The following is a 71,854-nucleotide window of genomic DNA, read 5'->3' as shown; positions in this document are numbered from 1 at the left end:
TTGATACTTTATTATCTGTTTTATATGCATCCACATTATATTGACTGAAATGGTCAAGTCCTCGTATCACTGCAGGAGTAAAGTCCAAAGTCTTACATGTCCTCATGAAATCTGTGGTTTAATAATTAGTATCACTTATATTCAGTCAAATTATCTGCTGATGCCTGCCTCTCCCGTCTCCAGGTATCTGAAGATCATCTATCCTTTAGGAAATCACTTCCTACGGACAGTTCAGGCTGCCCGCATAATCTCCACGGTAACCTGGATTTTCCTGCTGGCCCCAGTGATCTCGTTTGTCACCATGTCACTCCTCACACAGGAAGCTCTGACTGTTGTCCCTGACAGGTGTGAAAGCTTTCACAGCTCCCAGGTCCATATATTCTACAAAGTCATCGACATCTCCTTCACCGTCATTTTCTTGGTTGTCCTGGTCTCTCTGATCTTCTTCTACCACAGCGCCTCCCGCAGTGTGTTGCAGGCACAGCAGAGACAGCTGGCATCCTCCAGCTGCAAGAAGCTCAGGAGGTCACGCAGGAAAATGTTGGTGCTGGTCAGCGTCTTCTGCATTTGTTTTGTGCCTTACCACCTGGTTCGCCTTCCCTACATCTTTCTATACAGGCAGTGCTCTTTGAGCAAAGTGTTTTACTACCTGAAGGAGCTGACCATCCTGCTGTCAGTTCTTAATGTCTGCCTGGATCCGTTCATCTACTTCTTCTTCTCTAAGGCGTTCCGGGCGCAGCTGACATCCACATTGCAAAGAGGGGAAATGAAGGGCAGCCGAGAGCCACCAACAGTGAGACACTACTGAGCACATCAGGAAGATGTTTGGATCCAAACCAACAATGAACTGATGTAGAACTGTGTGTGTATCAAAGCTCATATATCTTATTCCTCTGTTGATGTTGAAAAACTATTAAAAACATATCAGTGACTGACATTGCTGCACTGGGGGACAAATCACCTCACTGACAAGTTACATATTGGTGATTCATTTTATTCATTACTCATTACTCAGTTTATATTTTCCATGCTCAATTTTGAACTTTCATTTTTAGTTGAGCTAAGAACTTAAAGAGAACCTATTATGGTCATTTCAGCTTTAAACTTCTATTTTTGGACCACCACTGTGCATGATTCACAGTTCAAAAAATTCCTTATTTATCTTCTACTGGTCCTTAATGCACCCCCTCAGTTCAGCCTCTGACTGAAACAGGCTGTTTTAGCTCCTGTGTCTTTACAGATTACATTGATTTGTATGCTATTGATTAAGATTCTGATATTTACTGTGTGATTTCCATCCTGACATCTCTAGCATTTAGAGGTTCATGATAGAGTGTAGTTTATTTCTGACACTGAGCTAATGATTTTAATTTGGATTGATAAATTGATCATTGCTCAGCTCTTGAATTAAATTGACTTATTGTTGGTTTAGCTTGTTTTTCACCCTAATAAGTAGCTCAATAAAATTATCTATGAGCTAATTCATCTCACGTATGATGTGTTTTTGAATGCATAAAGAGCTGTTTTGGTGTGGACCTATCTGTACTTACACATATTAAGTGCTTATTAAAAGTCCATTGCAATTCCACAAATGTGGCTGCTTTGCCTGGTTCATGTTTTCCATCACATAACAAAAAATATGAAGAGAACAGTTAAATCACACATCAGATCTTGATGAACGAATTATTCAAGTTGAAAATTTTTACTGATGTACAGTGTTTAATTGATTGGGAACAAAATGACATAACAGTCAGTGGAAATCAAAATCATCAACCCTTTGAGGGCTGGATTCTAAATCAAAGCTCAAATGAATGTAGTGGAGTAGAAAGTACAATATTTCCCTCTGAGATGTAGAAAATAGCAACACATGGAAAAACTACAGTAAAGTACAAGTACCTCAAACTGTACTACAGTAAAGTAAAAGTACCTCAGACTGTACTACAGTAAAGTGCAAGTATCTCAAATTGTACTGAAGCACAGTACTTAATTACTTTCCACCTCAGTGCAGGATTGCGAAGTGTTGTATCTTTAAAGCAGAGCAGAGAGCAGTCAGGCACTATACTGGTTGAGTCAACGGTTCATGCAGATCTCAAAGACCTGATAGAAGAAGTAAAGCAGTAGTAAAAGCATCAGGAGGCATTTGACTGTAAAGATGGAGACAGTGCGCCCTCTGCTGGTGTCACACAGTACTGCACCAACACTTACATTTAATCATAGATAACAAACCTAGATATCCAAGAGACATATATATTTTAGTTATTGTGTCTTCAGTCCTGATTTTACTGTAATCTGTTCGTTGTTGCAATACCTGAACAGGACACTAGATGGCGCATAAAGCACACTGCTGTGATTAAACATTATTTAACTTCTTATTTTAATAATGAACTTTACCCCAAATCAGCTGTAACAGTCAACATTACTTTTAAACATATTCCATCATTTCTTGTCCTGCATTTATGCATTTTAATCTTTTACACTTAATTCATATTTATATCTTTTATAAAGTCTTTTTAAGCCTGGCACGTCTCTCTCCGCCTGAGCGCGCGCACACCTCCAAACAAAATGCCGGCGTCGCCATGGCAACGGACAGAAAAAAAAGTCCGTGAAGTTATCCTGAGCAGTTTTGTCCCCAAAAAATAAAAAACACGACTGTAAAAGATCGACGAGTTTCATGTCTGCTGCTGGATTATAGAGACAGTCTGTCATCAGATGCTTCTCACATCACGTTACTGTAAACTCACATCACGTTACTGTAAACTCACATCACGTTACTGTAAACTCACATCACCCCTGCTGAAAAAACCAGCTTAAACCAGCTTAAGATGGTAGCTGGTTTTAGCTGGTCTTAGCTGGTCTTAGGCTGGTTTAGCTGGTTTACCAGGCTGGACAAGCTGGTCAAGCTGGTCTTGCTGGTTTGTCAGTATAATTGGCCAGCTTGGTGTAGCTGGTCTGACCAGCAAAGCCCAGCTGGCTTGCTGGTCTGACCAGCTGGTCAAGCTGAATAGCCAGCTGGCTTGCTGGTCAGACCAGCAAAGCCCAGTTGGTAAGATGGTCAAGCTGGTCAAGCTGATCTGACCAGCAAAGCCCAGCTGGTCAAGCTGAATAGCCAGCTGGGCTTTGCTGGTCAGACCAGCAAGTTAAAAAAAAAAGGAATTAATTAATTTTTTAGAGAACTTGCATGGACTGCCCCATGTAATATACGAAAATTAATAATTTTATACACTTTATTTTATTTATGAGATACAATTAGTTCACCATTTTCTTGTGATGGTGACACATTTATATTTAAACTTACACATTGTGATTTTGGTAATGACAACAGCAATAATAATAATAATAATAATAATAATAATAGTAATAATTATTATAATAATTTAAAAAGACAATCAAGTTGTTTTTTTAAAACACAAATTGGCACACAGGAAATGAAATGCAATTATATTTTATACTTTACATATGTATGTATTTTATGCATGACTATGGAATTTATGGATCTTTGGTCTGTTATTGGTAAGCCCAAGACAATTTTCCACTATGGTGGACAATAAACTTCTATTCTATTCGATTATCACCAAAAACGTATCAAAGCTAAAGTGTACTCAAGACCATAACAGTTTGACCAGTTAATAGATGATGGATAGATAGATATGACCACACTGTAATTTATTTCAAGATGTATTATCACTTCACATGCTTTTACTGTGAAGTTTTACAATAGCATAATGTATTCCGAATTTTATTGTGAAATGACCGAAACACAGGAAGCTGCCGTTGGAGCTACGTCACTCTGAAGTCTCCCACTGGCTCAGTAACGGTAGGTGTTGATATGTCAAATTTTGTCAATTAAGAATTACTTTTTTGATATGTAGTAAATATTATTTAACCACACGGACCAAACAACGTTACTTTTAAGTGCTGTTATCATTTGTTTGTTTTTGTAGCTGAAGTGAGGAGTATGCTACAGAGATAACGGATGTTAACGGCTAATAGCGGTAGGTTTAAGCGCGATAAGTTTAGCTGATAACTGACATTTGGTGTAGTGTTAATTTAATCATAGTAACAATGAGATATTAGCTACCCTGTCTGGAAATATTTGGACCCTTGTTTCGTATGGTTTGGTTATTATGTTTGTTTATATTAGCGCTAACCGTGCTCTCTCTCTCTCTGCTGTTTCAACCCTTTAGTTTTCGCTGCAGTGCTTTTTTAAAGGGTATGAGGAGACTGGCAACCGAAGATAAAAGGTGAAGTATGGCCTTAACGTCAGCATAGTGACAGTTTTTAGCAATCAGATACAGTATTGTGTCATGAATTTAGACAAAAGTAGAAGTAATTACTCTCAAATTAATATCTGAGCTCTTAATAGTTTTCTCCCTGTAACATTATGTGTGTGTGAGTTCGCGGAGCCGTTACCTCGCATCACCTGAAAGATGAAATGTGCATGTCAGTATTCTGATGAAACTATATGGGTTTTTTTCAGTTTCACACAGTAACCATGTTGATTCATGGGCTCGATAAGGCCGTATTTATACCAAATCAGGCGGTGAAACAATCAGAAAAATGTTTTACTGATCTGATTCTCCAGGCTTTCAGTGTCAGTGCTCCTTCTCTTCATTCACTCTGTAGCTAGCCAATATTTAGCAAACACCACAATACTACTCTTTCTAATCTGGTTTCTTAAAAAGTGATTCTTGATTCGTTTTCTGATCAGGATATCTGGTTTTGTTTCAGGTGACATAATAAAGCCGAGGGGATGAATGCTGCCTGTGGAACGTCAAGGGACCTCACGATGACTTCACCAGTGCTGTGGCTGCTGTTTCGCTGCTACAATTTCAATTTGCAGGGTGCTGGAGACCCAAAGGTAATGTCTACATGAATATTAGGGCTTGTTTTTTATTTGGTGGTTTAAGGAATGTTTGGATGAGTTGAACCGCATTATCCAATCAGTGACAACCTCCTTTCTTCCCCCCCAAAACAAGTAATGTGTCACAGACTCAACTTGTGTGTGTTTTGGAGACCAGAGAAGAAAGCTGTTTAAAAGTCTCTGTATTCAGCTCTCAGTACTTTTCTAGGTTCTAACTGAATTTTGTAGTTTGAAGATTAGTTTCTCTCCTGTGTTTCTGTTTGAACTTTCAGCTATTTGCTTTATTTTATATATGAGAAGATACTAAAACAAATGTTGAAAAAGAACCAGGATTAATTTCTTTACCTAAAGCTTTACTTGGCTCTGCAACAGCAGTGACCATCCGAAAGTGGTGGTGACTGACTGGGAACAGACACTCTTTTCATCTCACTTGAATTGAAAGTAACACATCTTCTTTTGGCCTTTTTGTTCTTAGGTGCATTAATCCAGAGATGGGCACAAAGTCAAAGACGTGGTGAAGACCAACCAACAAGTGTGTGCACTGATCAGGAAACTCATATTTGATGTCAATGTAAACCTGTGCCAGGCAAGCCATGCATACAGCATATTTATTGTTTAAACTTTACATGACTGTTTTCAATATTTCACTGTTCAGGTGTATTGAATTAACAAAACTGGAGGTGTGGTGTCTAAATGTCTAAAGATCCCCCCTAGACTAATCATTTCTTTTTTGTTTTCCACAAAAAAGTGAAATGTTAGAAAATGGTGAATAATATTTAAATAATAACTGTTTCCCAAAGGTCAAGACAGTATCCTCAAATGTCTTTTGTCTCAAATAAATTCAAATGATGAATCAATTCAAAAAGTTAGTGATTCATTTAGTAGTTGGAAACTAAGTAATAATAAGTTGTTCCAGTTCTGGTAAAGTCCATTCTAAGTTAATTTACACTGCAGGTTTTCTCATCACAGTTGTGTGAGTTGCATACTGGCTATCATTGTATTCCGAAATAGTTGTAATGCAGTATTTGCACTGTTCTGCAAAGTTTATATTGAACTGCCAAATAAATGTGTAAATTGATCATGTTTTTGTGTTTATTTTTCATACATTTTGGTTATTGATGGGTTAACAGATAAAAAGTTAAAACATATTTAACATGTATAATTTAATTGTAATAGTAATGTATCTCAGTGTGTGTGCATCATCATCATCATCCATGACCAGCTTAATCAGTTAAGTTATCCCACCTAAAATATACTCAAGACCAGTCTGACCAGCTGTGACCAGCCTTTTCCAGCCTTGACCAGCTTAACCAGCAACCTTGCCCAGCTAAAGTGTCTAGACCAGTTGGTTTAGAGGGGTTTTGGACACTTTGGCTGGTCAGACCAGCCTGACCAGCCAAGGTGTCCAAAACCCCTCTAGACCAGCTAACCAAACCAGCTTGAACAGGCTGGTCAACAAGGCTGGTCAGACCAGCCTGACCAGCCAAGGTGTCCAAAACCCCTCTAGACCAGCTAACCAAACCAGCTTAGACCAGCAAGGCTGGTCAGGCTGGTCAAGCTGGTCTACAAGGCTGGTCAACCAGCCTGACCAGCCTGATCAGCCTTGCTGGTCTAAGCTGGTTTTTTCAGCAGGGACGTTACTGTAAACTCACATCACGTTACTGTAAACTCACATCACGTTACTGTGAACTCACAACACGTTACTGTAAACTCACATCACGTTAAACTCACATCACGTTACTGTAAACTCACATCACGTTACTGTAAACTCACAGAAACACTGAAATGTGCTGCTCGTCTTTGATCGTGTCGTTTTTTACTCCGCAGCTCGGTAAACACTGCAGGTTTAAACAGCTGCTTTAATGTATAAAAATAGTGACTTAATGTTCTTTCAGTTTTCTTTCATAAGATGTGAATAAAACTGTGTAGTAAACACACACATCCGCAGCTCCCAATGCAGGTGGATCCCAGTCTACCTGCATTGGGAGCTGCAGCTTTTACAGATTTAGTTATTTGGTCCAGTTCCTGCTTTCTTACTCTGGATGTGAGTCTACCACTCAATTTTATTTTATAAGATGTGAAATTTTTAAAGCTCTATATCAAAACATGGCACTTTATAGTCAACAGGATAATATTTTAGTAGCTGCTTTTTTTTATTAAAAAAGAATAGATTGTTGTCCATTTAAATGGTTGAGCTCAGAAATAAAAATGATGTTGTGAGGGGTCAGTTATTTCAAGACTGTTTATGTTTATTATTGTTGGTATTTCATATTGTGAATTTAGAGACCCCCCTGATTTATTTTTGTGTGTAATTCTGTTCATTTAATGGTTTAATTTACAATGCATTTAGTTCAGTAATGAGTTGCGCGCTTTTTGAGTTCCGCCACCAGGTGGTGCTGCTGAGGCATCAAGAGACAATATGTTTAATGCGGCAAGAGAAGATGAAAACGTAGTTCAGAGTTGTTGTTGTAACCAGCATGAGAGCTGACATTCTAGTTGCTTTAGCAGCTAAGGACACACAGGTGGACTGTAAAGTTATTGTTTCCTACTTTATATTGTGGAAAATAAATAAAAGACACTGTGAGAGACAGTCTGGCTTGTGAATTCATCCTGAGCTGCAACAGTGTTTTAGTAGCTTTTAGTGGTTTGATATGAATGGAAGTGATTGTGTTAAATCAGCTGTGATATCGTCTCATATGGATTGCTGCCTCCTGAATCGAAACAAATTGAAATCGTATTGTGACAGACTTTGTGATATCAGCAAACATCAAATTGTTTTTCATTTAATTGATATAATATTGTATTGTGAAATAACTTGTGATTTACGCCCCTAATGTTTGGTGTCACCAAACACTTTTTGCATCAGCTGATGTCATTTGTTGTAATTTTTTGTCTGAACATGTTGAAACCTGCAATGTTCACCTTCAAGTTAATTTGTTTCTCAACCATATATGAATTCACACATATTGTGGAGTGAATCGTTGTCCGGTGCCAGTCAAACATACATATGAGCAAAAAAAGAGAACATGCATTAAATAATATGTAAAAACCACAAACACATAACTCTACATCCAAAAATCTAACTTTTAAGGCCTTTGCTTTGTTTATGTTACTTTAACACAGCATATTCTTCTTATGACAAAGACGCAACAGCAGTGATCATTGTGTCTGTTTGTGTGGGTGTCATGTTTTGTTTTCATGTTTTGTTTTTTGACTTGCAAATGACCATCATGATCAGCTTTGCTCCTCGAAACTGTTAGTCAGAGCCACACCTGATATCCCACCTCCACAACAGGAACACAGACAGGTGAGTGCTGCACGTAACTTTATACTTGAACAAACTAATTAATCTAAAATTTGGAAATAGACTGAAGGGAAGACTTTGATTTAACAATTTAAAATGAATAACTACCTGAAAGTATGTAAAGGTTCAATGAGAGTATTAAGAAGTCCTGTGAAGCTGTACTATATGTATGTTTTGCTCGTCTGGGGTCTAACGGTGTCCACTATGGAGAGAAGTAATCCTCCAGACTGATTGGTGATATTCATCCTCACTCTGCTGAACAGGTTGAAAGAGTTTTAGTAGAAGGTGGATTCTCTGATTATAATCCTGTATATCCTTGGGATGGATGAGGGTGATGGTGGATCTCCTACTCTGTAAAATGGCTTGTTTCTATATCTCTCTGAATTTTGAAATTCCCTTCTCAAGAATGAGAGGTGTTGAGTAAATATTTGCCTGTGATTGGCTTTGACCCTGATATTCTCACCCTAACCCTAACCAATCTAAGCAACAAAGGCAACTAAGAAAGGTATGAAATATGGGTGTGAACAAAATAAGGTGATACTTGATACTACATCACACCAGAAAGTCAAAACAAATGTGCAAGAGGTTTTAGCATGAGCCCACAAACCCAACTTCTGTAGATGGAGTTTGCATCTCAGCCAACATAATGAACAAAGCAGGATACTGGAAGTGTGCTAAAGTATAGTTGCAGCTACATTTGAATAATGATTTTCATTGTGTGAGATACCTTCGGTACAATCTTATAAACATCCTGCTCTCAGCCTCTTAATTCAGGATCAGACTCTGAATACTGTCTTACAGCTGCAGACATTACTGTAGGTAAACAGGCTTATTCTGACTGGCTGGAGATCAAGGTGTGGGTCACACTTCAAGCCAGTTAAGGTGCTCTTTACTAATGCAGATTTTGTGCAAATAGCTTCAGAAACAGCTGGAGGTCAGAGGAGAATCTGGGCTGTAAAGAAAGATGATTCAGAGAAAACTAAACATCATATGGTGAATAAAATATCACTGTTTATAATAATGAGCCAAAAAAGGAAATTACAGCCAACCACTGAATTTACAAGTCAAACTACAAAAGAATCTGCAATTTTCAAGTAACCAAAAACCTTTTCATGTGACATTGATGCTGATGTGTTGATTTGCTACCACCAGTTCCTGTTTTCAATGTTATTTAATTAACTTTTAACTTTGACACTTTACATATAACTTCCCTCCGTTAGAAACTCCACAGACAGAAATGGACGTGACCTCATCATCCAACCAGTCCTCAGCTAACACCCAGAGCCAAGTCAACAGTCAATGTGAACACATTGATAAATCAGGCCACCTCTTCTTTGCACTGGCCTACAGTCTGGTGTTTGTGGTGAGTTTCAAATATTCACATCACAGTCTGTTAACAAACATATTCATATAAAAGTAATACAAAAAGGATAACACTATACCACATACCAATTGGGCTGACAGAGGTCAGATACATAAATAATACTTATAATAATCTAAATGAAATACATTAAGAAAGGGTTAGGGTTTATGATTAGACTGACCAGCAGAGGGGAATTCATGTTCAAAATAAAAAGGGAAACTGTATCCAGACCTTATAGAACTTATGAGAAGAGTGTCAGACAGTGTATTTAAGGTATTTAAGGTGTTTGCCATAACTGCATCTCATCTGCTGCTAAACCAAAGATAGAGGTCAGAGGTTAAGATCGATATCTTTGCTGTAAACGAGTGAAAAAGTTCTGAATATATCTGTCCAGAATTTAGTTAATTTCTGACTTGCCCAAACATATGACCGAGGTTGGCTGGCTCTTAGTTACATGATTCTAGCCAACCTGCTCTCAGACAGATGGAGCCTGTAGAGCACCTGAAACTGCCTGAACTCATCTCTGATGCATACTGATGGTGAAAGCACCTCCTTTGAATATTCTCATATAGGAACCATACCAAGCTGTCACAGGCAGGGTTAATGTTCAGTAACTCATCTATCTAGACGCAACCACACAAATGTGGTTTAACAAAGCTGACCTAAAACTTACTGAAAACAGGAAGTGAGGAAACACCATCATATCTCTCTAAATAAGTGATCAAATATTTCTTGAAGATAAGTGAAAAAGGGTCTAAAAGTCTAAAGGGAAGAGGGAACAAAGAGTTCGATAGGATGGGGTGTTAGGGTTAGGGTTATTTTTTATTCTGAAACCCTCCTAAGACCGGATGTAAGTATAAGAGCTTACTTCCTCCTTCCACTTCCTCTAAAGGGTGTCTATGTGGTAATATTGGTCTGAGTACATTTGATGAGTTCAGATCTGCACAAACAAATAGCAGCAAGGAAGAAAAGCAACAAAGTTTCCATTCAACTGGACTAAACAAGGCTGGCTTGAGTTGTATGTTGTCAGACCTGTTGTTACAATGCCGAAAATGTCTAGGGGAAGATGGGAGTCTCAACTGGGATAACTGGAGGAAAAACAAGAGGAAAACTGAGGTAAAAGTACAAAACCAAGGATTTATTTGACAATTTAGAAAAAACAAAACTCAAACACAATAAACAACAAAAAATGGACTTCACTAAAAAGGAAGCCGATCTGAGAAAGTAAAAACAATAGCCACAGCTACTAATAAGGAGCACTGTCTTATAAATGTGCTGAAAGACACAAAACCAGCCATGATTCTGCTGGATGGCCCACTGGCACCGGGTTTAGATTTCCATGGAGTTCATATGCTTAAGCTGATGGCAAAAGGACACCGCTGCAGCGATCAGGGGGCAATTTTAAGAAACAATTCAATAATCATTTCACTCAGTGACTAATTAAGTATGTGGAGGTCTGAAGGTAGGGGGGTTTGAGATTCTCTCTCAATAGAAAAGTATGAATGTTTTTGAGGAAAGACTCATAATTTATGATGTAGACCACAAAGACAAGTCAGTAAAATCACAGTTTTCTTCACTCTCTCATTCCTTGCTGTTTCTTCTCCAGGTGGGTTTGGTCCTCAACGGCTTCACCCTGAAGGTTTACTTCTGCTCAGCTCAGCTGCAGGTGTCCAATATCATGATGGTCTACCTGAAGAACCTGGCAGCCTCTGACTTCCTGCTCTGCCTCTGCCTCCCCTTCTATATAGCCAACTACGTCAGCAGCTCCGTCACTCTCCGCCTGGTCCACTGCATCTTTGCCTCCTGCGCCTTTTACCTCAACATGTACGCCAGCATCCTGTTCATGGGTTACATTGCTGCTGACAGGTAGGCTGGGTGGCTTTGGTCTTATTTGATCCAGGAAGCAACATCAGCACATCCTTGTTGTCTGCTATGTTTTTAAAAAATCAGCCTCTTCTCTCTCTAGGTATTTTAAAATCATCCATCCTTTAAGAACTCACATCCTGCGGACAGTGAAGGCTGCCCGCATCATCTCCACGGTAACCTGGGTTTTCTTCTTGGCCCTTATGACCTCCTACATCACCCTGTGGCACCTCACCAAGCCAGAATTGACCTTTGTCCCTGACAAATGTGACACCTTGGAAAGCCCCCAGGTCATTGTATTCTACAAAATCATCCACGTCAGCTCCGCCACCACATTCCTGTTTGTCCTTGTCTGCATGATCTTCTTCTACTACAGCGCCTCACGCAGTTTGTTGCAGGCACAGCAGAGGCAGCTGGCATCCTCCAGCTGCAAGAAGCTCATGAGGTCAAACAGGAAAATGTTGGTGCTGGTCAGCGTCTTCTGTGTTTGTTTTGTGCCCTACCACCTCACTCTCATTCCCTATGCCTTACTGAGGAAGTATTGCTCCTTACGCCTGATGTTGCACTACCTGATTGAAGGGACCATCTTACTGTCAGTCTTCAATGTCTGTCTGGATCCAGTCATCTACTTCTTCAGCTGTAAGGCCTTTCGGACCAATTTGAACCTGGAGAGAGTGTTCACCAGGAACAAGCAAACACCGCGCACAGAGACAAGAAGGAACGAGGGGCAGCTGAGCATCATCCACACCAACTGATGAACACCGTCCATCACACGTGACTTAAAAACAACAACAACACAACTGCAGATGTGAGAAAAATAACACCAACAGAAGCATACAGCTGTTTCACATTTAAATAACTCAAAATAAATGTGACATCCGTCATGTATCAGACGTTATCAGTCAAAACACTAACATTTCCTGTTTTTAACACTTTCCCTGACCTTACAATACCATATAATCTGCTTTGGGGATCCTCAGACCTGCAAACAACCAACCACTGCAAGTGAGGGCGAAAACCCAGCTAAGCCAAGTGATTAGCGATTATGACATGTAAAAATCTGTAAAATGTGTCAATTCATCACATCTGACACATATGAAGTTTTAATATTTCACATGTAATAATTTGTCAGGAGAAAATTAAACAATAATGGTAAAGACTATTCACCAAATGAGCAATGAGTGAAAACATAATTAAAACAAGTTACTCTGAAATGCATTTCATATGATGAACCACATGTGTTTATATGTGAGCCTGTTACACAGAGACATGTTCTTATTAAGACCAGCGACTGAGATCAGTTTTTAAACATTTCCGTCACTAAACTGAAGAACAATTCAACCAAACATTGAAGTGCACAGGCAGCAGTTTGTTTTGTAGTATGTCAGAGAAACTGGTCTGAGGTGAAGATTGTGTGCAAGATCAGACAAAGGACAGAATACGTGATCATTTGTTAACCAAATGATCACGTATTCTAGCCTCCATCCAGTTCACTGAGTCACATTTGAGTGTGACCACAGTGTGGTGGAGTTCAGTGTAAGTGCTCACAGAAAGTGTCAGCATAGTGACAGGAACATATTTAAATTTTTTTTTACCCTTTCATACCACAAATTTAACCTAACTATTGTTTTTCTGCCCCCGGCAGCTTAGCATCACATGATTGGTACCAATGGATTCATTATCTCATCTAGTTTCTCATGATGCCAACACATTGAGCTTCAAACCTGAGTCCGATATCGCCTTTTGTACAGTGCTGCAAGTAGGGTTTATAGTCAGTCACTGTTCCCCAAAACCCAAGATGATGTCGTCAAAGGTCTTTTTTGCCTGAAACCCAAATATGATCAGTTTACTGTCACAGAGGACAAAAAAACCCAAAAACATTCACATTTGAGAAGCTGTGTCTGCAGGTGGGTTTTGGTGGGCCAGTCTGAGATCAAAGTCTGATTTTTATACCAACTTCTCGACTGCAGCAGAGCTAATGTGATGTTAAGTGACATAGCAACAGTTCCAGTAAAACATTTTTTTCTTTTGTGATCCTCTAACAAGCAACAACAACAAAAACAAAAACAGGAAATGATGAAGCATCATCTGAGCAGCAGTATCACACAATGACCACAGATCAGTTCTTCCTGTCTATAAAAGCTGCACAGAAGGAAACATCAAAGCAGTTTCTATCTGAGGCCTTCACTGACAGACTGACAGGTGAGTGTTGCATGTATCTCACTTCTTTGTGCTTCTAATATTATGTTGAAATTTGATTTATTTTTAAAAAATGATTTAAATTAATATGTTTTCCAAGACAAACTTAACATAAGAAACAGTTTTAAACAACTGCGGGCACAGAGTTTGGAAGTTAACCAAAGTTCATGTTTCCTAGATAAGTTATGTGCAAGGTTTTTATTTAATTGGTTTATTTAACAGGGATCATACAGATAAACACTGTTACCTATAGTTAAACAATGCAACAGAGGTCATGTATATAAAGCACGTAACTGAAGGCAATTTGCATTTCCTTGGTTCAGCTTTTAAACCTATACTCAAACTAACATTCAAAGAATAAAAAGAACAGGTCAGATAAAATAGACTGTATATGAACAGAATGTATGAGGACCATTTTTGAGGCTTGTGGTACAACCAATTTGCAAGGTTGAAGTGACGTTTCACGCAGTTTATTTGAGCACACTGCTGGTCTGAACCAGTTTACAGCGTGTTGACACATGTAAAATGTGGTAATCTATTCAGAAGTACCATGGTAGCCTTGTGGTTACTGTGTCTGTAAGTTAAGAAAATGCATGTTCTCTCAGTCATTTAGAAAGGGCCAGTTTTGGGTGGGACCAGCCTCGTTACGGTCACTATCAACGTCACGTTTGCTATATTTCCAACACCGCTCAACAGGGAAACACTAAGAGGGAATTTGATGCTAAAAAGACTGTAAATGTGTCAGATATCACTGATATGACTAACTCAGACTGATGAAGCTCAATAGAAGTTTATCATCTACTTTAAATGACTGTGTGGACACACTGTGGATACAGTCCTCCATCACTTTACATTGAAAGCACATTTGAAGGAGATCTTTTAATAGTGAGTATGAATAGGAGGAATGATTACAGAGAGGAAAACCTCTTTCACTGTTTATATGGACACCTGAATGCTGGTTTGACCTCCTTTAGACTGAATACTTAAGGTTTCTTCCAGCCAAACATGTGTAACAATATAGTCAGCTGATGGTTCAGTAGGATATATAATTAATGTGTCAAACTGTATTTAACAGTATAAAGATGATAGATTTGTTTTCTGTCTTCTTAGAACCTCCACAAACATGGATGAGCTGGTAGGAGTGACAGTAACCTCAGTTACCAACCAGACCGCTGATGATATCAATCGATGTGATCAGACAGACACAAAGGCTCACCTCTTCTTCATGGTGGTCTACACTCTGGTGTTTGTAGTAGGTGTCAAATATTTAGATAACAGTCACATTCCCTCCTCCTCCTCTGTCTGCCAATCAGCACAGATGTCAATCTCTGTTTCCTCTCCAGGTGGGTTTGGTCCTCAACAGTCTCATCCTGAAGGTTTACTTCTGCTCAGCTCAGCAGCAGGTGTCCAGCGTCATGATGGTCTACCTGAGAAACCTGGCAGTCTCTGACTTCCTGCTCTGCCTCTGCCTTCCCCTCCGCATCATCAACTACATCAGCAGCTCCGTCACCTTCCACCTGGTTTACTGCAACTTTGCCATTATTGGATTGCACCTCAACATGTACGCCAGCATCCTGTTCATGGGTTACATCGCTGTTAACAGGTAGGTAACAAAAATATGTTGTGTTCAGCACAGTTAACACATTCTGTAGATGTTTTGATACTTTATTATCTGTTTTATATGCATCCACATTATATTGACTGAAATGGTCAAGTCCTCGTATCACTGCAGGAGTAAAGTCCAAAGTCTTACATGTCCTCATGAAATCTGTGGTTTAATAATTAGTATCACTTATATTCAGTCAAATTATCTGCTGATGCCTGCCTCTCCCGTCTCCAGGTATCTGAAGATCATCTATCCTTTAGGAAATCACTTCCTACGGACAGTTCAGGCTGCCCGCATAATCTCCACGGTAACCTGGATTTTCCTGCTGGCCCCAGTGATCTCGTTTGTCACCATGTCACTCCTCACACAGGAAGCTCTGACTGTTGTCCCTGACAGGTGTGAAAGCTTTCACAGCTCCCAGGTCCATATATTCTACAAAGTCATCGACATCTCCTTCACCGTCATTTTCTTGGTTGTCCTGGTCTCTCTGATCTTCTTCTACCACAGCGCCTCCCGCAGTGTGTTGCAGGCACAGCAGAGACAGCTGGCATCCTCCAGCTGCAAGAAGCTCAGGAGGTCACGCAGGAAAATGTTGGTGCTGGTCAGCGTCTTCTGCGTTTGTTTTGTGCCTTACCACCTGGTTCGCCTTCCCTACATCTTCCTATACAGGCAGTGCTCTTTGAGGAAAGTGTTTTACTACCTGAAGGAGCTGACTGTCCTGCTGTCAGTTCTTAATGTCTGCCTGGATCCGTTCATCTACTTCTTCTTCTCTAAGGCGTTCCGGGCGCAGCTGACATCCACATTGCAAAGAGGGGAAATGAAGGGCAGCCGAGAGCCACCAACAGTGAGACACTACTGAGCACATCAGGAAGATGTTTGGATCCAAACCAACAATGAACTGATGTAGAACTGTGTGTGTATCAAAGCTCATATATCTTATTCCTCTGTTGATGTTGAAAAACTATTAAAAACATATCAGTGACTGACATTGCTGCACTGGGGGACAAATCACCTCACTGACAAGTTACATATTGGTGATTCATTTTATTCATTACTCATTACTCAGTTTATATTTTCCATGCTCAATTTTGAACTTTCATTTTTAGTTGAGCTAAGAACTTAAAGAGAACCTATTATGGTCATTTCAGCTTTAAACTTCTATTTTTGGACCACCACTGTGCATGATTCACAGTTCAAAAAATTCCTTATTTATCTTCTACTGGTCCTTAATGCACCCCCTCAGTTCAGCCTCTGACTGAAACAGGCTGTTTTAGCTCCTGTGTCTTTACAGATTACATTGATTTGTATGCTATTGATTAAGATTCTGATATTTACTGTGTGATTTCCATCCTGACATCTCTAGCATTTAGAGGTTCATGATAGAGTGTAGTTTATTTCTGACACTGAGCTAATGATTTTAATTTGGATTGATAAATTGATCATTGCTCAGCTCTTGAATTAAATTGACTTATTGTTGGTTTAGCTTGTTTTTCACCCTAATAAGTAGCTCAATAAAATTATCTATGAGCTAATTCATCTCACGTATGATGTGTTTTTGAATGCATAAAGAGCTGTTTTGGTGTGGACCTATCTGTACTTACACATATTAAGTGCTTATTAAAAGTCCATTGCAATTCCACAAATGTGGCTGCTTTGCCTGGTTCATGTTTTCCATCACATAACAAAAAATATGAAGAGAACAGTTAAATCACACATCAGATCTTGATGAAGGAATTATTCAAGTTGAAAATTTTTACTGATGTACAGTGTTTAATTGATTGGGAACAAAATGACATAACAGTCAGTGGAAATCAAAATCATCAACCCTTTGAGGGCTGGATTCTAAATCAAAGCTCAAATGAATGTAGTGGAGTAGAAAGTACAATATTTCCCTCTGAGATGTAGAAAATAGCAACACATGGAAATACTACAGTAAAGTACAAGTACCTCAAACTGTACTACAGTAAAGTAAAAGTACCTCAGACTGTACTACAGTAAAGTGCAAGTATCTCAAATTGTACTGAAGCACAGTACTTAATTACTTTCCACCTCAGTGCAGGATTGCGAAGTGTTGTATCTTTAAAGCAGAGCAGAGAGCAGTCAGGCACTATACTGGTTGAGTCAACGGTTCATGCAGATCTCAAAGACCTGATAGAAGAAGTAAAGCAGTAGTAAAAGCATCAGGAGGCATTTGACTGTAAAGATGGAGACAGTGCGCCCTCTGCTGGTGTCACACAGTACTGCACCAACACTTACATTTAATCATAGATAACAAACCTAGATATCCAAGAGACATATATATTTTAGTTATTGTGTCTTCAGTCCTGATTTTACTGTAATCTGTTCGTTGTTGCAATACCTGAACAGGACACTAGATGGCGCATAAAGCACACTGCTGTGATTAAACATTATTTAACTTCTTATTTTAATAATGAACTTTACCCCAAATCAGCTGTAACAGTCAACATTACTTTTAAACATATTCCATCATTTCTTGTCCTGCATTTATGCATTTTAATCTTTTACACTTAATTCATATTTATATCTTTTATAAAGTCTTTTTAAGCCTGGCACGTCTCTCTCCGCCTGAGCGCGCGCACACCTCCAAACAAAATGCCGGCGTCGCCATGGCAACGGACAGAAAAAAAAGTCCGTGAAGTTATCCTGAGCAGTTTTGTCCCCAAAAAATAAAAAACACGACTGTAAAAGATCGACGAGTTTCATGTCTGCTGCTGGATTATAGAGACAGTCTGTCATCAGATGCTTCTCACATCACGTTACTGTAAACTCACATCACGTTACTGTAAACTCACATCACGTTACTGTGAACTCACAACACGTTACTGTAAACTCACATCACGTTAAACTCACATCACGTTACTGTAAACTCACATCACGTTACTGTAAACTCACAGAAACACTGAAATGTGCTGCTCGTCTTTGATCGTGTCGTTTTTTACTCCGCAGCTCGGTAAACACTGCAGGTTTAAACAGCTGCTTTAATGTATAAAAATAGTGACTTAATGTTCTTTCAGTTTTCTTTCATAAGATGTGAATAAAACTGTGTAGTAAACACACATATCCGCAGCTCCCAATGCAGGTGGATCCCAGTCTACCTGCATTGGGAGCTGCAGCTTTTACAGATTTAGTTATTTGGTCCAGTTCCTGCTTTCTTACTCTGGATGTGAGTCTACCACTCAATTTTATTTTATAAGATGTGAAATTTTTAAAGCTCTGTGTCAAAACGTGGCACTTTATAGTCAACAGGATAATATTTTAGTAGCTGCTTTTTTTTATTAAAAAAGAATAGATTGTTGTCCATTTAAATGGTTGAGCTCAGAAATAAAAATGATGTTGTGAGGAGTCAGTTATTTCAAGACTGTTTATGTTTATTATTGTTGGTATTTCATATTGTGAATTTAGAGACCCCCCTGATTTATTTTTGTGTGTAATTCTGTTCATTTAATGGTTTAATTTACAATGCATTTAGTTCAGTAATGAGTTGCGCGCTTTTTGAGTTCCGCCACCAGGTGGTGCTGCTGAGGCATCAAGAGACAATATGTTTAATGCGGCAAGAGAAGATGAAAACGTAGTTCAGAGTTGTTGTTGTAACCAGCATGAGAGCTGACATTCTAGTTGCTTTAGCAGCTAAGGACACACAGGTGGACTGTAAAGTTATTGTTTCCTACTTTATATTGTGGAAAATAAATAAAAGACACTGTGAGAGACAGTCCGGCTTGTGAATTCATCCTGAGCTGCAACAGTGTTTTAGTAGCTTTTAGTGGTTTGATATGAATGGAAGTGATTGTGTTAAATCAGCTGTGATATCGTCTCATATCGATTGCTGCCTCCTGAATCATATTGTGACAGACTTCGCAAACATCGAGTTGTTGTTCATTTAACTGATATAATATTGTATCGTGAAAAAACTTGTGATTTACGCCCCTAATGTTTGGTGGCACCAAACACTTTTTGCATCAGCTGATGTCATTTGTTGTAATTTTTTTGTCTTAACATGTTGAAACCTGCAATGTTCACCTTCAAGTTAATTTGTTTCTCAACCATATATGAATTCACACATATTGTGGAGTGAATCGTTGTCCGGTGCCAGTCAAACATACATATGAGCAAAAAAAGAGAACATGCAATAAATATATAAAAACAACAACAAACACATAACTCTACATCCAAAAATCTAACTTTTAAGCCTTTGCTTTGTTTATGTTACTTTAACACATAATATTCTTCTTATGACAAAGAAGCAACATCAGTGAACATTGTGTCTGTTTGTGTGGGTGTCATGTTTTGTTTTCATGTTTTGTTTTTTGACTTGCAAATGACCATCATGATCAGCTTTGCTCCTCGAAACTGTTAGTCAGAGCCACACCTGATATCCCACCTCCACATCAGGAACACAGACAGGTGAGTGCTGCACGTAACTTTATACTTGAACAAACTAATTAATATAAAATTTGGAAATAGACTGAAGGGAAGACTTTGATTCAACAATTTAAAATGAATAACTACCTGAAAGTATGTAAAGGTTAAATGAGAGTATTAAGAAGTCCTGTGAAGCTGTACTGTATGTTTAGCTCGTCTGGGGTCTAAAGGTGTCTACTATGGAGAGAAGTAATCCTCCAGACTGATTGGTGATATTCATCCTCATTCTGCTGAACAGGTTGGCAGAGTTTTAGTAGAAGGTCTCTGATTATAATCCTGTATATCCTTGGGATGGATGAGGGTGATGGTGGACCTCCTACTCTGTAAAATGGCTTGTTTCTACATCTCTAAATTTTGAAATTCCCTTCGCAAGAATAACAAGTGTTGAGTAAATATTTGCCTGTGATTGGCTTTGACCCTGATATTCTCACCCTAACCCTAACCAATCTAAGCAACAAAAGCAACTAGGAAAGGTATGAAATATTGGTGTGAAAAAAATAAGGTGACACTTGATACTACATCACACCAGAAAGTCAAAACAAATGTGCGAGAAGCTTTAGCATGAGCCCACAAACCCAACTTTTGTACATGGGGTTTGCATCTCAGCCAAGATAACGAGCAAAGCAGGATACTGGAAGTGTGCTAAAGTATAGTTGCAGCTACATCTGAATAATGATTTTCATTGTGCGAGATACCTTTGGTACAATCTTATAAACATCCTGCTCTCAGCCTCTTGATCCAGGATCAGACTCTGAGTATGGTCTTACAGCTGCAGACATTACTGTAGGTAAACAGGCTTATTCTGACTGGCTGGAGATCAAGGTGTGTGTCACACTTCAAGCCAGTTAAGGTTAAGCTCTTTACTAATGCAGATGTTGTGCAAATAACTTCAGAAACAGCTGGAGGTCAGAGGAGAATCTGGGCTGCAAGGAAAGATGATTCAGAGAAAACTAAACAGTATATGGTGAATAAAATATCACTGTTTAAAAAAAGGAAATTACAGCCAACCACTGAATTTACAAGTCAAACTACAGAAGAATCTGCAAGTTTCAAGTAACCGAAAACCTTTTCATGTGACATTGATGCTGCTGTGTTGATTTGCTACCACCAGTTCCTGTGTTTCCAATGTTATTTAAATAATTTTCTTACACTTTACATATAACTGTCTTCCCTCTGTTAGAAACTCCAGAGACAAAAATGGACGTGACCTCATCATCCAACCAGTCCTCAGCTAACACCCAGAGCCAAGTCAACAGTCAATGTGAACACATTGATGAATCAGGCCACCTCTTCTTTGCACTGGCCTACAGTCTGGTGTGTGTGGTGAGTTTCAAATATTCACATCACAGTCTGTTAACAAACATATTCATATAAAAGTAATACAAAAAGGATAACACTATACCACATACCAATTGGGCTGACAGAGGCCGGATAAATAAATAATACTTATCATAATCTAAATGAAATACATTAAGAAAGGGTTAGGGTTTATGATTAGACTGACCAGCAGAGGGGAATTCATGTTCAAAATAAAATGGAAACTGTATCCAGACCTTATAGAACTTATGAGAAGAGTGTCAGACAGTGTATTTAAGGTATTTAAGGTGTTTGCCATAACTGCATCTCATCTGCTGCTAAACCAAAGATAGAGGTCAGAGGTTAGGATTGACATCTTTGCTGTAAATGAGTGAAAAAGTTCTGAATATATCTGTCCAGAATTTAGTTAATTTGTGACTTGCCCAAACATATGACTGAGGTTGGCTGGCTCTTCGTTATATGATTCTAGCCAACCTGCTCTCAGACAGATGGAGCCTGTAGAGCACCCGAAACTGCCTGAACTCATCTCTGATGCATACTGATGGTCAAAGCATCTGTTTTGTTGCCCACTGCCAAGCTGAGCCTGACATCACTACCACCATCTCCTCTGATATGAGATGGGGAATCTGTCCTTTGAATATTCTCATATAGGAACCATACCAAGCTGTCACAGGCAGGCTTAACGTTCAGTAACTCATCTATCTAGACACAACCACACAAATGTGGTTTAACAAAGCTGACCTAAAACTTACTAAAAACAGGAAGTGAGGAAACACCATCATATCTCTCTAAATAAGTGATCAAATATTTCTTGAAGATAAGTGAAAAAGGGTCTAAAAGTCTAAAGGGAAGAGGGAACAAAGGTTTCGGGTTAGGGTTATTTTTTATTCTGAAACCCTCCTAAGACTGGATGTAAGTATAAGAGCAACTGCTTACTTCCTCTAAAGGGTGTCTATGTGGTAATATTGGTCTGAGTACAACTGATGAGTTGTATGTTGTCAGACCTGTTGTTACAATGCCGAAAATGTCTAGGGGAAGAGGGGAGTCTCAATTGGGATAACTGGAGGAAAAACAAGAGGAAAACTGAGGTAAAAGTAAAAAAACAAGGATTTATTTGACAATTTAGAAAAATCCAAAACTCAAACACAATAATCAATAATCATTTCACTCAGTGACTGATTAAGTATGTGGAGGTCTGAAGGTAGGGGGGTTTGAGATTCTCTCTCAATAGAAAAGTATGAATGTTTTTGAGGAAAGACTGATTTATTTATGATGTAGACCACAAAGACAAGTCAGTAAAATCACTGTTTTCTTCACCCTCTCATTCCTTGCTGTTTTTTCTCCAGGTGGGTTTGGTCCTCAACGGCTTCACCTTGAAGGTTTACTTCTGCTCAGCTCAGCGGCAGGTGTCCAACATCATGATGGTCTACATGAAGAACCTGGCAGCCTCTGACTTCCTGCTCTGCCTCTGCCTCCCCTTCTACATAGCCAACTACGTCAGCAGCTCTCTCACCCTCCGCCTTGTTTACTGCACCTTTGCCTGCTGTGCCTTTTACCTCAACATGTACGCCAGCATCCTGTTCATGGGTTACATCGCCGCTGACAAGTAGGCTGGGTGGCTTTAGTCTTATTTGATCCAGGAAGCAACATCACCCCACCTTGTTGTCTGCTATGTTTTTAAAAAATCTGACTCTTCTCTCTCTAGGTATTTTAAGATCATCCATCCTTTAAGAATGTACTTCCTGCAGACAGTGAAGGCTGCCCGCATCATCTCGACAGTAACCTGGATTTTCCTCCTGGCTGTTGTGATCTCCTACATCACCCTGTGGCACCTCACCAAGCCAGAATTGACCTTTGTCCCTGACAAATGTGACGCCTTGGAAAGCCCCCAGGTCATTGTATTCTACAAAATCCTCCACATCTGCTCCACTGCCATCTTCCTGTTCGTCCTTGTCTGCATGATCTTCTTCTACTACAGTGTCTCCATCGTTGCGTTGCTGGCACAGCAGAGGCAGCCGCAATCCTCCAGCTCCAAAAGACATGTGAGGTCGAGCAGGAAACTGTTGGTGCTGGTCAGCATCTTCTGTGTTTGTTTTGTGCCCTACCACCTCTCTATTATTCCCAGTGCCTTACTGAAGAGGTATTGCTCCTTACGCCTGGTGTTGCACTACCTGATTGAAGGGACCATCTTACTGTCAGTCTTCAATGTGTGTCTGGATCCAGTCATCTACTTCTTCAGCTTTAAGGCCTTTCGGACAAATCTGAACTTGAAGCAGATGTTCAGCAGGAACAAGCAAATACCGCACACAGAGACAAGAAGGAACGAGGGGCGGCTGAGCATCATCCACACCAACTGATGAACACCGTCCATCACACGACTTAAAAACAACAACAACACAACTGCAGATGTGAGAAAAATAACACCAACAGAAGCATACAGCTGTTTCACATTTAAATAACTCAAAATAAATGTGACATCCGTCGTGTATCAGAGGGTTGTCAAAAATCAGAGTGATGCAATGACTTGGGGAATTGAAGTGATTTATTGCAAGAGACCCAATATATTTGACCCAACCCCCTACTACTGGGGCGATCACAGATTATACAGATATAAATATGATTAACAAATGTAATGTAAGCATGGCATATTGCTCAGTACTATTTATAATTACATCAAAAATATAAGAAGAGATACATCTCTTTACAGATTACATTGAATTTTATGCTATTGATTAAGATTCTGATATTTACTGTGTGATTTCTGTTCTGACATCTCTAGCGTTTCGAGGTTCATGATAGAGTGTAGTTTATTTCTGACACTGAGCTAATGATTTTAATTTGGATTGATGAATTGATCATTGCTCAGCTCTAGAGTTAAATTGACTTATTGATCAGTTGGTTTAGCTTGCCTTTCCCCTTAATAGGTAGCTCAGTAACGTCATCCATGAGCAAATTAATCTCATGTATAATGTGTTATTGAATGCATAAAAAGCTGTTTTGGTGTGGACTTATGTGTATGTAGATATATTCAGCGCTTATTAAAAGTTCATGGTTATTCCCCAAATGTGGTTGTTTTGCCTGGTTCATGTTTTCCATCAGTGAAACTGGTTTGAGGTGAAGATTGTGTGCAAGATTATGAAAAAAACACGTGATCATTTGTTAAACAAAACAGCTTCCATATAGTTAACTGAGTCATATTTGAGTCACGCAGGCTCAAATATGACTCAGTGGGGGCTGTGGGGATGATGCAATATGTGAGTTTTTAACCTTCCTGTTGTATTCCCATCTACTGTGCTACTTTTGGTCTGGTTTGACTGTTCATAAAGCAGAAGGTACATGTTATGTATATGTTGATGGATATTAAAGACCGATACGTCAAAGTTAAGACATGATATTACTATGTAACGGCCTTTTAGATGCTCAATGATGTCTTATATGTTGTTGGTTAGGGGTCACAAAAGGTCAATTTATACATTGAGGTCAAGTTTTAACAAAATAATGCATTACCACATTTTCATTCAGATAACCTGAGGTGAGAGGTCTATGAGAATGGCGATAGCAGGTTTTACCTCAACCAAATTTAGCTTAACTTTGGAGTGTTATTTATCCTCCTTCCTGACAGGTATTCATGACATAGTTGGTACCAATAGATGCTTTAGTTTCATATGATACCAGTATGTAATATTCAGCTTTAAAACTCAGCCCACTACAGCTTCCTGTACAGTCCTGCAGCCATCAGAGGGTTTATGTATGTATACATACATAAACCCATATGTACGTGTCTGCAGGTGGGTTTTGGTTGGTCAGTCTTCTTTGCTGACTGCAGCTGAGCTAAAAGTGACACAGCAACAGTTCCAGTATAACTTAAGTCTTTTTTTCTTTTGTGGTCCTTTAACTAATAGTGAGCAAAGAACCAGGAAATGAAAAAGCATCTGAGCAGCAGTATCACACAATAACCACAGATCAGTTCTTCCTGTCCTTTGAAAGCTGCACAGAAGGAAACATCAAAGCAGTTTCTATCTGAGACCTTCACTGACAGACTGACAGGTGAGTGCTGCATGTATCTCACTTCTTTGTGCTTCTAATCTTATGTTGAAATTTGATTTATTTTTAAAAAATGATTTAAATTAAAATGTTTTCCAAGACAAACTTAACATAAGAAACAGTTTTAAACAACTGCTGGCACAGAGTTTACAAGTCGTTAAACACAGTTCATGTTTCATAGATAATAAGTTATGTGCAAGGTTTTTATTTTATTGGTTTATTTAACAGGGCTCATACAGATAAACACTGTTACCTATAGTTAAACAATGCAACAGATGTCATGTATATAAAGCACGTAACTGAAGCCAATTTGCATTTCCTTGGTTCAGCTTTTAAAACTATGCTCCAACTAACATAAAAAGAATAAAAAGAACAGGACAGATAAAATAGACTGTGTATGAAAAGAATGTATGAGGACCATTTTTGAGGCTTGTGGTACAACCAATTTTAAATTAAACACTGCTGGTGTGAACCAGTTTACAGCGTGTAGAGACGTGTGAAATGTGGTAATTTTTTCGGAAGTGCTTCATGCGTCACATCATCAAACCCTTTTTAAAAATAATCTTTGAGTACTCCTCCCACAGAGAACCATGGTAGCCTTGTGGTTACTGTGTCTGCTACGTGTCTGCAAGTTAAGAAAATCATTCATTTTATCTCAGTCATTTAGGAAGGGCCAGTTGTACATTTGGGTGGGCCCAGCCTCATTCGGGTCACTATCAACGTCACGCTTGCTATATTTCCACCACAGCTCAACAGGGAAACACTAAGAGGGAATTTGATGCTAAAAAGACTGTAAATGTGTCAGATATCACTGATATGACTAACACTGCTGAAGCTCAATAGTAGCTGATCATCTACTTTAAATGACTGTGTGGACACACTGTGGATACAGTCCTCCATCACTTTACATTGAAAGCACATTAGAAGGAGATATGTTAATAGTTAGTATGAACAAGAGGAATGATTACAGAGAGGAAAACCTCTTTCACTGTTTATATGGACACCTGACTGCTGGTTTAAGAGACACAAGGGCACCTGGACCTCCTTTAGACTGAATACAAAATGCTTCTTCCAGCCAAACATTTGTAACAATATAGTCAGCTGATGGTTCAGTAGGATATATAATTAATGTGTCAAACTGTATTTAACAGTATAAAGATGATAGATTTGTTTTCTGTCTTCTTAGAACCTCCATAAACATGGATGACCTGGTAGGAGTGGAAGTGACCTCAGTTACCAACCAGACTGATGATATCAATCAATGTGATCAGACAGACACAAAGGCTCACCTCTTCTTCATGCCGGTCTACAGTCTGGTGTTTGTAGTGAGTGTCAAATATTCAGATTCACATTCCCTCCTCCTCCTCTGTCTACCAATCAGCACACATGTCAATCTGTGTTTCCTCTCCAGGTGGGTTTGGTCCTCAACAGTCTTACCCTGAAGGGTTACTTCTGCTCGGCTCAGCAGCAGGTGTCCAGCATCATGATGGTCTACCTGAGAAACCTGGCAGTCTCTGACTTCCTGCTCTGCCTCTACCTTCCCCTCCGCATCATCAAGTACATCAGCAGATCCGTCACCTTCCACCTGGTTTACTGCAACTTTGCCGTCTTTGGATTGTACCTCAACATGTACGCCAGCATCCTGTTCATGGGTTACATCGCTGCTAACAGGTATGTAACAAAAATATGCTGTGTTCAGTAAAGTTAACACTTTTTTGTGGAGGTTTGAAAATTTATAATCTTTTTTATATGCATCCACATTATATTGACTGAAATGGTCAAGTCCTCGTATCACTGCAGGAGTAAAGTCCAATGTCTTGTCCTCTCTAGAAACAATATTGGAATCATCATTCCTCATGAAATCTGTGGTTTAACTATTAGTATCACTTATATTCAGTGAAATTATCTGCTGATGCCTGCCTGTCCTGTCTGCAGGTATCTGAAGATCATCTATCCTTCAGGAAACCACTTCCTGCGGACAGTTCAGGCTGCCTGCATCATCTCCACGGTAACCTGGACTTTCCTGCTGGCCCCAGTGATGTCGTACGTCACCATGTCACTCCTCACACAGGAAGCTCCGACTGTTGTCCCTGACAGTTGTGAAAGCTTGCACAATGCCCAGGTCCATGTATTCTACAAAACCATCCACATTTATTCCACCGTCATTTTCTTGGTCGTCCTGGTCTCCTTGGTCTTCTTCTACTACAGCGCCTCCCGCAGTGTGTTGCAGGCACAGCAGAAGCAGCTGGCATCCTCCAGCTGCAAGAAGCTCAGGAGGTCACGCAGGAAAATGTTGGTGCTGGTCAGCGTTTTCTGCGTTTGTTTTGTGCCTTACCACCTGGTTCGCCTTCCCTACATCTTCCTACACAGGCAGTGCTCTTTGAGCAAAGTGTTTTACTACCTGAAGGAGCTGACCATCCTGTTGTCAGTTCTTAATGTCTGCCTGGATCCGTTCATCTACTTCTTCTTCTCTAAGGCGTTCCGGTCCCAGTTGAGCCGCGCGCGTGCCAAGCAGGGGGAATGAAGGGCAGCTGAGAGCCACCAACAGTGAGACACTGCTGAGCACATCAGGAAGATGTTTGGATCCAAACCAACAATGAACTGATGTAGAACTGTGTGTGTATCAAAGCTCATATATCTTATTCCTCTGTTGTTGTTGAAAAACTATTAAAAACATATCAGTGACTGACATTGCTGCACTGGGGGACAAAATACCTAATAAAAAAAAATCAACTCACTGACAAATTTCATATTGGTGATTCATTTTATTCATTACTCATTACTAAGTTTATATTTTCCATGCTAGATTTTGAACTTTAATTTTTTCATTTTGAACTTTCAATAAGGAGGTCAAAAACCTCCTTATTTATCTTCTACTGGTCCTTAATGCAGCCCCTCAGTTCAGACTCTGACTGAAACAGGCTGTTTTAGCTCCTGTCTCTTTATAGATTACACTGATGTGTATGCTATTGATTAAGATTCTGATATTTACTGTGTGATTTCCATCCTGACATCTCTAGCAATTAGAGGTTCATGATAGAGTGTAGTTTATTTCTGACGCTGAGCTAATGATTTTAATTTGGATTGAAAAATTGATCATTGCTCAGCTCTAGAGTTAAATTGACTTATTGTTGGTTTAGCTTGCCTTTTACCCTAATAAGTAGCTCAATAAAATTATCCATGAGCTAATTCATCTCACGTATGATGCGTTATTGAATGCATAAGAGCTGTTTTGGTGTGGACGTATCTGTACTTACACATATTAAGTGCTAATTAAAAGTCCATTGCAATACCACAAATGTGGCTGCTTTGCCTGGTTCATGTTTTCCATCACATAACAAAAAATATGAAGGGAACAGTTAAATCACACATCAGATCTTGATGAACGAATTATTCAAGTTGAAAATCTTTACTGATGTACAGTGTTTAATTGATTGAGAACAAAATGACATAACAGTCAGTGGAAACCAAAATCATCAACCCTTTGAGGGCTGGATTCAAAATCAAAGCTCAAATGAATGTAGTGGAGTAGAAAGTACAATATTTCCCTCTGAGATGTAGAAAATAGCAACACATGGAAATACTACAGTAAAGTACAAGTACCTCAGACTGTACTACAGTAAAGTACAAGTACCTCTAATGGTATTACAGTAAAGTAAAAGTACCTCAGACTGTACAGAACTACAGTAAGTGTTGTATCTTTAAAGCACAGCAGAGAGCAGTCAGGCACTATACTGGTTGAGTCAACGGTTCATGCAGATCTCAAAGACCTGATAGAAGAAGTAGAGAAGTAGTAAAAGCATCAGGAGGCATTTGACTGTAAAGATGGAGACAGTGCGCCCTCTGCTGGTGTCACAAGGTACTGCACCAACACTTACATTTAATCATAGATAACAAACCTAGATATCCAAGAGACATATATATTTTAGTTATTGTGTCTTCAGTCGTGATTTTACTGTAATCTGTTAGTTGTTGCAATACCTGAACAGGACACTAGATGGCGCATTAAGCACTATACATTGCTGTGATAAACATTATTTAACTTCTTATTTTAATAATGAACTTTACCCAAAATCAACTGTAATACTCAACATTACTTTTAAACATATTCCATCATTTCTTGTCCTGCATTTATGCATTTTAATCTTTTACACTTTATTCATATTTATATCTTTTATAAAGTCTTTTTAAGCCTGGCTCTCTCCTCGCGAGCGCACACCTCCAAACAAAATGCCAGCGTCGCCATGGCAACGGACAGAAAAATAGTCCGTGAAGTTATCCTGAGCAGTTTTGTCCCCAAAAAATAAAAACCACGACTGTAAAAGATCGACGAGTTTCATGTCTGCTGCTGGATTATAGAGACAGTCTGTCATCAGATGCTTCACAGATCACGTTACTTTAAACTCACATCACGTTACTGTAAACTCACAACACGTTACTGTAAACTCACATCACGTTACTGTGAACTCACAACACGTTACTGTAAACTCACATCACGTTAAACTCACATCATCTTTTCCTCCGCAGCTCGGTAAACACTGCAGGTTTAAACAGAAGCAAAAATCCTGCTTTAATGTATAAAAGTAGTGACTTAATGTTCTTGAAGTTTTCTTTTATAAGATGTGAAAAAACTGTGTAGTAAACACACACATCCGCAGCTCCCAATGCAGGTGGATCCCAGTCTAGGTGCATTGGGAGCTGCAGCTTTTACAGATTTAGTTATTTGGTCCAGTTCCTGCTTTCTTACTCTGGATGTGAGTCTACCACTCAATTTTATTTTATAGGATGCGAAATTTGTAAAGCTCTGTGTCAAAACTTGGCACTTTATAGTCAACAGGATAAAATTTTAGTATTTTTTTTTTATTATTAAAAAAGAATAGATTGTTGTCCATTTAAATGGTTGAGCTCAGAAATAAAAATGATGTTGTGAGGAGTCAGTTATTTCAAGACTGTTTATGTTTATTATTGTTGGTATTTCATATTGTGAATTTAGAGACCCTCCTGATTTATTTTTGTGTGTAATTCTGTTCATTTAATGGTTTCATTTACAATGCATTTAGTTCAGTAATGAGTTGCGCGCTATTTGAGTTCCGCCACCAGGCGGTGCTGCTGAGGCATCAAGAGACAATATGTTTAATGCGGCAAGATAAGATGAAAACGTAGTTCAGAGTTGTTGTTGTAACCAGCATGAGAGCTGACATGCTAGTTGCTTTAGCAGCTAAGGACACACAGGTGGACTGTAAAGTTATTGTTTCCTACTTTATATTGTGGAAAATAAATAAAAGACACTGTGAGAGACAGTCCGGCTTGTGAATTCATCCTGAGCTGCAACAGTGTTTTAGTAGCTTTTAGTGGTTTGATATGAATGGAAGTGATTGTGTTAAATCAGCTGTGATATCGTCTCATATCGATTGCTGCCTCCTGAATCATGTTGTGACAGACTTTGTGATATCAGCAAACATCGAATTGTTGTTCATTTAATTGATATAATATTGTATCGTGAAAAAACTTGTGATTTACGCCCCTAATGTTTGGTGTCACCAAACACTTTTTGCATCAGCTGATGTCATTTGTTGTAATTTTTTGTCTGAACATGTTGAAACCTGCAATGTTCACCTTCAAGTTAATTTGTTTCTCAACCATATATGAATTCACACATATTGTGGAGTGAATCGTTGTCCGGTGTCAAACATACATATGAGCAAAAAAAGTGAACACGCAATAAATATATAAAAACAACAATAAACACATAACTCTGCATCCAAAATAAATTGAAACCTTGTTCTAACTTTTAAGGCCTTTGCTTTGTTTATGTTACTTTAACACAGCATATTCTTCTTATGACAAAGAAGCAACAGCAGTGAACATTGTGTCTGTTTGTGTGGGTGTCATGTTTTGTTTTCATGTTTTGTTTTTTGACTTGCAAATGACCATCATGATCAGCTTTGCTGCACAAAACTGTTAGTCAGAACCACACCTGATATCCCACCTCCACAACAGGAACACAGACAGGTGAGTGCTGCACGTAACTTTATACTTGAACAAACTAATTAATCTAAAATTTGGAAATAGGCTGAAGGGAAGACTTTGATTCAACAATTTAAAATGAATAACTACCTGAAAGTATGTAAAGGTTCAATGAGAGTATTAAGAAGTCCTGTGAAGCTGTACTGTATGTTTAGCTCGTCTGGGGTCTAACGGTGTCTACTATAGAGAGAAGTAATCCTCCAGACTGATTGATGATATTCATCCTCATTCTGCTGAACAGGTTGGCAGAGTTTTAGTAGAAGGTGGATTCTCTGATTATAATCCTGTATATCCTTGGGATGGATGAGGGTGATGGTGGACCTCCTACTCTGTAAAAGGGCTTGTTTCTATATCTCTAAATTTTGAAATTCCCTTCTCAAGAATGAGAGGTGTTAAGAGTAAATATTTGCCTGTGATTGGCTTTGACCCTGATATTCTCACCCTAACCCTAACCAATCTAAGCAACAAAAGCAACTAGGAAAGGTATGAAATATGGGTGTGAAAAAAATAAAGTGATACTCGATACTACATCACACCAGAAAGTCAAAACAAATGTGCAAGAAGCTTTAGCATGAGCCCACAAACCCAACTTCTATAGATGGGGTTTGCATCTCAGCCAACATAACGAGCAAAGCAGGATACTGGAAGTGTGCTAAAGTATAGTTGCAGCTACATTTGAATAATGATTTTCATTGTGCGAGATACCTTTGGTACAATCTTATAAACATCCTGCTCTCAGCCTCTTGATCCAGGATCAGACTCTGAGTATGGTCTTACAGCTGCAGACATTACTGTAGGTAAACAGGCTTATTCTGACTGGCTGGAGATCAAGGTGTGGGTCACACTTCAAGCCAGTTAAGGTTAAGCTCTTTACTAATGCAGATTTTGTGCAAATAGCTTCAGAAACAGCTGGAGGTCAGAGGAGAATCTGGGCTGTAAAGAAAGATGATTCAGAGAAAACTAAACATCATATGGTGAATACAATATCACTGTTCATTATAATGAGCCAAAAAAGGAAATTACAGCCAACCACTTAATTTACAAGTCAAACTACAGAAGAAATCTGCAAGTTTCAAGTAACTGAAAACCTTTTCATGTGGCATTGATGCTGCTGTGTTGATTTGCTACCACCAGTTCCTGTGTTTCCAATGTTATTTAAATAATTTTCTTACACTTTACATATAACTGTCTTCCCTCTGTTAGAGCCTCCAGAGACAAAAATGGACGTGACCTCATCATCCAACCAGTCCTCAGCTAACACCCAGAGCCAAGTCAACAGTCAATGTGAACACATTGATAAATCAGGCCACCTCTTCTTTGCACTGGCCTACAGTCTGGTGTTTGTGGTGAGTTTCAAATATTCACATCACAGTCTGTTAACAAACATATTCATATAAAAGTAATACAAAGAGGATAACACTATACCACATACCAATTGGGCTGACAGAGGTCAGATACATAAATAATAATTATAATAAATGAAATAGATTAAGAAAGGGTTAGGGTTTATGATTAGACTGACCAGCACAGGGGAATTCATGTTCAAAATAAAAGATAAACTGTATCCAGACCTTATAGAACTTATAAGAAGAGTGTCAGACAGTGTATTTAAGGTATTTAAGGTGTTTGCCATAACTGCATCTCATCTGCTGCTAAACCAAAGATAGAGGTCAGAGGTTAGGATTGACATCTTTGCTGTAAATGAGTGAAAAAGTTCTGAATATATCTGTCCAGAATTTAGTTAATTTGTGACCTGCCCAAACATATGACTGAGGTTGGCTGGCTCTTAGTTACATGATTCTAGCCAACCTGCTCTCAGACAGATGGAGCCTGTAGAGTACCTGAAACTGCCTGAACTCATCTCTGATGCATACTGATGGTGAAAGCACCTGTTTTGTTGCCCACTGCCAAGCTGAGCCTGACATCACTACAACCATCTCCTCTGGTATGAGATGGGGAATCTGTCCTTTGAATATTCTCATATAGGAACCATACCAAGCTGTCACAGGCAGGGTTAATGTTCAGTAACTCATCTATCTAGACGCAACCACAAAAATGTGGTTTAACAAAGCTGACCTAAAACTTACTTACTAAAAACAGGAAGTGAGGAAACACTATCATATCTCTCTAAATAAGTGATCAAATATTTCTTGAAGATAAGTGAAAAAGGGTCTAAAAGTCTAAAGGGAAGAGGGAACAGAGGTTTCGGGTTAGGGTTATTTGTAAGTGTGTAAGTATGATGTAAGTATAAGAGCAACTGCTTACTTCCTCCTTCCACTTCCTCTAAAGGGTGTCTATGTGGTAATATTGGTCTGAGTACAATTGATGAGTTGTATGTTGTCAGACCTGTTGTTACAATGCCGAAAATGTCTAGGGGAAGAGGGGAGTCTCAATTGGGATAACTGGAGGAAAAACAAGAGGAAAACTGAGGTAAAAGTAAAAAAACAAGGATTTATTTGACAATTTAGAAAAATCCAAAACTCAAACACAATAATCAATAATCATTTCACTCAGTGACTGATTAAGTATGTGGAGGTCTTAAGGTAGGGGGGTTTGAGATTCTCTGTCAATAGAAAAGTATGAATGTTTTTGAGGAAAGACTGATTCATTTATGATGTAGACCACAAAGACAAGTCAGTAAAATCACTGTTTTCTTCACCCTCTCATTCCTTGCTGTTTCTTCTCCAGGTGGGTTTGGTCCTCAACGGCTTCACCCTGAAGGTTTACTTCTGCACAGCTCAGCGGCAGGTGTCCAACATCATGATGGTCTACCTGAAGAACCTGGCAGCCTCTGACTTCCTGCTCTGCCTCTGCCTCCCCTCCTACATAGCCAACTACATCAGCAGCTCCGTCACTCTCCGCCTGGTCCACTGCATCTTTGCCTCCTGCGCCTTTTACCTCAACATGTACGCCAGCATCCTGTTCATGGGTTACATCGCTGCTGACAGGTAGGCTGGGTGGCTTTGGTCTTATTTGATCCAGGAAGCAACATCAGCACATCCTTGTTGTCTGCTATGTTTTTAAAAAATCAGCCTCTTCTCTCTCTAGGTATTTTAAAATCATCCATCCTTTAAGAACTCACATCCTGCGGACAGTGAAGGCTGCCCGCATCATCTCCACGGTAACCTGGGTTTTCTTCTTGGCCCTTATGACCTCCTACATCACCCTGTGGCACCTCACCAAGCCAGAATTGACCTTTGTCCCTGACAAATGTGACACTTTGGAAAGCCCCCAGGTCATTGTATTCTACAAAATCATCCATGTCGGCTCCGCCACCACATTCCTGTTTGTCCTTGTCTGCATGATCTTCTTCTACTACAGCGCCTCACGCAGTTTGTTGCAGGCACAGCAGAGGCAGCTGGCATCCTCCAGCTGCAAGAAGCTCATGAGGTCAAACAGGAAAATGTTGGTGCTGGTCAGCGTCTTCTGTGTTTGTTTTGTGCCCTACCACCTCACTCTCATTCCCTATGCCTTACTGAGGAAGTATTGCTCCTTACGCCTGATGTTGCACTACCTGATTGAAGGGACCATCTTACTGTCAGTCTTCAATGTCTGTCTGGATCCGGTCATCTACTTCTTCAGCTGTAAGGCCTTTCGGACCAATCTGAACCTGGAGAGAGTGTTCACCAGGAACAAGCAAACACCGCGCACAGAGACAAGAAGGAACGAGGGGCAGCTGAGCATCATCCACACCAACTGATGAACACCGTCCATCACACGTGACTTAAAAACAACAACAACACAACTGCAGATATGAGACAAATAACACCAACAGAAGCATACAGCTGTTTCACATTTAAATAACTCAAAATAAATGTGACATCCGTCATGTATCAGACGTTATCAGTCAAAACTCTAACATTTCCTGTTTTTAACACTTTCCCTGACCTTACAATACCATATAATCTGCTTTGGGGATCCTCAGACCTGCAAACAACCAACCACTGCAAGTGAGGGCGAAAACCCAGCTAAGCCAAGTGATTAGCGATTATGACATGTAAAAATCTGTAAAATGTGTCAATTCATCACATCTGACACATATGAAGTTTTAATATTTCACATGTAATAATTTGTCATGAGAAAATTAAACAATAATGGTAAAGACTATTCACCAAATGAGCAATGAGTGAAAACATAATTAAAACAAGTTACTCTGAAATGCATTTCATATGATGAACCACATGTGTTTATATGTGAGCCTGTTACACAGAGACATGTTCTTATTAAGACCAGCCACTGAGATCAGTTTTTAAACATTTCCGTCACTAAACTGAAGAACAATTCAACCAAACATTGAAGTGCACAGGCAGCAGTTTGTTTTGTAGTATGTCAGAGAAACTGGTTTGAGGTGAAGATTGTGTGCAAGATCAGACAAAGGACAGAATACGTGATCATTTGGTTAACAAATGATCACGTATTCTAGCCTCCATCCAGTTCACTGAGTCACATTTGAGTGTGACCACAGTGTGGTGGAGTTCAGTGTAAGTGCTCACAGAAAGTGTCAGCATAGTGACAGGAACATATTTAAAACATTTTTTACCCTTTCATACCACAAATTTAACCTAAATATTGTTTTTCTGCCCCCGGCAGCTTAGCATCACATGATTGGTACCAATGGATTCATTATCTCATCTAGTTTCTCATGATGCCAACACATTGAGCTTCAAACCTGAGTCCGATATTGCCTTTTGTACAGCGCTGCAAGTAGGGTTTATAGTCAGTCACTGTTCCCCAAAACCCAAGATGATGTCGTCAAAGGTCTTTTTTGCCTGAAACCCAAATATGATCAGTTTACTGTCACAGAGGACAAAAGAACCCAAAAATATTCACATTTGAGAAGCTGTGTCTGCAGGTGGGTTTTGGTGGGCCAGTCTGAGATCAAAGCCTGATTTTTATACCAACTTCTCGACTGCAGCTGAGCTAATGTGATGTTAAGTGACATAGCAACAGTTCCAGTAAAACATTTTTTTCTTTTGTGTTCCTCTAACAAGCAACAACAACAAAACAAAAACAGGAAATGATGAAGCATCATCTGAGCAGCAGTATCACACAATGACCACAGATCAGTTCTTCCTGTCTATAAAAGCTGCACAGAAGGAAACATCAAAGCAGTTTCTATCTGAGGCCTTCACTGACAGACTGACAGGTGAGTGCTGCATGTATCTCACTTCTTTGTGCTTCTAATATTATGTTGAAATTTGATTTATTTTTAAAAAATGATTTAAATTAATATGTTTTCCAAGACAAACTTAACATAAGTAACTGTTTTAAACAACTGCGGGCACAGAGTTTGGAAGTTAACCAAAGTTCATGTTTCCTAGATAACTTATGTGCAAGGTTTTTATTTAATTGGTTTATTTAACAGGGATCATACAGATAAACACTGTTACCTATAGTTAAACAATGCAACAGAGGTCATGTATATAAAGCACGTAACTGAAGGCAATTTGCATTTCCTTGGTTCAGCTTTTAAACCTATACTCAAACTAACATTCAAAGAATAAAAAGAACAGGTCAGATAAAATAGACTGTATATGAACAGAATGTATGAGGACCATTTTTGAGGCTTGTGGTACAACCAATTTGCAAGGTTGAAGTGACGTTTCACGCAGTTTATTTGAGCACACTGCTGGTATGAACCAGTTTACAGCGTGTTGACACATGTGAAATGTGGTAATCTATTCAGAAGTACCATGGTAGCCTTGTGGTTACTGTGTCTGTAAGTTAAGAAAATGCTCTCTCAGTCATTTAGAAAGGGCCAGTTTTGGGTGGGACCAGCCTCGTTACGGTCACTATCAACATCACGCTAGCTATATTTCCACCACAGCTCAACAGGGAAACACTAAGAGGGAATTTGATGCTAAAAAGACTGTAAATGTGTCAGATATCACTGATATGACTAACTCAGACTGATGAAGCTCAATAGAAGTCTATCATCTACTTTAAATGACTGTGTGGACACACTGTGGATACAGTCCTCCATCACTTTACATTGAAAGCACATTTGAAGGAGATCTTTTAATAGTGAGTATGAATAGGAGGAATGATTACAGAGAGGAAAACCTCTTTCACTGTTTATATGGACACCTGAATGCTGGTTTGACCTCCTTTAGACTGAATACTTAAGGTTTCTTCCAGCCAAACATTTGTAACAATATAGTCAGCTGATGGTTCAGTAGGATATATAATTAATGTGTCAAACTGTATTTAACAGTATAAAGATGATAGATTTGTTTTCTCCCTTCTTAGAACCTCCACAAACATGGATGACCTGGTAGGAGTGACAGTAACCTCAGTTACCAACCAGACCGCTGATGATATCAATCGATGTGATCAGACAGACACAAAGGCTCATCTCTTCTTCATGGTGGTCTACACTCTGGTGTTTGTAGTAGGTGTCAAATATTTAGATAACAGTCACATTCCCTCCTCCTCCTCTGTCTGCCAATCAGCACAGATGTCAATCTCTGTTTCCTCTCCAGGTGGGTTTGGTCCTCAACAGTCTCATCCTGAAGGTTTACTTCTGCTCAGCTCAGCAGCAGGTGTCCAGCGTCATGATGGTCTACCTGAGAAACCTGGCAGTCTCTGACTTCCTGCTCTGCCTCTGCCTTCCCCTCCGCATCATCAACTACATCAGCAGCTCCGTCACCTTCCACCTGGTTTACTGCAACTTTGCCATTATTGGATTGCACCTCAACATGTACGCCAGCATCCTGTTCATGGGTTACATCGCTGTTAACAGGTAGGTAACAAAAATATGTTGTGTTCAGCACAGTTAACACTTTCTGTAGAGGTTTGATACTTTATAATCTGTTTTATATGCATCCACATTATATTGACTGAAATGGTCAAGTCCTCGTATCACTGCAGGAGTAAAGTCCAAAGTCTTACATGTCCTCATGAAATCTGTGGTTTAACCATTAGTATCACTTATATTCAGTGAAATTATCTGCTGATGCCTGCCTCTCCCGTCTCCAGGTATCTGAAGATCATCTATCCTTTAGGAAATCACTTCCTGCGGACAGTTCAGGCTGCCCGCATCATCTCCACGGTAACCTGGATTTTCCTGCTGGCCCCAGTGATCTCGTTTGTCACCATGTCACTCCTCACACAGGAAGCTCCGACTGTTGTCCCTGACAGGTGTGAAAGCTTTCACAGCTCCCAGGTCCATATATTCTACAAAGTCATCGACATCTCCTTCACCGTCATTTTCTTGGTTGTCCTGGTCTCTCTGATCTTCTTCTACCACAGCGCCTCCCGCAGTGTGTTGCAGGCACAGCAGAGACAGCTGGCATCCTCTAGCTGCAAGAAGCTCAGGAGGTCACGCAGGAAAATGTTGGTGCTGGTCAGCGTCTTCTGCGTTTGTTTTGTGCCTTACCACCTGGTTCGCCTTCCCTACATCTTCCTATACAGGCAGTGCTCTTTGAGGAAAGTGTTTTACTACCTGAAGGAGCTGACCGTCCTGCTGTCAGTTCTTAATGTCTGCCTGGATCCAGTCATCTACTTCATGTTCTCTAAGGCTTTCCGGGCGCAGCTGACATCCACATTGCAAAGAGAGGAAATGAAGGGCAGCCGAGAGCCACCAACAGTGAGACACTGCTGAGCACATCAGGAAGATGTTTGGATCCAAACCAACAATGAACTGATGTAGAACTGTGTGTGTATCAAAGCTCATATATCTTATTCCTCTGTTGATGTTGAAAAACTATTAAAAACATATCAGTGAGTGACATTGCTGCACTGGGGGACAAATCACCTCACTGACAAGTTACATATTGGTGATTCATTTTATTCATTACTCATTACTCAGTTTATATTTTCCATGCTCAATTTTGAACTTTCATTTTTAGTTGAGCTAAGGACTTAAAGAGAACCTATTATGGTCATTTCAGCTTTAAACTTCTATTTTTGGACCACCACTGTGCATGATTCACAGTTCAAAAAACTCCTTATTTATCTTCTACTGGTCCTTAATGCACCCCCTCAGTTCAGCCTCTGACTGAAACAGGCTGTTTTAGCTCCTGTGTCTTTACAGATTACATTGATTTGTATGCTATTGATTAAGATTCTGATATTTACTGTGTGATTTCCATCCTGACATCTCTAGCATTTAGAGGTTCATGATAGAGTGTAGTTTATTTCTGACACTGAGCTAATGATTTTAATTTGGATTGATAAATTGATCATTGCTCAGCTCTTGAATTAAATTGACTTATTGTTGGTTTAGCTTGTTTTTCACCCTAATAAGTAGCTAATTCATCTCACGTATGATGTGTTTTTGAATGCATAAAAAGCTGTTTTGGTTTGGACCTATCTGGACTTACACATATTAAGTGCTTATTAAAAGTCCATTGCAATTCCACAAATGTGGCTGCTTTGCCTGGTTCATGTTTTCCATCACATAACAAAAAATATGAAGAGAACAGTTAAATCACACATCAGATCTTGATGGACAAATTATTCAAGTTGAAAATCTTTACTGATGTACAGTGTTTAAATGATTGGGAACAAAATGACATAACAGTCAGTGGAAATCAAAATCATCAACCCTTTGAGGGCTGGATTCAAAATCAAAGCTCAAATGAATGTAGTGGAGTAGAAAGTACAATATTTCCCTCTGAGATGTAGAAAATAGCAACACATGGAAATACTACAGTAAAGTACAAGTACCTCAAACTGTACTACAGTAAAGTAAACGTACCTCAAACTGTACTACAGTAAAGTACAAGTAACTCAAACTGTACTACAGTAAAGTAAAAGTACCTCAGACTGTACTACAGTAAAGTACAAGTACCACAAACTGTACTGAAGCACAGTACTTAATTACTTTCCACCTCAGTGCAGGACTGTGAAGTGTTGTATCTTTAAAGCAGAGCAGAGAGCAGTCAGGCACTATACTGGTTGAGTCAACGGTTCATGCAGATCTCAAAGACCTGATAGAAGAAGTAAAGAAGTAGTAAAAGCATCAGGAGGCATTTGACTGTAAAGATGGAGACAGTGTGCCCTCTGCTGGTGTCACACAGTACTGCACCAACACTTACATTTAATCATAGATAACAAACCTAGATATCCAAGAGACATATATATTTTAGTTATTGTGTCTTCAGTCCTGATTTTACTGTAATCTGTTAGTTGTTGCAATACCTGAACAGGACACTAGATGGCGCATTAAGCACTATACACTGCTGTGATTAAACATTATTTAACTTCTTATTTTAATAATGAACTTTACCCCAAATCAGCTGTAACAGTCAACATTACTTTTAAACATATTCCATCATTTCTTGTCCTGCATTTATGCATTTTAATCTTTTACACTTAATTCATATTTATATCTTTTATAAAGTCTTTTTAAGCCTGGCACGTCTCTCTCCGCCTGAGCGCGCGCACACCTCCAAACAAAATGCCGGCGTCGCCATGGCAACAGACAGGAAAAAAGTCCGTGAAGTTATCCTGAGCAGTTTTGTCCCCAAAAAATAAAAAACACGAGTGTAAAAGATCGACGAGTTTCGTGTCTGCTGCTGGATTATAGAGACAGTCTGTCATCAGATGCTTCTCACATCACGTTACTGTAAACTCACATCACGTTACTGTGAACTCACATCACGTTACTGTGAACTCACATCACGTTACTGTAAACTCACATCACGTTACTGTAAACTCACACATCACGTTACTGTAAACTCACATCACGTTATTGTAAACTCACAGAAACACTGAAATGTGCTGCTCGTCTTTGATCGTGTCGTTTTTTACTCCGCAGCTCGGTAAACACTGCAGGTTTAAACAGCTGCTTTAATGTATAAAAATAGTGACTTAATGTTCTTTCAGTTTTCTTTCATAAGATGTGAATAAAACTGTGTAGTAAACACACACATCCGCAGCTCCCAATGCAGGTGGATCCCAGTCTACCTGCATTGGGAGCTGCAGCTTTTACAGATTTAGTTATTTGGTCCAGTTCCTGCTTTCTTACTCTGGATGTGAGTCTACCACTCAATTTTATTTTATAAGATGTGAAATTTTTAAAGCTCTGTGTCAAAACGTGGCACTTTATAGTCAACAGGATAATATTTTAGTAGCTGATTTTTTTTATTAAAAAAGAATAGATTGTTGTCCATTTAAATGGTTGAGCTCAGAAATAAAAATTATGTTGTGAGGAGTCAGTTATTTCAAGACTGTTTATGTTTATTATTGTTGGTATTTCATATTGTGAATTTAGAGACCCCCCTGATTTATTTTTGTGTGTAATTCTGTTCATTTAATGGTTTCATTTACAATGCATTTAGTTCAGTAATGAGTTGCGCGCTTTTTGAGTTCCGCCACCAGGTGGTGCTGCTGAGGCATCAAGAGACAATATGTTTAATGCGGCAAGATAAGATGAAAACGTAGTTCAGAGTTGTTGTTGTAACCAGCATGAGAGCTGACATGCTAGTTGCTTTAGCAGCTAAGGACACACAGGTGGACTGCAAAGTTATTGTTTCCTACTTTATATTGTGGAAAATAAATAAAAGACACTGTGAGAGACAGTCCGGCTTGTGAATTCATCCTGAGCTGCAACAGTGTTTTAGTAGCTTTTAGTGGTTTGATACTGTATGAATGGAAGTGATTGTGTTAAATCAGCTGTGATATCGTCTCATATGGATTGCTGCCTCCTGAATCATGTTGTGACAGACTTTGTGATATCGGCAAACATCAAATTGTTGTTCATTTAATTGATATAATATTGTATCGTGAAAAAACTTGGGATTTACGCCCCTAATGTTTGGTGTCACCAAACACTTTTTGCATCAGCTGATGTCATTTGTTGTAATTTTTTTGTCTTAACATGTTGAAACCTGCAATGTTCACCTTCAAGTTAATTTGTTTCTCAACCATATATGAATTCACACATATTGTGGAGTGAATCGTTGTCCGGTGCCAGTCAAACATACATATGAGCAAAAAAAAGTGAACACGCAATAAATATATAAAAACAACAACAAACACATAACTCTACATCCAAAAATCTAACTTTTAAGCCTTTGCTTTGTTTATGTTACTTTAACACATAATATTCTTCTTATGACACAGAAGCAACATCAGTGAACATTGTGTCTGTTTGTGTGGGTGTCATGTTTTGTTTTCATGTTTTGTTTTTTGACTTGCAAATGACCATCATGATCAGCTTTGCTCCTCGAAACTGTTAGTCAGAGCCACACCTGATATCCCACGTCCACATCAGGAACACAGACAGGTGAGTGCTGCACGTAACTTTATACTTGAACAAACTAATTAATCTAAAATTTGGAAATAGACTGAAGGGAAGACTTTGATTCAACAATTTAAAATGAATAACTACCTGAAAGTATGTAAAGGTTAAATGAGAGTATTAAGAAGTCCTGTGAAGCTGTACTGTATGTTTAGCTCGTCTGGGGTCTAAAGGTGTCTACTATGGAGAGAAGTAATCCTCCAGACTGATTGGTGATATTCATCCTCATTTTGCTGAACAGGTTGGCAGAGTTTTAGTAGAAGGTCTCTGATTATAATCCTGTATATCCTTGGGATGGATGAGGGTGATGGTGGACCTCCTACTCTGTAAAATGGCTTGTTTCTATATCTCTAAATTTTGAAATTCCCTTCGCAAGAATGACAAGTGTTGAGTAAATATTTGCCTGTGATTGGCTTTGACCCTGATATTCTCACCCTAACCCTAACCAATCTAAGCAACAAAAGCAACTAGGAAAGGTATGAAATATGGGTGTGAAAAAAATAAGGTGACACTTGATACTACATCACACCAGAAAGTCAAAACAAATGTGCAAGAAGCTTTAGCATGAGCCCACAAACCCAACTTTTGTACATGGGGTTTGCATCTCAGCCAACATAACGAGCAAAGCAGGATACTGGAAGTGTGCTAAAGTAAAGTTGCAGCTACATTTGAATAATGATTTTCATTGTGCGAGATACCTACTCTGAATACTGTCTTACAGCTGCAGACATTACTGTAGGTAAACAGGCTTATTCTGACTGGCTGGAGATCAAGGTGTGGGTCACACTTCAAGCCAGTTAAGGTTAAGCTCTTTACTAATGCAGATGTTGTGCAAATAACTTCAGAAACAGCTGGAGGTCAGAGGAGAATCTGGGCTGTAAGGAAAGATGATTCAGAGAAAACTAAACAGTATATGGTGAATAAAATATCACTGTTTAAAAAAAGGAAATTACAGCCAACCACTGAATTTACAAGTCAAACTACAGAAGAAATCTGCAAGTTTCAAGTAACTGAAAACCTTTTCATGTGACATTGATGATGCTGTGTTGATTTGCTACCACCAGTTCCTGTGTTTCCAATGTTATTTAAATAATTTTCTAACACTTTACATATAACTGTCTTCCCTCTGTTAGAAACTCCAGAGACAAAAATGGACGTGACCTCATCATCCAACCAGTCCTCAGCTAACACCCAGAGCCAAGTCAACAGTCAATGTGAACACATTGATAAATCAGGCCACCTCTTCTTTGCACTGGCCTACAGTCTGGTGTGTGTGGTGAGTTTCAAATATTCACATCACAGTCTGTTAACAAACATATTCATATAAAAGTAATACAAAAAGGATAACACTATACCACATACCAATTGGGCTGACAGAGGCCGGATAAATAAATAATACTTATCATAATCTAAATGAAATACATTAAGAAAGGGTTAGGGTTTATGATTAGATTGACCAGCAGAGGGGAATTCATGTTCAAAATAAAATGGAAACTGTATCCAGACCTTATAGAACTTATGAGAAGAGTGTCAGACAGTGTATTTAAGGTATCTAAGGTGTTTGCCATAACTGCATCTCATCTGGTGCTAAACCAAAGATAGAGGTCAAAGGTTAGGATCGATATCTTTGTTGTAAATGAGTGAAAAAGTTCTGAATATATCTGTCCAGAATTTATTTAATTTGTGACCTGCCCAAACATATGACTGAGGTTGGCTGGCTCTTAGTTACATGATTCTAGCCAACCTGCTCTCAGACAGATGGAGCCTGTAGAGCACCCGAAACTGCCTGAACTCATCTCTGATGCATACTGATGGTCAAAGCATCTGTTTTGTTGCCCACTGCCAAGCTGAGCCTGACATCACTACCACCATCTCCTCTGATATGAGATGGGGAATCTGTCCTTTGAATATTCTCATATAGGAACCATACCAAGCTGTCACAGGCAGGCTTAACGTTCAGTAACTCATCTATCTAGACACAACCACACAAATGTGGTTTAACAAAGCTGACCTAAAACTTACTAAAAACAGGAAGTGAGAAACACCATCATACCTCTCTAAATAAGTGATAAAATATTTCTTGAAGATAAGTGAAAAAGGGTCTAAAAGTCTAAAGGGAAGAGGGGACAAAGGTTTCGGGTTAGGGTTATTTTTTATTCTGAAACCCTCCTAAGACTGGATGTAAGTATAAGAGCAACTGCTTACTTCCTCTAAAGGGTGTCTATGTGGTAATATTGGTCTGAGTACAACTGATGAGTTGTATGTTGTCAGACCTGTTGTTACAATGCCGAAAATGTCTAGGGGAAGAGGGGAGTCTCAATTGGGATAACTGGAGGAAAAACAAGAGGAAAACTGAGGTAAAAGTAAAAAAACAAGGATTTATTTGACAATTTAGAAAAATCCAAAACTCAAACACAATAATCAATAATCATTTCACTCAGTGACTGATTAAGTATGTGGAGGTCTGAAGGTAGGGGGGTTTGAGATTCTCTGTCAATAGAAAAGTATGAATGTTTTTGAGGAAAGACTGATTCATTTATGATGTAGACCACAAAGACAAGACAGTAAAATCACTGTTTTCTTCACCCTCTCATTCCTTGCTGTTTTTTCTCCAGGTGGGTTTGGTCCTCAACGGCTTCACCCTGAAGGTTTACTTCTGCACAGCTCAGCGGCAGGTGTCCAACATCATGATGGTCTACATGAAGAACCTGGCAGCCTCTGACTTCCTGCTCTGCCTCTGCCTCCCCTTCTATATAGCCAACTATGTCAGCAGCTCTCTCACCCTCCGCCTTGTTTACTGCACCTTTGCCTGCTGTGCCTTTTACCTCAACATGTATGCCAGCATCCTGTTCATGGGTTACATCGCCGCTGACAAGTAGGCTGGGTGGCTTTAGTCTTATTTGATCCAGGAAGCAACATCACCCCACCTTGTTGTCTGCTATGTTTTTAAAAAATCTGACTCTTCTCTCTCTAGGTATTTTAAGATCATCCATCCTTTAAGAATGTACTTCCTGCAGACAGTGAAGGCTGCCCGCATCATCTCCACAGTAACCTGGATTTTCCTCCTGGCTGTTGTGATCTCCTACATCACCCTGTGGCACCTCACCAAGCCAGAATTGACCTTTGTCCCTGACAAATGTGACGCCTTGGAAAGCCCCCAGGTCATTGTATTCTACAAAATCCTCCACATCTGCTCCACTGCCATCTTCCTGTTCGTCCTTGTCTGCATGATCTTCTTCTACTACAGTGTCTCCATCGTTGCGTTGCTGGCACAGCAGAGGCAGCCGCAATCCTCCAGCTCCAAAAGACATGTGAGGTCAAGCAGGAAACTATTGGTGCTGGTCAGCATCTTCTGTGTTTGTTTTGTGCCCTACCACCTCTCTATTATTCCCAGTGCCTTACTGAAGAGGTATTGCTCCTTACGCCTGGTGTTGCACTACTTGATTGAAGGGACCATCTTACTGTCAGTCCTCAATGTCTGTCTGGATCCAGTCATCTACTTCTTCAGCTTTAAGGCCTTTCGGACAAATCTGAACTTGAAGCAGATGTTCAGCAGGAACAAGCAAATACCGCACACAGAGACAAGAAGGAACGAGGGGCAGCTGAGCATCATCCACACCAACTGATGAACACCGTCCATCACACGACTTAAAAACAACAACAACACAACTGCAGATGTGAGAAAAATAACACCAACAGAAGCATACAGCTGTTTCACATTTAAATAACTCAAAATAAATGTGACATCCGTCGTGTATCAGAGGGTTGTCAAAAATCAGAGTGATGCAATGACTTGGGGAATTGAAGTGATTTATTGCAAGAGACCCAATATATTTGACCCAACCCCCTACTACTGGGGCGATCACAGATTATACAGATATAAATATGATTAACAAATGGAATGTAAGCATGGCATATTGCTCAGCACTATTTATAATTACATCAAAAATATAAGAAGAGATACATCTCTTTACAGATTACATTGAATTTTATGCTATTGATTAAGATTCTGATATTTACTGTGTGATTTCTGTTCTGACATCTCTAGCGTTTCGAGGTTCATGATAGAGTGTAGTTTATTTCTGACACTGAGCTAATGATTTTAATTTGGATTGATGAATTGATCATTGCTCAGCTCCAGAGTTAAATTGACTTATTGATCAGTTGGTTTAGCTTGCCTTTCCCCTTAATAGGTAGCTCAGTAACGTCATCCATGAGCAAATTAATCTCATGTATAATGTGTTATTGAATGCATAAAAAGCTGTTTTGGTGTGGACTTATGTGTATGTAGATATATTCAGCGCTTATTAAAAGTTCATGGTTATTCCCCAAATGTGGTTGTTTTGCCTGGTTCATGTTTTCCATCAGTGAAACTGGTTTGAGGTGAAGATTGTGTGCAAGATTATGAAAAAAACACGTGATCATTTGTTAAACAAAACAGCTTCCATATAGTTAACTGAGTCATATTTGAGTCACGCAGGCTCAAATGTGACTCAGTGGGGGCTGTGGGGATGATGCAATATGTGAGTTTTTAACCTTCCTGTTGTATTCCCATCTACTGTGCTACTTTTGGTCTGGTTTGACTGTTCATAAAGCAGAAGGTACATGTTATGTATATGTTGATGGATATTAAAGACTGATATGTCAAAGTTTAGACATGATATTACTATGTAACGGCCTTTTAGATGCTCAATGATGTCTTATATGTTGTTGGTTAGGGGTCACAAAAGGTCAATTTATACATTGAGGTCAAGTTTTAACAAAATAATGCATTACCACATTTTCATTCAGATAACCTGAGGTGAGAGGTCTATGAGAATGGCGATAGCAGGTTTTACCTCAACCAAATTTAGCTTAACTTTGGAGTGTTATTTATCCTCCTTCCTGACAGGTATTCATGACATAGTTGGTACCAATAGATGCTTTAGTTTCATATGATACCAGTATGTAATATTCAGCTTTAAAACTCAGCCCGCTACAGCTTCCTGTACAGTCCTGCAGCCATCAGAGTCATATGTACGTGTCTGCAGGTGGGTTTTGGTTGGTCAGTCTTCACTGCTGACTGCAGCTGAGCTAAAAGTGACACAGCAACAGTTCCAGTATAACTTAAGTCTTTTTTTCTTTTGTGGTCCTTTAACTAATAGTGAGCAAAGAACCAGGAAATGAAAAAGCATCTGAGCAGCAGTATCACACAATAACCACAGATCAGTTCTTCCTGTCCTTTGAAAGCTGCACAGAAGGAAACATCAAAGCAGTTTCTATCTGAGACCTTCACTGACAGGCTGACAGGTGAGTGCTGCATGTATCTCACTTCTTTGTGCTTCTAATATTATGTTGAAATTTGATTTATTTTTAAAAAATGATTTAAATTAATATGTTTTCCAAGACAAACTTAACATAAGAAACAGTTTTAAACAACTGCGGGCACAGAGTTTACAAGTCGTTAAACACAGTTCATGTTTCATAGATAATAAGTTATGTGCAAGGTTTTTATTTTATTGGTTTATTTAACAGGGCTCATACAGATAAACACTGTTACCTATAGTTAAACAATGCAACAGATGTCATGTATATAAAGCACGTAACTGAAGCCAATTTGCATTTCCTTGGTTCAGCTTTTAAAACTATGCTCAAAGTAACATAAAAAGAATAAAAAGAACAGGACAGATAAAATAGACTGTGTATGAAAAGAATGTATGAGGACCATTTTTGAGGCTTGTGGTACAACCAATTTTAAATTAAACACTGCTGGTGTGAACCAGTTCACAGCGTGTAGAGACGTGTGAAATGTGGTAATTTTTTCGGAAGTGCTTCATGCGTCACATCATCAAACCCTTTTTAAAAATAACCTTAGAGTACTCCTCCCACAGAGAACCATGGTAGCCTTGTGGTTACTGTGTCTGCTACGTGTCTGCAAGTTAAGAAAATCATTCATTTTATCTCAGTCATTTAGGAAGGGCCAGTTGTACATTTGGGTGGGACCAGCCTCATTCGGGTCACTATCAACGTCACGCTTGCTATATTTCCACCACAGCTCAACAGGGAAACACTAAGAGGGAATTTGATGCTAAAAAGACTGTAAATGTGTCAGATATCACTTGATATGACTAACTCACACTGATGAAGCTCAATAGAAGTTGATCATCTACTTTAAATGACTGTGTGGACACACTGTGGATACAGTCCTCCATCACTTTACATTGAAAGCACATTTGAAGGAGATCTGTTAATAGTCAGTATGAACAGGAAGAATGATTACAGAGAGGAAAACCTCTTTCACTGTTATATGGACACCTGACTGCTGGTTTAAGAGACACAAGGGCACCTGGACCTCCTTTAGACTGAATACAAAAGGCTTCTTCCAGCCAAACATTTGTAACAATATAGTCAGCTGATGGTTCAGTAGGATATATAATTAATGTGTCAAACTGTATTTAACAGTATAAAGATGATAGATTTGTGTTCTGTCTTCTTAGAACCTCCATAAACATGGATGACCTGGTAGGAGTGGAAGTGACCTCAGTTACCAACCAGACTGATGATATCAATCAATGTGATCAGACAGACACAAAGGCTCATCTCTTCTTCATGCCGGTCTACAGTCTGGTGTTTGTAGTGAGTGTCAAATATTCATATTCACATTCCCTCCTCCTCCTCTGTCTGCCAATCAGCACACATGTCAATCTGTGTTTCCTCTCCAGGTGGGTTTGGTCCTCAACAGTCTTACCCTGAAGGGTTACTTCTGCTCGGCTCAGCAGCAGGTGTCCAGCATCATGATGGTCTACCTGAGAAACCTGGCAGTCTCTGACTTCCTGCTCTGCCTCTACCTTCCCCTCCGCATCATCAAGTACATCAGCAGATCCGTCACCTTCCACCTGGTTTACTGCAACTTTGCCGTCTTTGGATTGTACCTCAACATGTACGCCAGCATCCTGTTCATGGGTTACATCGCTGCTAACAGGTATGTAACAAAAATATGCTGTGTTCAGTAAAGTTAACACTTTTTTGTGGAGGTTTGAAAATTTATAATCTTTTTTATATGCATCCACATTGATGGAGATTTTAATTATGCAGCCCATATAACAATGGAGGGAGTAGACAGGAGTCCAGGATGTCTTGTATTGAAAAGGTTTATTTTCTTGGCCAAGGAGAAATGAGCGAATGATCAGTACACATTACATGCTACTGACGCTTCCTTCATATTCTGAAGCTTCTCTCCTCCGGGATAGACTTTAAACCACACAGATAATGCCCAAGGTTGAGTCATGCCCAAATATGGACAGATCCAACACATCTACAATATACAGAATTTAGTGTACTGGTCTATAGACAAAACATTGCTTAGACAACACTCAGGACCTTTGTCCTACATCCAACACTTCTGACTCCAGCTGCCCCGATTCCATTCAGGGAAAACAGTCAAACACATATCTGACCTCGGCTGCTATAGCAACCCTATCAGAAATGGCTCCTGTTTTCCCCAAAAGGAGCAGACACACAGAGACAGTGTCTAAACCCTATCATTTGGTGAGGCCTTGCTATGACCGCAAAGCCTAGTTTGACCCAGTGCATATTAATTATGGAAAATTCCCTAACACACATTATATTGACTGAAATGGTCAAGTCCTCGTATCACTGCAGGAGTAAAGTCCAAAGTCTTGTCCTCTCTAGAAACAATATTGGAATCATCATTCCTCACGAAATCCGTGGTTTAACTATTAGTATCACTTATATTCAGTGAAATTATCTGCTGATGCCTGCCTCTCCCGTCTCCAGGTATCTGAAGATCATCTATCCTTCAGGAAACCACTTCCTGCGGACAGTTCAGGCTGCCTGCATCATCTCCACGGTAACCTGGATTTTCCTGCTGGCCCCAGTGATGTCGTACGTCACCATGTCACTCCTCACACAGGAAGCTCCGACTGTTGTCCCTGACAGTTGTGAAAGCTTGCACAATGCCCAGGTCCATGTATTCTACAAAACCATCCACATTTATTCCACCGTCATTTTCTTGGTTGTCCTGGTCTCCCTGGTCTTCTTCTACTACAGCGCCTCCCGCAGTGTGTTGCAGGCACAGCAGAAGCAGCTGGCATCCTCCAGCTGCAAGAAGCTCAGGAGGTCACGCAGGAAAATGTTGGTGCTGGTCAGCGTGTTCTGCATTTGTTTTGTGCCTTACCACCTGGTTCGCCTTCCCTACATCTTCCTACACAGGCAGTGCTCTTTGAGCAAAGTGTTTTACTACCTGAAGGAACTGACCATCCTGTTGTCAGTTCTTAATGTCTGCCTGGATCCGTTCATCTACTTCTTCTTCTCTAAGGCGTTCCGGTCCCAGTTGAGCCGCGCGCGTGCCAAGCAGGGGGAATGAAGGGCAGCTGAGAGCCACCAACAGTGACACACTGCTGAGCACATCAGGAAGATGTTTGGATCCAAACCAACAATGAATTGATGTAGAACTGTGTGTGTATCAAAGCTCATATATCTTATTCCTCTGTTGTTGTTGAAAAACTATTAAAAACATATCAGTGAGTGACATTGCTGCACTGGGGGACAAATCACCTCACTGACAAGTTACATATTGGTGATTCATTTTATTCATTACTCATTACTCAGTTTATATTTTCCATGCTAAATTTTGAACTTTCATTTTTTCATTTTGAACTTTCAATAAGGAGGTCAAAAACCTCCTTATTTATCTTCTACTGGTCCTTAATGCACCCCCTCAGTTCAGACTCTGACTGAAACAGGCTGTTTTAGCTCCTGTCTCTTTACAGATTACACTGATTTTTATGCTATTGATTAAGATTCTGATATTTACTGTGTGATTTCCATCCTGACATCTCTAGCATTTAGAGGTTCATGATAGAGTGTAGTTTATTTCTGACACTGAGCTAATGATTTTAATTTGGATTGAAAAATTGATCATTGCTCAGCTCTAGAGTTAAATTGACTTATTGTTGGTTTAGCTTGTCTTTCACCCTAATAAGTAGCTCAATAAAATTATCCATGAGCTAATTCATCTCACGTATGATGCGTTATTGAATGCATAAGAGCTGTTTTGGTCTGGATTTATCTTACTTATTAAAAGTCCATTGCAATTCCACAAATGTGGCTGCTTTGCCTGGTCCATGTTTTCCATCACATAACAAAAAATATGAAGGGAACAGTTAAATCACACATCAGATCTTGATGAACGAATTATTCAAGTCGAAAATCTTTACTGATGTACAGTGTTTAATTGATTGGGAACAAAATGACATAACAGTCAGTGGAAATCAAAATCATCAACCCTTTGAGGGCTGGATTCAAAATCAAAGCTCAAATGAATGTAGTGGAGTAGAAAGTACAATATTTCCCTCTGAGATGTAGAAAGTAGCAACACATGGAAATACTACAGTAAAGTACTAGTACCTCAAACTGTACTACAGTAAAATACAAGTATCTCAAATTGTACTACAGTAAAGTAAAAGTACCTCAGACTGTACTACAGTAAAGTAAAAGTACCTCAAACTGTACTACAGTAAAGTAAAAGTACCTCAGACTGTACTACAGTAAAGTAAAAGTACCTCAGACTGAACTACAGTAAAGTACAAGTACCTCAAACTGTACTACAGTAAAGTAAAAGTACCTCAGACTGTACTACAGTAAAGTACAAGTACCTCAAACTGTACAGAGCTACAGTAAGATTTGTGTCTTTAAAGCACAGCAGAGAGCAGTCAGGCACTATACTGGTCGAGTCAACGGTTCATGCAGATCTCAAAGACCTGATAGAAGAAGTAAAGCAGTAGTAAAACCATCAGGAGGCATTTGACTGTAAAGATGGAGACAGTGCGCCCTCTGCTGGTGTCACACAGTACTGCACCAACACTTACATTTAATCATAGATAACAAACCTAGATATCCAAGAGACATATATTTTAGTTATTGTGTCTTCAGTCCTGATTTTACTGTAATCTGTTAGTTGTTGCAATACCTGAACAGGACACTAGATGGCGCATTAAGCACTATACACTGCTGTGATAAACATTATTTAACTTCTTATTTTAATAATGAACTTTACCCCAAATCAACTGTAATACTCAACATTACTTTTAAACATATTCCATCATTTCTTGTCCTGCATTTATGCATTTTAATCTTTTACACTTTATTCATATTTATATCTTTTATAAAGTCTTTTTAAGCCTGGCACGTCTCTCCCCGCCCGAGCACACACCTCCAAACAAAATGCCGGCGTCGCCATGGCAACGGACAGAAAAAAAGTCCGTGAAGTTATCCTGAGCAGTTTTGTCCCCAAAAAATAAAAAACACGACTGTAAAAGATCGACGAGTTTCATGTCTGCTGCTGGATTATAGAGACAGTCTGTCATCAGATGCTTCACACATCACGTTACTGTAAACTCACATCACGTTACTGTAAACTCACATCACGTTACTGTGAACTCACATCACGTTACTGTAAACTCACAACACGTTACTGTAAACTCACATCACGTTACTGTAAACTCACATCACGTTACTGTAAACTCACATCACGTTACTGTAAACTCACATCACGTTAAACTCACATCACGTTACTGTAAACACACATCACGTTACTGTAAACTCACATCACGTTAAACTCACATCATCTTTTCCTCCGCAGCTCGGTAAACACTGCAGGTTTAAACAGCTGCTTTAATGTATAAAAATAGTGACTTAATGTTCTTGAAGTTTTCTTTTATAAGATGTGAAAAAACTGTGTAGTAAACACACACATCCGCAGCTCCCAATGCAGGTGGATCCCAGTCTACCTGCATTGGGAGCTGCAGCTTTTACAGATTTAGTTATTTGGTCCAGTTCCTGCTTTCTTACTCTGGATGTGAGTCTACCACTCAATATTTTCTTTTATAGGATGCGAAATTTTTAAAGCTCTATATCAAAACGTGGCACTTTATAGTCAACAGGATAACATTTTAGTATTTTTTTAATTTATTTAAAAAAAATTGATTGTTGTCCATTTAAATGGTTGAGCTCAGAAATAAAAATGATGTTGTGAGGGGTCAGTTATTTCAAGACTGTTTATGTTTATTATTGTTGGTATTTCATATTGTGAATTTAGAGACCCCCCTGATTTATTTTTGTGTGTAATTCTGTTCATTTAATGGTTTCATTTACAATGCATTGAGTTCAGTGATGAGCTGCGCGCTATTTGAGTTCCGCCACCAGGTGGTGGTGCTGAGGCATCAAGAGACAATATGTTTAATGCGGCAAGAGAAGATGAAAACGTAGTTCAGAGTTGTTGTTGTAACCAGCATGAGAGCTGACATGCTAGTTGCTTTAGCAGGTAAGGACACACAGGTGGACTGTGAAGTTATTCTTTCCTACTTTATATTGCGGAAAATAAATAAAAGACACTGTGAGAGACAGTCCGGCTTGTGAATTCATCCTGAGCTGCAACAGTGTTTTAGTAGCTTTTAGTGGTTTGATATGAATGGAAGTGATTGTGTTAAATCAGCTGTGATATCGTCTCATATGGATTGCTGCCTCCTGAATCATGTTGTGACAGACTTTGTGATATCAGCAAACATCAAATTGTTGTTCATTTAATTGATATAATATTGTATTGTGAAATAACTTGTGATTTACACCCCTAATGTTTGGTGTGACCAAACACTTTTTGCATCAGCTGATGTCATTTGTTGTAATTTTTTGTATGAACATGTTGAAACCTGCAATGTTCACCTTCAAGTTAATTTGTTTCTCAACCATATATGAATTCACACATATTGTGGAGTGAATCGTTGTCCGGTGCCAGTCAATCATACATATGAGCAAAAAAAAATGAACACGCAATAAATATATAAAAACAACAATAAACACATAACTCTACATCCAAAATAAATTGAAACCTTGTTCTAACTTTTAAGGCTGTTGCTTTGTTTATGTTACTTTAACACAGCATATTCTTGTTATGACAAAGAAGCAACAGCAGTGAACATTATGTCTGTTTGTGTGGGTGTCATGTTTTGTTTTCATGTTTTGTTTTTTGACTTGCAAATGACCATCATGATCAGCTTTGCTCCTCGAAACTGTTAGTCAGAGCCACACCTGATATCCCACCTCCACATCAGGAACACAGACAGGTGAGTGCTGCACGTAACTTTATACTTGAACAAACAAACTAATCTAAAATTTGGAAATAGGCTGAAGGAAAAACTTTGATTCAACAATTTAAAATGAATAACTACCTGAAAGTATGTAAAGGTTAAATGAGAGTATTAAGAAGTCCTGTGAAGCTGTACTGTATGTTTAGCTCGTCTGGGGTCTAAAGGTGTCTACTATGGAGAGAAGTAATCCTCAAGACTGATTGGTGATATTCATCCTCATTCTGCTGAACAGTTTGGCAGAGTTTTAGTAGAAGGTCTCTGATTATAATCCTGTATATCCTTGGGATGGATGAGGGTGATGGTGGACCTCCTACTCTGTAAAATTGCTTGTTTCTATATCTCTAAATTTTGAAATTCCCTTCTCAAGAATGACAAGTGTTGAGTAAATATTTGCCTGTGATTGGCTTTGACCCTGATATTCTCACCCTAACCCTAACCAATCTAAGCAACAAAAGCAACTAGGAAAGGTATGAAATATGGGTGTGAAAAAAATAAAGTGATACTTGATACTACATCACACCAGAAAGTCAAAACAAATGTGCAAGAAGCTTTAGCATGAGCCCACAAACCCAACTTTTGTACATGGGGTTTGCATCTCAGCCAACATAACGAGCAAAGCAGGATACTGGAAGTGTGCTAAAGTATAGTTGCAGCTACATTTGAATAATGATTTTCATTGTGCGAGATACCTTTGGTACAATCTTATAAACATCCTGCTCTCAGCCTCTTGATCCAGGATCAGACTCTGAGTATGGTCTTACAGCTGCAGACATTACTGTAGGTAAACAGGCTTATTCTGACTGGCTGGAGATCAAGGTGTGTGTCACACTTCAAGCCAGTTAAGGTTAAGCTCTTTACTAATGCAGATTTTGTGCAAATAGCTTCAGAAACAGCTGGAGGTCAGAGGAGAATCTGGGCTGTAAAGAAAGATGATTCAGAGAAAACTAAACATCATATGGTGAATACAATATCACTGTTCATAATAATGAGCCAAAAAAGGAAATTACAGCCAACCACTGAATTTACAAGTCAAACTACAGAAGAATCTGCAAGTTTCAAGTAACTGAAAACCTTTTCATGTGGCATTGATGCTGCTGTGTTGATTTGCTACCACCAGTTCCTGTGTTTCCAATGTTATTTAAATAATTTTCTTACACTTTACATATAACTGTCTTCCCTCTGTTAGAAACTCCAGAGACAAAAATGGACGTGACCTCATCATCCAACCAGTCCTCAGCTAACACCCAGAGCCAAGTCAACAGTCAATGTGAACACATTGATAAATCAGGCCACCTCTTCTTTGCACTGGCCTACAGTCTGGTGTGTGTGGTGAGTTTCAAAGATTCACATCACAGTCTGTTAACAAACATATTCATATAAAAGTAATACAAAAAGGATAACACTATACCAAATACCAACTGGGCTGACAGAGGTCAGATAAATAAATAATATTTATAATAAATGAAATAGATTAAGAAAGGGTGAGGGTTTATGATTAGACTGACTAGCAGAGGGGAATTCATGTTCAAAATAAAAGAGAAACTGTATCCAGACCTTATAGAACTTATGAGAAGAGTGTCAGACAGTGTATTTAAGGTATTTAAGGTGTTTGCCATAACTGCATCTCATCTGCTGCTAAACCAAAGATAGAGGTCAGAGGTTAGGATCGATATCTTTGTTGTAAATGAGTGAAAAAGTTGTGAATATATCTGTTCAGAATTTAGTTAATTTGTGACCTGCCCAAACATATGACTGAGGTTGGCTGGCTCTTACTTACATGATTCTAGCCAACCTGCTCTCAGACAGATGGAGCCTGTAGAGCACCTGAAACTGCCTGAACTCATCTCTGATGCATACTGATGGTGAAAGCACCTGTTTTGTTGCCCACTGCCAAGCTGAGCCTGACATCACTACCACCATCTCTTCTGGTATGAGATGGGGAATCTGTCCTTTGAATATTCTCATATAGGAACCATACCAAGCTGTCACAGGCAGGGTTAATGTTCAGTAACTCATCTATCTAGACGCAACCACAAAAATGTGGTTTAACAAAGCTGACCTAAAACTTACTTACTAAAAACAGGAAGTGAGGAAACACCATCATATCTCTCTAAATAAGTGATCAAATATTTCTTGAAGATAAGTGAAAAAGGGTCTAAAAGTCTAAAGGGAAGAGGGAACAAAGGTTTCGGGTTAGGGTTATTTGTAAGTATGTAAGTATGATGTAAGCAGGCACGGACTGGTAATCTGGCATACCGGGCAATTTGGGCCGGTGCAGGGACGGACTGGTCGGTCTGGCAATTAGGCAGATGCCAGAACAGCCGCGCAGAGGTCTAGACCGGCCGAGCACGCCAAATAGATCACAGCGGCCCCTAGTGGCACTGACGCGGCCCACTCTCTCTTGCATGCTGAACAAGTTCCCAACACGCTTCTAGGTTTCATATCTCTTATGATTTTGCATACAGTACTTGACAATGTTGACCTGATTGGTATTTATACCACACATACCTGTATACATCATAGTCATGGTGTATTTCAAGTTTTACATCAGCCTGCTTCACTTTTGATGGGAAATTTCTTGTTATGATTTTAAAAAATGTTCATGGTTTGAGAAAATTAAAATGAAGCAATGCCTTCTGGGAATTTCATGGCAGTGTAGTAAATCGCGTAAAAAAGTGTAGTAAATCGCGTCTGCGCATTTGTGTGTTGGAAGTTGGACTAATGGTGGTCAAGTCATTCAGTAGATTGGTTGTGGTGGTGATTATACGATTAACTGGTTAGAAAAAATGAATAGAGGCACTAAGCGACAGAAAGGGGGAGCGGAGAAAAAGAGAGACAAGATCAAGAAAGCGCTGCTGTTTGAGGGTGAAAAATGCGCCAAATTGGATTCATTTTTTTGTTGCGGAAAAGAGCAGGCTCCTTCGCAATTTGTTAACTGCATGACGGTAAGACAAATGTTTTTATTATGGAGCGGCTGGCTCTAACAATCTATTCATAATGGTTTATTTGTGCATTGATATGACAATTTTCTTATGCAGTTGTTGAAAGTATGGGAGTTTATCTGCACCATCATTGGGGCTATCAAAAATGCTTCTCTTTCCGTGCGTTGGGTCTGCATCTGCGAGTTGGGCCGCTTGTGGGTGCAAATGCCAGGGCCGTTTCTTTATCCCAGTCCGTCACTGGATGTAAGTATAAGAGCAACTGCTTACTTCCTCCTTCCACTTCCTCTAAAGGGTGTCTATGTGGTAATATTGGTCTGAGTACAATTGATGAGTTGTATGTTGTCAGACCTGTTGTTACAATGCCTAAAATGTCTAGGGGAAGAGGGGAGTCTCAATTGGGATAACTGGAGGAAAAACAAGAGGAAAACTGAGGTAAAAGTAAAAAAACAAGGATTTATTTGACAATTTAGAAAAATCCAAAACTCAAACACAATAATCAATAATAATTTCACTCAGTGACTGATTAAGTATGTGGAGGTCTGAAGGTAGGGGGGTTTGAGATTCTCTGTCAATAGAAAAGTATGAATGTTTTTGAGGAAAGACTGATTCATTTATGATGTAGACCACAAGGACAAGTCAGTAAAATCACTGTTTTCTTCACCCTCTCATTCCTTGCTGTTTCTTCTCCAGGTGGGTTTGGTCCTCAACGGCTTCACCCTGAAGGTTTACTTCTGCTCAGCTCAGCGGCAGGTGTCCAACATCATGATGGTCTACCTGAAGAACCTGGCAGCCTCTGACTTCCTGCTCTGCCTCTGCCTCCCCTTCTATATAGCCAACTACGTCAGCAGCTCCGTCACTCTCCGCCTGGTCCACTGCATCTTTGCCTCCTGCGCCTTTTACCTCAACATGTACGCCAGCATCCTGTTCATGGGTTACATTGCTGCTGACAGGTAGGCTGGGTGGCTTTGGTCTTATTTGATCCAGGAAGCAACATCAGCACATCCTTGTTGTCTGCTATATTTTTAAAAAATCAGCCTCTTCTCTCTCTAGGTATTTTAAAATCATCCATCCTTTAAGAACTCACATCCTGCGAACAGTGAAGGCTGCCCGCATCATCTCCACGGTAACCTGGGTTTTCTTCTTGGCCCTTATGACCTCCTACATCACCCTGTGGCACCTCACCAAGCCAGAATTGACCTTTGTCCCTGACAAATGTGACACCTTGGAAAGCCCCCAGGTCATTGTATTCTACAAAATCATCCACGTCGGCTCCGCCACCACATTCCTGTTTGTCCTTGTCTGCATGATCTTCTTCTACTACAGCGCCTCACGCAGTTTGTTGCAGGCACAGCAGAGGCAGCTGGCATCCTCCAGCTGCCAGAAGCTCATGAGGTCAAACAGGAAAATGTTGGTTCTGGTCAGCGTCTTCTGTGTTTGTTTTGTGCCCTACCACCTCACTCTCATTCCCTATGCCTTACTGAGGAAGTATTGCTCCTTACGCCTGGTGTTGCACTACCTGATTGAAGGGACCATCTTACTGTCAGTCTTCAATGTCTGTCTGGATCCAGTCATCTACTTCTTCAGCTGTAAGGCCTTTCGGACCAATCTGAACCTGGAGAGAGTGTTCACCAGGAACAAGCAAATACCTCGCACAGAGACAAGAAGGAACGAGGGGCAGCTGAGCATCATCCACACCAACTGATGAACACCGTCCATCACACGTGACTTAAAAACAACAACAGCACAACTGCAGATGTGAGAAAAATAACACCAACAGAAGCATACAGCTGTTTCACATTTAAATAACTCAAAATAAATGTGACATCCGTCGTGTATCAGACGTTATCAGTCAAAACACTAACATTTCCTGTTTTTAACACTTTCCCTGACCTTACAATACCATATAATCTGCTTTGGGGATCCTCAGACCTGCAAACAACCAACCACTGCAAGTGAGGGCGAAAACCCAGCTAAGCCAAGTGATTAGCGATTATCGCATGTAAAAATCTGTAAAATGTGTCAATTCATCACATCTGACACATGTAATAATTTGTCATGAGAAAATTAAACAATAATGGTCAAGACTATTCACCAAATGAGCAATGAGTGAAAACATAATTAAACAAGTTACTCTGTGAAATGCATTTCATATGATGAACCACATGTGTTTATATGTGTGCCTGTTACACAGAGGCACGTTCTTATTAAGACCAGCCACTGAGATCAGTTTTTAAACATTTCCGTCACTAAACAGAAGAACAATTCAACCAAACATTGAAGTGCACAGGCAGCAGGTTGTTTTGTAGTATGTCAGAGAAACTGGTTTGAGGTGAAGATTGTGTGCAAGATCAGACAAAGGACAGAATACGTGATCATTTGGTTAACAAATGATCACGTATTCTAGCCTCCATCCAGTTCACTGAGTCACATTTGAGTGTGACCACAGTGTGGTGGAGTTCAGTGTAAGTGCTCACAGAAAGTGTCAGCATAGTGACAGGAACATATTTCAAGATTTTTTTTAACCCTTTCATACCACAAATTTAACCAAACTATTGTTTTTCTGCCACGGCAGCTTAGCATCACATGATTGGTACCAATGGATTCATTATCTCATCTAGTTTCTCATGATGCCAACATATTGAGCTTCAAACCTGAGTCCGATATTGCCTTTTGTACAGCGCTGCAAGTAGGGTTTATAGTCAGTCACTGTTCCCCAAAACCCAAGATGATGTCGTCAAAGGTCTTTTTTGCCTGATCAGTTTACTGTCACAGAGGACAAAAGAACCCACAAATATTCACATTTGAGAAGCTGTGTCTGCAGGTGGGTTTTGGTGGGCCAGTCTGAGATCAAAGCCTGATTTTTATACCAACTTCTCGACTGCAGCAGAGCTAATGTGATGTTAAGTGACATAGCAACAGTTCCAGTAAAACATTTTTTTTCTTTTGTGATCCTCTAACAAGCAACAACAACAAAAACAAAAACAGGAAATGATGAAGCATCATCTGAGCAGCAGTATCACACAATGACCACAGATCAGTTCTTCCTGTCAATAAAAGCTGCACAGAAGGAAACATCAAAGCAGTTTCTATCTGAGGCCTTCACTGACAGACTGACAGGTGAGTGCTGCATGTATCTCACTTCTTTGTGCTTCTAATCTTATGTTGAAATTTGATTTATTTTTAAAAAATGATATAAATTCATATGTTTTCCAAGACAAACTTAACATAAGAAACTGTTTTAAACAACTGCGGGCACAGAGTTTGGAAGTTAACCAAAGTTCATGTTTCCTAGATAACTTATGTGCAAGGTTTTTATTTAATTGGTTTATTTAACAGGGATCATACAGATAAACACTGTTACCTATAGTTAAACAATGCAACAGAGGTCATGTATATAAAGCACGTAACTGAAGGCAATTTGCATTTCCTTGGTTCAGCTTTTAAACCTATACTCAAACTAACATTCAAAGAATAAAAAGAACAGGTCAGATAAAATAGACTGTGTATGAACAGAATGTATGAGGACCATTTTTGAGGCTTGTGGTACAACCAATTTGCAAGGTTGAAGTGACGTTTCACGCAGTTTATTTGAGCACACTGCTGGTATGAACCAGTTTACAGCGTGTTGACACATGTGAAATGTGGTAATCTATTCAGAAGTACCATGGTAGCCTTGTGGTTACTGTGTCTGTAAGTTAAGAAAATGCATGTTCTCTCAGTCATTTAGGAAGGGCCAGTTGTACATTTGGGTGGGCCCAGCCTCGTTAGGGTCACTATCAACGTCACGTTTGCTATATTTCCACCACAGCTCAACAGGGAAACACTAAGAGGGAATTTGATGCTAAAAAGACTGTAAATGTGTCAGATATCACTTGATATGACTAACTCAGACTGATGAAGCTCAATAGAAGCTGATCATATACTTTAAATGACTGTGTGGACACACTGTGGATACAGTCCTCCATCACTTTATATTGAAAGCACATTTGAAGGAGATGTTTCAATAGTCAATGATGAACAGGAGGAATGATTACAGAGAGGAAAACCTCTTTCACTGTTATATGGACACCTGACTGCTGGTTTAAGAGACACAAGGGCACCTGGACCTCCTTTAGACTGAATCCAAAAGGTTTCTTCCAGCCAAACATTTGTAACAATATAGTCAGCTGATGGTTCAGTAGGATATATAATTAATGTGTCAAACTGTATTTAACAGTATAAAGATGATAGATTTGTTTTCTGTCTTCTTAGAACCTCCACAAACATGGATGAGCTGGTAGGAGTGGGAGTGACCTCATTTACCAACCAGACCGCTGATGATGATGATGATATCAATCAATGTGATCAGACAGACACAAAGGCTCACCTCTTCTTCATGGTGGTCTACACTCTGGTGTTTGTAGTGAGTGTCAAATATTCAGATAACAGTCACATTCCCTCCTCCTCCTCTGTCTGCCAATCAGCACACATGTCTATCTCTGTTTCCTCTCCAGGTGGGTTTGGTCCTCAACAGTCTCACCCTGAAGGTTTACTTCTGCTCAGCTCAGCAGCAGGTGTCCAGCATCATGATGGTCTACCTGAGAAACCTGGCAGCCTCTGACTTCCTGCTCTGTCTCTTCCTTCCCCTCCGCATCATCAAGTACATCAGCAGCTCCGTCACCTTCCAAATGGTTTACTGCAACTTTGCCATCTTTGGATTGTACCTCAACATGTACGCCAGCATCCTGTTCATGGGTTACATCGCTGCTAACAGGTAGGTAAAATATGCTGTGTTCAGCACAGTTAACACTTTTTTGTAGAGGTTTGATACTTTATTAACTTTTTTCTTTGCATCCACATTATATTGACTGAAATGGTCAAGTCCTCGTATCACTGCAGGAGTAAAGTACAAAGTCTTGTCCTCTCTAGAAACAATATTGGAATCATCATTCCTCATGAAATCCGTGGTTTAACTATTAGTATCACTTATACTCAGTGAAATGATCTGCTGATGCCTGCCTCTCCTCTCTCCAGGTATCTGAAGATCATCTATCCTTTAGGAAATCACTTCCTGCGGACAGTTCAGGCTGCCCGCATCATCTCCACGGTAACCTGGGTTTTCCTGCTGGCCCCAGTGATCATGTATGTCACCCTGTCACTCCTCACACAGGAAGCTCCGACTGTTGTCACTAACAGTTGTGAAAGCTTGCACAGCTCCCAGGTCCATGTATTCTACAAAATCATCCACATCTGCTCCGGCATCACCTTCCTGGTTGTCCTGGTCTCTCTGGTCTTCTTCTACCACAGCGCCTCCCGCAGTGTGTTGCAGGCACAGCAGAGGCAGCTGGCATCCTCCAGCTGCAAGAAGCTCAGGAGGTCACGCAGGAAAATGTTGGTGCTGGTCAGCGTCTTCTGCGTTTGTTTTGTGCCTTACCACCTGGTCCGCCTTCCCTACATCTTCCTACACAGGCAGTGCTCTTTGAGCAAAGTGTTTTACTACCTGAAGGAGGTGACCGTCCTGCTGTCGGTTCTTAATGTCTGCCTGGATCCGGTCGTCTACTTCATGTTGTCTAAGGCGTTCCGGGCGCAGCTGATCATCCACATTGCAAAGAGGGGAAATGAAGGGCAGCCGAGAGCCACCAACAGTGACACACTGCTAAGCACATCAGTGAGATAAACATAAGAAATCTAATGTTTGGATAGTTGAGCTAAGGACTTAAAGAGAACCTATTATGGTCATTTCAGCTTTAAACTTCTATTTTTGGACCACCACTTTGCATGATTCACTCTTTATTTATCTTCTACTGGTCCTTAATGCAGCCCCTCAGTTCAGCCTCTGACTGAAACAGGCTGTTTTAGCTCCTGTCTCTTTACAGATTACACTGATTTTTATGCTATTGATTAAGATTCTGATATTTACTGTGTGATTTCCATTCTGACATCTATAGCATTTAGAGGTTCATGATAGAGTGTAGTTTATTTCTGACACTGAGCTAATGATTTTAATTTGGATTGATAAATTGATCATTGCTCAGCTCTTGAATTAAATTGACTTATTGTTGGTTTAACTTGTCTTTCACCCTAATAAGTAGCTCAATAAAATTATCCATGAGCTAATTAATCTCGCGGATGATGTGTTTTTGAATACATAAAGAGCTATTTTGGTGTGGACTTATGTGTACTTCAAGTTGAAAATTTTTACTGATGTACAGTGTTTAATTGATTGGGAACAAAATGACATAACAGTCAGTGGAAACCAAAATCATCAACCCTTTGAGGGCTGGATTGAAAATCAAAGCTCAAATAAATGTAGTGGAGTAGAAAGTACAATATTTCCCTCTGAGATGTAGAAAGTAGCAACACATGGAAATACTACAGTAAAGTACAAGTACCTCAAACTGTACTACTGTAAAGTACAAGTACCTCAAACTGTACTGAAGCACAGTACTTAGTTATTTTCCACCTCAGTGCAGGATTGCGAAGTGTTGTATCTTTAAAGCAGAGCAGAGAGCAGTCAGGCACTATACTGGTCGAGTCAACGGTTCATGCAGATCTCAAAGACCTGATAGAAGAAGTAGAGAAGTAGTAAATCATCAGGAGGCATTTGACTGTAAAGATGGAGACAGTGCGCCCTCTGCTGGTGTCACACAGTACTGCACCAACACTTACATTTAATCATAGATAACAAACCATCTATAATCAATTTAACATCCACTCTAGCTGGAGTACTTATCACCAGAGCGAAATCAAAGGGGATCTTGGATATATTAACGGAATATAAAGCACAAACATCTGAGGTGTATAATGATGTCATCAGTAAGATTAAATATGTCCGGTCCATTTGGTGGCACATGGACGCCCAATGTCATTCTAAGATGCTTAATGTTGGTTTTCATAACTTTAAAGTACAGCTCATTTTTAATTACAGGTCATTTTACTGCAGTAAAGTATCAGCTTCCTGGTTCACTTTTGTAATGAGGAGTTTATGTACTGCAACCCTACCGTGTGTGTGTGTGTGTGTGTGTGTGTGTGTGTGTGTGTGTGTGTGTGTGTTGCGTTGCTGTATTTTTGGTTGGATAGCTCCTGGACTTCTTCAGCAGGACATGGACTGACCCCACTGAGGTTGGTGATGATATCAAAGAGCAGGCTGTAAATATAAAGACTACAGGACTTGTTCAGAATCTATTCTCATCCTAAAATATCACAGCTGTGATTGTAAACCTACACAGAAATAAAGCCTCTTTCTGCTTGGAAACAAAGACTTAAGAACAGTGGCGTAAGGGGGCTGGTGGCTGGCGGCACAGTTTGATGGTTGGGGTCCGAGGCTTAATGTCAAATAAACTTCATACCGCAGCAAAAAAATAAAAATGAGAAAGTATGGTATCTTTGACCCGCAGAGACAGGAATAAAACATTATAATCAGGCATGATAAAATGTCCATTTCACTCACATCACCTAAAGTTACCAACAGTTAAAGTAAAGTTACCAATAAGTTAATGTGCTTAAAAAGAGACACCACCATATATATTTTAGTTATTTGCTTTGTCTTCAGTCCTGTTAGTTGTTGCAATACCTGAACAAGACACTAGATGGCGCATTAAACACTATACACTGCTGTGATATACCTTATTTAACTTCTTATTTTAATAATGAACTTTACCCCAAATCAACTGTAATACTCAACATTACTTTTAAACATATTCCATCATTTCTTGTCCTGCATTTATGCATTTTAATCTTTTACACTTAATTCATATTTATATCTTTTATAGTCTTTTTAAGCCTGGCACGTCTCTCTCCGCCTGAGCGCGCGTACACCTCCAAACAAAATGCCGGCGTCGCCATGGCAACGGCCAGAAAACAAGTCCGTGAAGTTATCCTGAGCAGTTTTGTCCCCAAAAAATAAAAAACACGACTGTAAAAGATCGACGAGTTTCATGTCTGCTGCTGGATTATAGAGACAGTCTGTCATCAGATGCTTCTCACATCACGTTACTGTAAACTCACATCACGTTACTGTAAACTCACATCACGTTACTGTAAACTCACATCACGTTACTGTGAACTCACATCACGTTATTGTAAACTCACATCACGTTACTGTAAACTCACATCACGTTACTGTAAACTTACACATCACGTTACTGTAAACTCACAGAAACACTGAAATGTGCTGCTCGTCTTTGATCGTGTCGTTTTTTACTCCGCAGCTCGGTAAACACTGCAGGTTTAAACAGCTGCTTTAATGTATAAAAATAGTGACTTAATGTTCTTTCAGTTTTCTTTCATAAGATGTGAATAAAACTGTGTAGTAAACACACACATCCGCAGCTCCCAATGCAGGTGGATCCCAGTCTACCTGCATTGGGAGCTGCAGCTTTTACAGATTTAGTTATTTGGTCCAGTTCCTGCTTTCTTACTCTGGATGTGAGTCTACCACTCAATTTTATTTTATAAGATGTGAAATTTTTAAAGCTCTGTGTCAAAACGTGGCACTTTATAGTCAACAGGATAATATTTTAGTAGCTGATTTTTTTTATTAAAAAAGAATAGATTGTTGTCCATTTAAATGGTTGAGCTCAGAAATAAAAATTATGTTGTGAGGAGTCAGTTATTTCAAGACTGTTTATGTTTATTATTGTTGGTATTTCATATTGTGAATTTAGAGACCCCCCCTGATTTATTTTTGTGTGTAATTCTGTTCATTTAATGGTTTCATTTACAATGCATTGAGTTCAGTAATGAGTTGCGCGCTTTTTGAGTTCCGCCACCAGGTGGTGCTGCTGAGGCATCAAGAGACAATATGTTTAATGCGGCAAGATAAGATGAAAACGTAGTTCAGAGTTGTTGTTGTAACCAGCATGAGAGCTGACATGCTAGTTGCTTTAGCAGCTAAGGACACACAGGTGGACTGCAAAGTTATTGTTTCCTACTTTATATTGTGGAAAATAAATAAAAGACACTGTGAGAGACAGTCCGGCTTGTGAATTCATCCTGAGCTGCAACAGTGTTTTAGTAGCTTTTAGTGGTTTGATATGAATGGAAGTGATTGTGTTAAATCAGCTGTGATATCGTCTCATATCGATTGCTGCCTCCTGAATCATATTGTGACAGACTTTGTGATATCAGCAAACATCGAGTTGTTGTTCATTTAACTGATATAATATTGTATCGTGAAAAAACTTGTGATTTACGCCCCTAATGTTTGGTGTCACCAAACACTTTTTGCATCAGCTGATGTCATTTGTTGTAATTTTTTTGTCTTAACATGTTGAAACCTGCAATGTTCACCTTCAAGTTAATTTGTTTCTCAACCATATATGAATTCACACGTATTGTGGAGTGAATCGTTGTCCGGTGCCAGTCAAACATACATATGAGCAAAAAAAGAGAACATGCAATAAATATATAAAAACAACAACAAACACATAACTCTACATCCAAAAATCTAACTTTTAAGCCTTTGCTTTGTTTATGTTACTTTAACACATAATATTCTTCTTATGACAAAGACGCAACATCAGTGAACATTGTGTCTGTTTGTGTGGGTGTCATGTTTTGTTTTCATGTTTTGTTTTTTGACTTGCAAATGACCATCATGATCAGCTTTGCTCCTCGAAACTGTTAGTCAGAGCCACACCTGATATCCCACGTCCACATCAGGAACACAGACAGGTGAGTGCTGCACGTAACTTTATACTTGAACAAACTAATTAATCTAAAATTTGGAAATAGACTGAAGGGAAGACTTTGATTCAACAATTTAAAATGAATAACTACCTGAAAGTATGTAAAGGTTAAATGAGAGTATTAAGAAGTCCTGTGAAGCTGTACTGTATGTTTAGCTCGTCTGGGGTCTAAAGGTGTCTACTATGGAGAGAAGTAATCCTCCAGACTGATTGGTGATATTCATCCTCATTTTGCTGAACAGGTTGGCAGAGTTTTAGTAGAAGGTCTCTGATTATAATCCTGTATATCCTTGGGATGGATGAGGGTGATGGTGGACCTCCTACTCTGTAAAATGGCTTGTTTCTACATCTCTAAATTTTGAAATTCCCTTCGCAAGAATAACAAGTGTTGAGTAAATATTTGCCTGTGATTGGCTTTGACCCTGATATTCTCACCCTAACCCTAACCAATCTAAGCAACAAAAGCAACTAGGAAAGGTATGAAATATGGGTGTGAAAAAAATAAAGTGATACTCGATACTACATCACACCAGAAAGTCAAAACAAATGTGCGAGAAGCTTTAGCATGAGCCCACAAACCCAACTTCTATAGATGGGGTTTGCATCTCAGCCAACATAACGAGCAAAGCAGGATACTGGAAGTGTGCTAAAGTATAGTTGCAGCTACATTTGAATAATGATTTTCATTGTGCGAGATACCTACTCTGAATACTGTCTTACAGCTGCAGACATTACTGTAGGTAAACAGGCTTATTCTGACTGGCTGGAGATCAAGGTGTGGGTCACACTTCAAGCCAGTTAAGGTTAAGCTCTTTACTAATGCAGATGTTGTGCAAATAACTTCAGAAACAGCTGGAGGTCAGAGGAGAATCTGGGCTGCAAGGAAAGATGATTCAGAGAAAACTAAACAGTATATGGTGAATAAAATATCACTGTTTAAAAAAAGGAAATTACAGCCAACCACTGAATTTACAAGTCAAACTACAGAAGAAATCTGCAAGTTTCAAGTAACTGAAAACCTTTTCATGTGACATTGATGATGCTGTGTTGATTTGCTACCACCAGTTCCTGTGTTTCCAATGTTATTTAAATAATTTTCTTACACTTTACATATAACTGTCTTCCCTCTGTTAGAAACTCCAGAGACAAAAATGGACGTGACCTCATCATCCAACCAGTCCTCAGCTAACACCCAGAGCCAAGTCAACAGTCAATGTGAACACATTGATAAATCAGGCCACCTCTTCTTTGCACTGGCCTACAGTCTGGTGTGTGTGGTGAGTTTCAAATATTCACATCACAGTCTGTTAACAAACATATTCATATAAAAGTAATACAAAAAGGATAACACTATACCACATACCAATTCGGCTGACAGAGGCCGGATAAATAAATAATGCTTATCATGAATGAAATAGATTATTTATATAGTTTATGATTAGACTGACTAGCAGAATTCATGTTAAAAAAAAGAGAAACTGTATCCAGACCTTATAGAACTTATGAGAAGAGTGTCAGACAGTGTATTTAAGGTATTTAAGGTGTTTGCCATAACTGCATCTCATCTGGTGCTAAACCAAAGATAGAGGTCAGAGGTTAGGATCGATATCTTTGTTGTAAATGAGTGAAAAAGTTCTGAATATATCTGTCCAGAATTTAGTTAATTTGTGACCTGCCCAAACATATGACTGAGGTTGGCAGGCTCTTAGTTACATGATTCTAGCCAACCTGCTCTCAGACAGATGGAGCCTGTAGAGCACCTGAAACTGCCTGAACTCATCTCTGATGCATACTGATGGTGAAAGCACCTGTTTTGTTGCCCACTGCCAAGCTGAGCCTGACATCACTACAACCATCTCCTCTGGTATGAGCTGGGGAATCTGTCCTTTGAATATTCTCATATAGGAACCATACCAAGCTGTCACAGGCAGGCTTAACGTTCAGTAACTCATCTATCTAGACGCAACCACAAAAATGTGGTTTAACAAAGCTGACCTAAAACTTACTTACTAAAAACAGGAAGTGAGGAAACACCATCATATCTCTCTAAATAAGTGATCAAATATTTCTTGAAGATAAGTGAAAAAGGGTCTAAAAGTCTAAAGGGAAGAGGGAACAGAGGTTTCGGGTTAGGGTTATTTTTTATTCTGAAACCCTCCTAAGACTGGATGTAAGTATAAGAGCAACTGCTTACTTCCTCCTTCCACTTCCTCTAAAGGGTGTCTATGTGGTAATATTGGTCTGAGTACAATTGATGAGTTCAGATCTGCACAACCAAATAGCAGCAAGGAAGAAAACCAACAAAGGTCCCATTCAACTGGACTAAACAAGGCTGGCTTGAGTTGTATGTTGTCAGACCTGTTGTTACAATGCCGAAAATGTCTAGGGGAAGAGGGGAGTCTCAACTGGGATAACTGGAGGAAAAACAAGAGGAAAACTGAGGTAAAAGTACAAAACCAAGGATTTCTTTGACAATTTAGAAAAATCCAAAACTCAAACACAATAAACAACCAAAAATGGACTTCACTAAAAAGGAAGCCGATCTGAGAAAGTAGAAACAATAGCCACAGCTACTGATAAGGAGCACTGTCTTATAAATGTGCTGAAAGGCACAAAACCAGCCATAATTCTGCTGGATGGCCCACTGGCACCGGGTTTAGATTTCTATGGAGTTCATATGCTGAAGCTGATGGCAAAAGGAAACCGCTGCAGCGATCAGGGGGCAAGGTAGGTGCCATAAACAGAAAGCCAAGAAATTTTGAGAAACAATTCAATAATCATTTCACTCAGTGACTGATTAAGAAGTATGTGGAGGTCTGAAGGTAGGGGGGTTTGAGATTCTCTCTCAATAGAAAAGTATGATTGTTTTTGAGGAAAGACTGATTCATTTATGATGTAGACCACAAAGACAAGTCAGTAAAATCACTATTTTCTTCACCCTCTCATTCCTTGCTGTTTCTTCTCCAGGTGGGTTTGGTCCTCAATGGCTTCACCCTGAAGGTTTACTTCTGCTCAGCTCAGCGGCAGGTGTCCAACATCATGATGGTCTACCTGAAGAACCTGGCAACCTCTGACTTGCTGCTCTGCCTCTGCCTCCCCTTCTACATAGCCAACTATGTCAGCAGCTCTCTCACCCTCCGCCTTATTTACTGCACTTTTGCCTGCTGCGCATTTTACGTCAACATGTACGCCAGCATCCTGTTCATGGGTTACATCGCTGCTGACAAGTAGGCTGGGTGGCTTTGGTCTTATTTGATCCAGGAAGCAACATCACCCCACCTTGTTGTCTGCTATGTTTTTGAAACATCTGCCTCTTCTCTCTCTAGGTATTTTAAGATCATCCATCCTTTAAGAACGTACTTCCTGCAGACAGTGAAGGCTGCCCGCATCATCTCCATGGTAACCTGGGTTTTCCTCCTGGCTGTTGTGATCTCCTACATCACCCTGTGGCACCTCACCAAGCCAGAATTGACCTTTGTCCCTGACAAATGTGACGCCTTGGAAAGCCCCCAGGTCATTGTATTCTACAAAATCCTCCACATCTGCTCCACTGCCATCTTCCTGTTCGTCCTTGTCTGCATGATCTTCTTCTACTACAGTGTCTGCCACGTTGCGTTGCTGGCACAGCAGAGGCAGCCGCAATCCTCCAGCTCCAAAAGACATGTCAGGTCAAGCAGGAAACTGTTGGTGCTGGTCAGCATCTTCTTTGTTTGTTTTGTGCCCTACCACCTCTCTATTATTCCCAGTGCCTTACTGAAGAGGTATTGCTCCTTACGCCTGGTGTTGCACTACCTGATTGAAGGGACCATCTTACTGTCAGTCCTCAATGTCTGTCTGGATCCGGTCATCTACTTCTTCAGCTTTAAGGCCTTTCGGACAAATCGGAACTTGAAGCAGATGTTCAGCATGAACAAGCAAACACCAAGCACAGAAACAAGAAGGAAGGAGGGGCAGCTGAGCATCATCCACACCAACTGATGAACACCGTCCATCACACGACTTAAAAACAACAACAGCACAACTGCAGATGTGAGAAAAATAACACCAGCAGAAGCATATAGCTGTTTCACATTTAAATAACTCAAAATAAGTGTGATAACCGTTGTGTATCAGAGGGTTGTCAAAAATCAGAGTGATGCAATGACTTGGGGAATTGAAGTGATTTATTGCAAGAGACCCAATATATTTGACCCAACCCCCTACTACTGGGGCGATCACAGATTATACAGATATAAATATGATTAACAAATGTAATGTAAGCATGGCATATTGCTCAGTACTATTTATAATTACATCAAAAATATAAGAAGAGATACATCTCTTTACAGATTACATTGAATTTTATGCTATTGATTAAGATTCTGATATTTACTGGGTGATTTCTGTTCTGACATCTCTAGCGTTTCGAGGTCCATGATAGAGTGTAGTTTATTTCTGACACTGAGCTAATGATTTTAATTTGGATTGATAAATTGATCATTGCTCAGCTCTAGAGTTAAATTGACTTATTGATCAGTTGGTTTAGCTTGCCTTTCCCCTTAATAGGTAGCTCAGTAACGTCATCCATGAGCAAATTAATCTCATGTATAATGTGTTATTGAATGCATAAAAAGCTGTTTTGGTGTGGACTTATGTGTATGTAGATATATTCAGTGCTTATTAAAAGTTCATTGTTATTCCCCAAATGTGGTTGTTTTGCCTGGTTCATGTTTTCCATCAGTGAAACTGGTTTGAGGTGAAGTTTGTGTGCAAGATTATGAAAAAACATGTGATCATTTGTTAAACAAAACAGCCTCCATATAGTTAACTGAGTCATATTTGAGTCA

General features: G+C 39.5%; 6 protein-coding genes across 6 annotated transcripts in view; all 6 read left to right on the top strand.

The window, feature by feature from the left end:
- The window catches only part of LOC128360026 (P2Y purinoceptor 14-like), a 1,342-nt gene extending 534 nt beyond the window's left edge, over nucleotides 1-808 (top strand). Inside the window, exon 3 of the mRNA XM_053320339.1 lies at nucleotides 184-808. Within this exon, the coding sequence (XP_053176314.1) occupies nucleotides 184-808 (625 nt within the window). The remainder of the gene's footprint in view (nucleotides 1-183) is intronic.
- An 8,594-nt stretch (nucleotides 809-9,402) lies between these two features.
- On the top strand, nucleotides 9,403-12,146 carry LOC128360025 (P2Y purinoceptor 14-like). Its single transcript, XM_053320338.1, has 3 exons — nucleotides 9,403-9,528; nucleotides 11,135-11,394; nucleotides 11,495-12,146. Exons 1-3 carry the CDS (start codon nucleotides 9,403-9,405, stop codon nucleotides 12,144-12,146), a joined length of 1,038 nt encoding a protein of 345 aa, XP_053176313.1.
- A 14,050-nt stretch (nucleotides 12,147-26,196) lies between these two features.
- Nucleotides 26,197-27,521, top strand: LOC128360023 (P2Y purinoceptor 14-like). The gene is made up of 3 exons (XM_053320337.1): nucleotides 26,197-26,322; nucleotides 26,409-26,668; nucleotides 26,933-27,521. Exons 1-3 carry the CDS (start codon nucleotides 26,197-26,199, stop codon nucleotides 27,519-27,521), a joined length of 975 nt encoding a protein of 324 aa, XP_053176312.1.
- Nucleotides 27,522-28,822: 1,301 nt separating this feature from the next.
- LOC128360022 (P2Y purinoceptor 14-like) lies at nucleotides 28,823-34,724 on the top strand. The gene is made up of 5 exons (XM_053320336.1): nucleotides 28,823-28,856; nucleotides 31,777-31,878; nucleotides 32,228-32,370; nucleotides 33,713-33,972; nucleotides 34,073-34,724. The coding sequence occupies exons 1-5, from the start codon at nucleotides 28,823-28,825 to the stop codon at nucleotides 34,722-34,724; spliced, it is 1,191 nt and encodes a 396-aa protein (XP_053176311.1).
- Nucleotides 34,725-48,761: 14,037 nt separating this feature from the next.
- Nucleotides 48,762-50,637, top strand: LOC128360021 (P2Y purinoceptor 14-like). The gene is made up of 3 exons (XM_053320335.1): nucleotides 48,762-48,887; nucleotides 48,974-49,233; nucleotides 50,049-50,637. Exons 1-3 carry the CDS (start codon nucleotides 48,762-48,764, stop codon nucleotides 50,635-50,637), a joined length of 975 nt encoding a protein of 324 aa, XP_053176310.1.
- A 2,927-nt stretch (nucleotides 50,638-53,564) lies between these two features.
- On the top strand, nucleotides 53,565-71,006 carry LOC128360020 (uncharacterized). The gene is made up of 10 exons (XM_053320334.1): nucleotides 53,565-53,595; nucleotides 55,605-55,747; nucleotides 58,051-58,310; nucleotides 58,411-58,998; nucleotides 61,612-61,762; nucleotides 61,854-62,113; nucleotides 62,374-62,984; nucleotides 68,163-68,305; nucleotides 69,996-70,255; nucleotides 70,355-71,006. Exons 1-10 carry the CDS (start codon nucleotides 53,565-53,567, stop codon nucleotides 71,004-71,006), a joined length of 3,099 nt encoding a protein of 1,032 aa, XP_053176309.1.
- The last annotated feature ends 848 nt before the right edge of the window (nucleotides 71,007-71,854 follow it).

Source organism: Scomber japonicus, chromosome 6, assembly GCF_027409825.1.
Source record: "Scomber japonicus isolate fScoJap1 chromosome 6, fScoJap1.pri, whole genome shotgun sequence".
Taxonomy (NCBI): Eukaryota; Metazoa; Chordata; class Actinopteri; order Scombriformes; family Scombridae; genus Scomber; species Scomber japonicus.
The sequence above is the reverse complement of the archived record's forward strand: the minus strand, read 5'-3'. Positions and strand labels throughout refer to the sequence as shown.

Bases quoted from the DNA above. Each gene is read 5' to 3' on its own strand.
- LOC128360022 (XM_053320336.1), top strand. From the start codon at position 28,823: ATGGAGACAGTGCGCCCTCTGCTGGTGTCACAAG. The intron at 28,857-31,776 runs GTACTGCACCAA...CTCTTGATCCAG, and splicing joins CCCTCTGCTGGTGTCACAAG to GATCAGACTCTGAGTATGGT. The intron at 32,371-33,712 runs GTGAGTTTCAAA...TTTCTTCTCCAG, and splicing joins CCTACAGTCTGGTGTTTGTG to GTGGGTTTGGTCCTCAACGG.
- LOC128360021 (XM_053320335.1), top strand. From the start codon at position 48,762: ATGGATGACCTGGTAGGAGTGGAAGTGACCTCAGTTACCAACCAGACT. The intron at 48,888-48,973 runs GTGAGTGTCAAA...TTTCCTCTCCAG, and splicing joins TCTACAGTCTGGTGTTTGTA to GTGGGTTTGGTCCTCAACAG. The intron at 49,234-50,048 runs GTATGTAACAAA...TCCCGTCTCCAG, and splicing joins GGTTACATCGCTGCTAACAG to GTATCTGAAGATCATCTATC.
- LOC128360023 (XM_053320337.1), top strand. From the start codon at position 26,197: ATGGATGACCTGGTAGGAGTGGAAGTGACCTCAGTTACCAACCAGACT. The intron at 26,323-26,408 runs GTGAGTGTCAAA...TTTCCTCTCCAG, and splicing joins TCTACAGTCTGGTGTTTGTA to GTGGGTTTGGTCCTCAACAG. The intron at 26,669-26,932 runs GTATGTAACAAA...TCCTGTCTGCAG, and splicing joins GGTTACATCGCTGCTAACAG to GTATCTGAAGATCATCTATC.
- LOC128360020 (XM_053320334.1), top strand. From the start codon at position 53,565: ATGAGAGCTGACATGCTAGTTGCTTTAGCAG. The intron at 58,311-58,410 runs GTAGGCTGGGTG...TTCTCTCTCTAG, and splicing joins GGTTACATTGCTGCTGACAG to GTATTTTAAAATCATCCATC. The intron at 62,114-62,373 runs GTAGGTAAAATA...TCCTCTCTCCAG, and splicing joins GGTTACATCGCTGCTAACAG to GTATCTGAAGATCATCTATC.
- LOC128360025 (XM_053320338.1), top strand. From the start codon at position 9,403: ATGGACGTGACCTCATCATCCAACCAGTCCTCAGCTAACACCCAGAGC. The intron at 9,529-11,134 runs GTGAGTTTCAAA...TTTCTTCTCCAG, and splicing joins CCTACAGTCTGGTGTTTGTG to GTGGGTTTGGTCCTCAACGG. The intron at 11,395-11,494 runs GTAGGCTGGGTG...TTCTCTCTCTAG, and splicing joins GGTTACATTGCTGCTGACAG to GTATTTTAAAATCATCCATC.